The sequence below is a fragment of the Mastacembelus armatus genome, chromosome 1 (genome assembly GCF_900324485.2).
Source record: "Mastacembelus armatus chromosome 1, fMasArm1.2, whole genome shotgun sequence".
Taxonomy (NCBI): Eukaryota; Metazoa; Chordata; class Actinopteri; order Synbranchiformes; family Mastacembelidae; genus Mastacembelus; species Mastacembelus armatus.
The window spans coordinates 16,808,198-16,880,286 of record NC_046633.1 but is presented as its reverse complement, the minus strand read 5'-3'; the positions used below and the strand labels follow the sequence as shown (position 1 = coordinate 16,880,286).

At 40.0% G+C, this 72,089-nt stretch overlaps 1 protein-coding gene across 3 annotated transcripts; it reads left to right on the top strand.

Moving 5' to 3' along the window:
- The first annotated feature begins 34,402 nt into the window (after window positions 1-34,402).
- LOC113128309 (protocadherin-10-like) lies at window positions 34,403-52,954 on the top strand. Of its 3 annotated transcripts, none has more exons than XM_026303547.1 (5): window positions 34,403-37,466; window positions 38,622-38,680; window positions 39,266-39,372; window positions 50,056-50,216; window positions 52,398-52,954. In XM_026303547.1, exons 1-5 carry the CDS (start codon window positions 34,920-34,922, stop codon window positions 52,449-52,451), a joined length of 2,928 nt encoding a protein of 975 aa, XP_026159332.1. In that variant the 5' UTR covers window positions 34,403-34,919; the 3' UTR covers window positions 52,452-52,954. The 3 variants fall into 3 exon arrangements, with proteins under 3 accessions (XP_026159332.1, XP_026159331.1, XP_026159329.1); XM_026303546.1 differs by having other exon boundaries at window positions 50,056-50,439; XM_026303544.1 differs by lacking the exon at window positions 52,398-52,954 and having other exon boundaries at window positions 50,056-50,504.
- Window positions 52,955-72,089: the final 19,135 nt, after the last annotated feature.

The following is a 72,089-nucleotide window of genomic DNA, read 5'->3' as shown; positions in this document are numbered from 1 at the left end:
CTGAAAAGCATTTCCCTTTCTCTGTCTTCCAAACCAACCCCATCCTCCCCCAACCCCCTTTGCAACTGAACTCTGAAGTGCCGGCACGCAAATCAAGCGCTAATCCATTTGAAGCTGACAGGGCATCCTGATTATGGCGGCAGCTTTCTTCTTCAAACGTCCCATCACCATCATCTATTCAGAAACACATGTCCAAACATGAAAGAGCTCCTAAGTTCAATTAGCCAATCAATTGTTTGTCGGATGTGCAAACAAACTGGGGGCAAATTGTCATACACACACCTGAGCCCAAAAGTTTAAGCCATAGAGTTTGAAAGGACGCACCAATTCAGACACCGCCTCTTACAATCAAACATACAGGGCACATTCATTTATGGAGAGAAATCACCCAGCGCATGTTCTTTTCCCGTGTCATTGTCATTTTCCTGTTGAATTTCTAATATCTAGTTATTAAAAATTTTCAGAATCTGATGAAAAGTCCAGATATGAAAGAACAAAGATGTAAGGTTAGGTCGAATCACTTTCATGATTAAAATGTCTTTCTAACTGCTATTGAAGCTGCAGCAAAATTCACTTCACTTTTTCAAACAGTCTTATTTACTTTTATATTTCACTTTTTCCTGAAATCCTTTATGTAAATATTGTTTGGTGGAGCTTTAGGTTGTTATGTACAGTGGTAACTTTGTCCTGTTCAAAAGACATATTTTGTCACACATGCTCTAGAAGAGTGCATTACAAACTCCAAAATGATGACACAGTTGCATCCACACCTGAGACAGCTGAACATCACCTTCATGAACCTCACCTGTGCACATGTCATCACAGAATAGTTTGATTTCAAACGCTGACTTCAATCTCTGTGATTAGTGCCCTGAAACCTCTTACCATGTCGCCTCACACGTTTCTCCCTGCTGTGTCATCTGTCTCCAGCTCTCTGTGTGACTCAGCTTGTCTCACCCTTTTCCATATCACTAACTCCAGCTCCCTCTCTAATTTTCCCACTTCATTCTCACCTCTCCTCCACTTCTTGATGAATTTCCCTTTTTCTTTTGCTCTCCCTGCTTCTTCACGACTCGGCCTCTTGTTCCTTCGGTTCACCTTTCTCACTTTCTTTGACTTTTTTACGTAGGCAAGAAGTCACAGAGATCAAAGGGAGAAAGAGATGGAAAGACGCAAAGCTAACCCCCACGCATAAATCTTCTCCACACTTTCTTTTCGCTCCCACTGCAGCTGCTAAATCTGAGTCTGCCTTCCTCTAAACATCTCCTCAACATACTCATTGCACCTCTTTCTCCCTCTCATCCTCTTTCTTTTACACTTTCCACCCTGCCATCTGATTTGTGCTGTCTTCTACCCATTGCACCACATCTCCCTTTTACTCTCTTTTTCTCCTTGTTTCACTCTCTGATCTGAATACGTCATTACATCTGACGCCAGTTCAGGGAATCAGTCGAAACTCCGACATATGAGGAACATACCAAAGATAGAGCAGCATTTGTGAAAGATTCACTACATGGTACTGTAAGATGAACCAAAGAAAAAATATGTGGAGGGGGTGGATTTCAGGAAAGAACTGAAATGATATGTGGATATGTAGAGATGCTCAGCCCCTGGAGCTGGGACCATGCATCTCTGTTCTTTTCATAATTTAACAGCCCTATTACTGTCGGTGTTTGTTTTTTCCCTTTTTGTTTTTAACCACAAAGCAGGGGAGTTAGCTGTTAACACAGACACATGTTCACACAAAGCATAAGCACACTCATGAACACATGGCAACACAGTCATATACACATGCATGTTTACCCACTTGGGGACAGGCACACACGACCACACACCACACACCGACATACACTTACACTTTATACGTTAATAAAGTCCCCCTAGACAGTCTTTGTTCTCCAAGCTGCTTCATCCATCTCTTTCTGAGTGCTTTATAATCTCCAAATGCACACTGACACACACATACAAGTCATGTTCAAGATGACAAAAGGAGTGTATGTGTGTGTGTGCTTTGTGGAGCGTCCATTTAACGTTTTCATCAGGGCTGCACTGTTTGCACAACTTCATGAGAATATTAGCTCTACAGCAGTATGATGTAATTTCAAACACAACATTGCAAATCTATCCAACGTGTCATAAGGTTTGTACATGTTCATTTGCTCAAACAACCCCACCCCCGGCACCCTGCTGCCACAGCAAGTCCACCATGGGATGTATCATCTGAACCTTTAGGCAGAGCTTTGTTAATTTATTTAGTCCTTCTTCTCCTGAAGGCATACCACTGGGATTCTTAGCCACCCTGAGTGGAAATCTGTGGGATATTATTCATCTAGTGCACCCACTTTGATGCCACTTAAAGAGCCCCAACAGGAAAAGTCTTGCAGGTGGACCAAGTGAGCAGCTCAAAGTCAAGGTTGAGCAATCCTAAAATAGAGTTTTGTACTCATGAAGACGTGTGATGAAAATTGATTCTGAAAGATTGAGGAGATATAGATTTTTAATAGAGAAGGGATTATGACACACACAGAAAGAGACAGGCATGTGCGCATGTGCGCGTGCACACACACACACATTAATGCTGTGCCCCATCAGTGCTTTAAAAGACACAGCATGATACTGTGCAGCTCTGCTTTACCTGCCATTGTTGTCTGCCTGCAGTCGGTGAGTCAAAGAGAACAAAGACTCTGAGAGGTAAAAGAAATGGAAAAAAAGACAAAGAAAAATAATACCGGCCAACAGTTTTATTTACCAATCTTCCCCCATCCCCCTACTCTTCCTCCTCTCATTTTTTTCTACCTTTCCAATCAAAGTTTCAGTGCGCAACAATAAGACTGCTTACTCTCTCAAAAGCTGTTTAAGTGAATTTCACTGGCTCACCGGGGAATCGCCCCACTGAGGCTTTTGAAGGCATTGAGGCAGGGAGAGAAAGTAATTACTTTTTTCCCTAAACAGAAGTGGGGCGCGGCATGGTGTGTATATATGAGTTTGTGAGTGTGTGTGTGTGTGTGTGTGTGTGTGTGAGAGAATGAATTAGTTTGTGTGCATTTATGTTGGTGTGCACATGTGAATTTGTCTCATGTGTTTGTATGTGGAGCTGTGCAACCTTGTGTTTGTGTGAGTCTGAGACTAAGAGACACACAGTAACACGAAACCAAGACTCTCACACTCAAGTGAAGAACAAAGGCCAGCAAGGTTTTTAGTATGGTCACAAGGAAGTGGTGTGCGCATATGTGTTTGTGTGTTTCAACATGGTTCCACTGCATTTCACACCTGTGTAAGAGAGAATTGAACAGACCTTTAGGAGAAATGTTTTTTTTCTTTTTTCTTCTTATACTTTTTATTTGAAAGCCACACTTACTGTGAAGACTTTTTTATGCTTTGCTTTGTAGTTACAAAGTGAGGATGCACAGCATCTGTACGTGTGTGTGTGTGTGTGTGTGTTCACATTTTTATATGACAAACTATTTATTAATTCTGCCTCAAGAAAAAAATGTCTTGGGATCTCATTGAGGAGTGAAAGTAATATGAGATCAGCTGCATGAGTTCAGCAAGCAGACTGCCGTGACATGTGCAGTGAAGCGTGTGCTGCGTTGTACCTGGGCCTTAAAAGTCTAAATTTACCAGCTCGTCTACATTCAAGTCCTCACATGTTGACAGAATGTATTGGTGTTGACCAAAAGAAAGAAGTCTAATAAGACAAGAAGCCAAAATGAGCCTCACGGTTCACAGCTAAGCAGTTCACATATCCATGAATTGGGATTAGGAACCAAAGCTACGTTACATTCACATAACCCAGATGAGATGATCACAGACCTAAAACTAGACTGTACCTTTGTACACTGCCCAGTTGACAGTAAACCTGAGTAGACTTGGGGGATATTGTTATTCATATGGCCCTCCCACTGACATCTATTGCTGTCCTAAGTGGCAGAAAACGAATGAACTGATCGATTAGTACAATACGTAAGTATTTGGTAAATGTTCAAACACATGTACAGCAACTCTGGGCAATGTTCGTCTGTGTTCACATATTTGTGTAGAAGCACTTAAGAACTTCTGCATTAAAATAAGGTCTTGTGTCGTGTCATGCCGTAACAGCTCTGGCTGAGCCCCTTCGGTAAAGCCGTGTTCTGGCTGCTCTTAGATCGCTGTATTTCTTATGTAAATCCATCTGACAGTCTCTGACATAGCCCTCATTTTCTATGCATCTCAAAGCCTGGGTTCTTGCACTCAGTCATCTTGTCCAATGTCCCTTTGTGACTATAATTTCTGGTTAGGTACTACGTTTTTTCCTAAATTTTATTTTATTTTATTGCTTTTAAACCTTTACTTGGGGGACATTGAGCAAACATTCCACTTGTTTCAGCAGAGGAGGCTCAAGAGAAAGTTCCTCATCAGCCTCTCACAACAAGGAAGAGGTCAAAAACATGAAGTCACAACTAAGACTGGTGGATGACCAACTCCCCAGGTGTTACATCAGAATTGACTTTTTATCCAGACAAATTATTGCTGAAAGGACAACCGCACATTTAGCCAGTTACTGGTTAAACTTTCTGAAGTTAAAGTGTTTAGTGTATCAAATGCTTTGGCAATTCAAACAGTTTGAACAAATTCCATAAAAACAAAATCTAACCTTTTATTTTTTCATGGGGGCAGTTTCCATGTTTGGTGGTTTGTCCTTCACCTTTTGTTCTGTGGCTGTTTGTCCTAATCTGAAACCAGTATGTCTAAAAATACTTTGAATTAACTCTGGAATAATGAATGATTTTAGTCTTACCTTAGTATGGTGTTTCACATGGACATATACTGTATCATTCTTCATTTGTAAAGTATAGACAAAATAAAGTTTCACTGTGTCAAGGAGATTCTTGAAGTAGAAAAATGAAAATAATCTAGAACATGGTTTGGCTGTGGTTTAAAGTCATGTGGTGTTATAACAAATAACTATTTCTACAATCTCAATCATTGATCCAATCTGCAAATCAAATCAGACTTCACCTAATGACGCTAATGCCATCCAGAGGGGGGGATATTGAATTAGTAAAATTATTTTGGGACTGTTATTCATTATATCTGTTTACCTAATATTATTATAAGATTATAATTAGTAGTTACTCTATGAACCTGTAAAAAAGATGAAAAGAACTTTAATGATTGCCACTGGGAAATGCAGCGATGACAGGAGAAAACAAAATGAGGGAAGTGCAGAAATAAAATATAAATTTTGAGAATTCTCATGTTCAAACACATTTGGTTGTAAATTAGTAAATTAAGTGAATTAGATGAATAGAGGGAAACAGCAGCAATCTTGACTATGTGCGCAATCAATGATTCATTCAAACACAAACATTTTCCTTGATTGTCCAGGGACTTCAGCTGACCTCCTTAGACACAATTCTCTAACCTCAGAGTACACGCTACTAGCCAGTCCTGCAGGATTTCTCCCTTCCAGTAATGAGAGGTGGCAAATCTTGTCACATTTTTGGTTTCTTACTCACTTGCCTCCCATTTTACCTCAATCCACAATATAAACATTTTTTTCATTTTTTCAGTTTACTCAACCCATTTTTCCCCTCATTATGTCCTTACCACAACTGCATTCTTGATTTTCCTCATTTCCATCTTCTTTTTTCTTACCATCTAACACTAAAGGGCATACAGATCTGCCACTATAGGCAGTAATCAATTTGTCAGATGTTAAAATTTGGTGACATGGGTAAGAAGTTGGTAATATTCTGTGTACAGGATCTACAGTACGTTAACATAAACTGGACACTTTGACCACAGCATGAAATGGATGCACAGTTTTTGCTTGTTTCATCTGAAAAAGTTTAATAATGTTTAGGAAAACTGAATTAAAGGTCACAATTGAACTTTTTTCTTTCATTATCTCTAACCACTATTTATGTATGAGTCCAATAGGAAAAATTTACACTCACCAGATAAAGAGTTGGTTGAGGTGCCAGAGCTAAAAGGCTTGTGCATTGTATATACAAGCTTTTGGTCATGGACTTTCTACCAGATTTGTAAAAGGACTAAGTGAATGAGTATGAGCCCTGACCAAAAGCTTGCCTCAGCGGATGTAAACTAAATTAAATCATTGAAAAAAATGACCCTGACCAAAGGCTTCCCTTAATAAATGAATATTGTAGGGATTGGAGCAGTTTTTTTCTTTCTCTTCTCACTGTGTCAAATGCGTGTGGATGAGTTGGGATTTGAGTACAGGTCATGAGAGGAAATAGTAATATTCACAGGCACTGATCTATTCACTACCTACCCAAAACACATACTGTATATACTTCTACAGTGTTAATTCCATTCAGTTCCGTTTCCAGTGGTGTTGCTTTCAGGTAGTTCTTTTTTATGGCATTAATATTTGTTATGCTTCTTTTTGTGCACTGGAAAAATATTCCACCTTTGAAAATGTCAGCTAATTTTGCAAAACATGGAGTGATTCTGCCTTGGTGATTCTCATTTAAAAGGAAATATTTAGTGGCCTATAAAATGCTGCCTTTAACTTTTGTTAATTTACACAATCAAATATATACCCTATGCAACATACTGTATACATCTGCTGTTTGGCATTAACTGAATGGCCAGAGCTGGGAAGTATTAGTATTTGATAAAATAGAATAATAAGAAAAAGAAAAAGTGCAGTTGTAATTCCCTGGCATCTAATGCTCTCATTGCAATCTTATGAACCAATGTGTTATGGTTAAGAGGCATAAACATTGTTTTTTTTTTTTGACCCACTGACAGTGAATTAATCACCCCATGGTCTGCACCAATTTTCAGCAGGTATCTTTCTACAAACGCAAAACAAATTATAATCATATAAAATTTATAGTGAAATGTTTTTTTTTATATATAATGAACATATAACACAGTTTTTAAGTGACATGGGGCACTGGGTTTGACTAGTTAAACACAACTCAAACTGAGTGACACTTAGCCATGCTCCAGCTAAGACCTGCCAGTCCTTCTCTCTCACTCTCTGTATTTGACAATTGCTTGCTTGGTTTCCCCTCTACTTCTCATTTTATCCTTTCCCCAGCTATGAAGTGCCACTCCCATGTGCTCTGTGCATGACAATATTCACACCCTCATCCTCCTCTGACAACGCTGACCTCTTTCCCCCTCATTTATCCTATCCCTCATTTCCTCTCTGGCTAAGATCTGTCCCATCCCTACAGCATACGGAGAGGCTAATGTTAATACGGCTGGTGAATCCTGAGGGCGAGGAGCTACAGACAGACATGGAGACAAAGACAGTGATAGACACGGGCACATACATATGTATGAATACACACATATGCATAATCTCAAAGAAGAAATAACACACACAGTCTGTACACGAGCACTAACCAATTGCAGACCAAAAAGTGCACAGACTTCTAAGAGAAGGGAATATCAGCACTGACATTTGTGTACTCTGTCAGTCACTATTTCAGGATAAGTGACAGAGGAAAAGTGTGTCTGTGTGAGATTATGTGTGTATATGTGATTGGCTGTTTCATCATGAATGGCGTATGCATTTGTGTGTGCCAGTTTCTTTTCATTTCTGTGCACTTGTGCATGGCAATGAGCCGTCTCATCAGCTGACAGGAGGGTGGCATTACCAGCATCTCTAGCCCTGTGTTCTTAAATAACTGTGAGTCACAGCAGCCTAGGTTCCCTTCTCATAGGACTGGAGAAAGCTGGTCAGATTAATCTTTCCATTTACAAAGGAGATGGTATTTACCCAGAGGAATGAACCTGAGATTTCAACATAGATGATTCATAAACATATTTACTCAAATAGAGTGTGATTGATTGGGTTGCTCTTGAGTGAGTTATGAGATGATCATGATAGTGGGTGGCTGCAAGAGAGATTCAAAAGCAACAAAAGAAGGAAAGAAAAAAAAGATAAAATGACAGGAGCCCAGAGAGAAAGATCACTTTGGGGTAGCACAACAAGTTATAAACAAACACAAACAAACAGCAGCATATTCAGACATCGAGCAGACAATAGGATTTATTTTGCAGTCGTATCTGTGTCCACTTGATGAACATAAGTCCTCTCTTGACAGACTTAGGAAATAGCTGACTATTTGGCAGCTAAAGGAACCACCAGCTGGTCACTAACTATGGGATTTTAGAGCTTTTTTGCTCTAAAAACAGACCTGATGAGAGTGGTGAGACTGAATCAAACCAGTAAATTTGATAGTTGTAAACAATGAGCTTGCAAGACCCACAGGGCTGAAGGGAACCGTGTTGCCAGGTGATAATTCTCTCTTGGTTTGTCTCTATGAGCAACCTCATATACCGTACACACAATCATTTGAGCCATGGTTAATATATAAATATTGATTAGTGCATCTTTAGGTAAAGGATTATTCATCATCAGTCTCTAGGTAAGCAATAGAATTCTTTAGAAAGAAAATCTATGTGAATTATCCTTGTGGTATTTTTTTTCTAACTGTAAATAAGTTCTTGTGAGTGTATTAAATGTCCTCTATGGTTTATCCTCAGAAGTGCAGTTTTGCAAATCTATGCTGTATGAGAGGTTTTGAACAGATTTGCTGAAAGTGTTTATGTCTTTTGCTGCATTCAATTTGTATGTCATTAGATTTCAGTCATTGCATGCCCCACTAAGTTTGTTTGCATTACCACTGGTCACCCTTTCAGTCCCAGACATCCCTATGTTTCAACATCACATTACAAAAGGATTTCATTCTTACTAGGTTTCATAGAGAGTGATACATTTGTATTATGACAGCATCACAGGAGCTCCACAGAATGGAGTTTCATTGCACTACCAATGGGAAACAATGGCTATGAGTTCATTTGATGATATTTATGCATTCCCCATTGCTGTGTCTTTGCATCTGTTCAATTCTCATGCTAGTGACAGGTGTATCATCATATATTTATACAGCCACAAAAGACTGAGGCTGAGCATGCTAGAAAAGCAAATTGACAAGCATAGGGATTTTTTTCTATGTCTAATAGCCAGGGCAAGGAATTGTGCGATATCACAGTCACACTGTTAAGATATAGTGAGGACAATAATTTCCCTGTAAAGAGATAAGGTCTAGAAGCAGTATGTAACAGTCTTAAAGTCCAGTGTGAAATCCTAAAACAAAATTCAGTAAAAGAACACACCTATTCCTTCTTGCTATGCTTCACTTGGGTTTGATAAATATCTTTAAAAAAAAAAAACAAAAAAAAAAAAACTACTTCAAATCAACACAGTTTCACACATTCACAACTGCAATCAATCACTGTGGTTAACCACTGGCTAATACCCTGCCCCCCACTGCCAATGACACTCCCACCTCTGGAAACCTTGAAATTAATTAACATTTACAACAAATCGAAAAAGCGCACTTCCTTCCCTTTCTTCCTCAGAACCACGTTCATTAGCAAAACACATTACCCAATGTACAAATGCAGCACAACTGCTGTGACATATGGCCAGCCAATCATTCAGGCTGAGAAAAAAGAGTGAAAGAGAGATACAGACCTACACCCAGATATGTGATGCATTTATAGAGATGTGTGTTTGTGTGTGTGTGTGTGTGTGTGTGTGTGCATGTTTTCTTGTGAGCGAGAAAGAATGAAGCCAACCTCTAATTACCTAGCTACTCATTAGTGCCCAGGTGCCAACTTGCCATTGGCAGAGGCTAACTCCACGTAGGCAGCTGGGGTGACATGTTAATGGTGTAATTGTGCTGACCCATGTACCCTGATGGTTGATAATTACCTTCTCCATGTATTTATAATGTGAGGGATTAAAATGAGAGGAGACACTAAAAAAACGGGGATAAGACGGGTCCTGAGACCCTGTGGAGGCCCTCTGGGAGGTGCACATGCTAAGGTTTAATGTCTCTGACTAAATCAAAGTAGAAAGAAAAAGCCTGGTGTGTGTGGCTATGGGGTGGTGCAAGAAATGTTGGAGGTAGTTATTTCTTATCAATAAGGGAGCTGGTCCTGCTGGGAGACTGTACTAATGTTGGTTTCACTTCACATCCTACATACAGTAAGAACAAAAAGAGGATTTTTGGCAGTATGCAGTGAAATGTGGCTCAGTAGGCATGAAAGGGGAGGTTCTGACTTAACTTCCATTTAATTGTAGGTCTTTACATCCATTAGCCTTTGCTTTGGATTGTACTGAAGCATATTGTGATATTTCCCAATAAGGTTTACCTCCATGGTTAGTTGCAGTATGCAAGTGGAAAACAGAATTCCCTGACATTGTCCTAGTTTGCAAATTAACAATTACTAGGTATTATAATTCTACTCATATGAAAACAGGCAGAGCCCTATAACAGGGCTTTATGGGGTTTAACTCTCAAGCTCAAAGATTCACACACTTAAAATTTGAATAATGCACACTAAGCCAGCCAACCCATTATAAGCCCACAAACTTGTTCCCCATATTACTAACAATTAGTAAAATTAGGGATTAGTGGGTCAAACTTGACACCTAAAACCCCAGCTATGTCAACACAACCATGTGCAAGGCTCTTTCACTATCTCAGTATATAGCAGGGATGACTAACTGTGTACCATATCGAGTTTTCATTCGAGGCAAATACTCTAAAGCTTAGCGCTCATTCAAGTAGATGGGAAGAACTCCCGTGAGCTCCACTGCCAAGCCAGCTCTTTGTGGCACACGATTTTCACCCCAGTGTATTGTATTAGGTACAGTATGACTATGAACGTTATAGACAATAACTGTGCTGTCATGGTGATAAATGCCAGTTACCTTGCTGACCTTGATGGGAAAACAACTGAAATTACAGTTCTCTGCAGGCTCACTGAGGCGCTGGTAATAGCAGCACCTCAATCCTGGCCTGCACATGCCCAATTCTCTTCAGAATATGCATCAGCCTGGATATGGGTATTGCAGGTGGTCTCACATAACCACAAGCCCATAACTGAGGAAGAGTTTTTATTTGCATCAAAATGCATACTATGCATGCATGGGGAATAAGTGTTTCACATTTTCTCTTTGCTTTGTAAAGGAGCACCAATAATTCTCAAAAAAGGACAGCAAGGTGCTGTGCTAGTAGTAACAACCTGGTTGGGCCTTGCAGCTGTCACACTATTTGCCTCGTTCTGGTTTAGGCCCAGGATGGGACTATTAGAATTTCTGGAAACCATGGTAAGTCCTGCAATTAGACCTTATTTCTGGCTTACTGGGACAGGGTTTAATCAAAACACATCCATCCTAATGCATGTCTACAGCACGTGTACCATGAGCAACATATCAGCAGTAGCAGTTTCAGTACAACAAGTATGTTCTGATAGGATGTGTAGAGCCCTAGTCACTAGAAACTTGACTACAATAAGCTCTGGGATCAGTCGTCCAATCTGTGCACACAGCTATATTTTAAAAAATAGACGTACATCTGCTATTTCAGATGTGCACGAGATGGACAGTAATTTAGAGTGGGAAAATGGGTTGATGTGTTAAACCTCACCTGTAGCCCATATCTCACTTATTGTTGTCATCAGAAAGAACAGATGAGGCTGTTCAGACAGAAGAACACTATCATCCCCTGGCGTGTCATGGGTTCCAGTGCTGCCAAAATGTCCAATCAGGATGTCAATCTTTTTTCTTTTTTTTTTTTCTAATCTAAATAAAAAACTTTAATAACAAACTGCCTCCAACTGAGAAAAGGCAACAGTTTCATGCCACAATTAATTTCATCCACAACGGTGTCACTGTCCTTATTTATGTCCCCAATACAGCCACTCACTTCATCACATCTTTCATGGTTGACAGGCTATTAAACCTGCCAAGTGAGCTGTCTCAGTATTCCAAACATCTCTGAGGTTGGATAGCACCGGGTGCAAGGCAAACAGCCTGAAAATTAAAGTCTTAGCCAGCAGGACGTCTGGGGATGGGATAATGGTTCTGAGTGCTCTACCATTTATTCAACAGTCAACACCCTACAACTAAATAATGTGTGTTAAGTGGTTATGAAGGTGTGATGGTTCTGTGCAGCTAGAGGAACACGGGAAGCATAGTCTCTTACAGTCAATGGCAATCACCCCCACTGGGTCCCGGCCATGTGGATGGTTGCCACTTTCATTTGGGTACAATACTTTCTCAGGCTGGCACACTGGCAGGGGAAAGAAAAGATATGGCACAAAAGGAGTACAATAATAAAAGTTAGAAATGGTGGGGACAAGGTGGGAAAGCAAAAAAAAAAAAAGGTAGACACAAGACTAGAACAGAAATTACATTCAGAAGAAAAAGGAAAAATGCAGGATTGCAAAATGGGAGTGGTGATCATTTAGATGTACAGAAAAACAGTGAGGCATTGCCCAACAAACAGCATAACTCAGCCTCTGTGTGATTTGTGTGCTTGTGTGTGTGTGTGTCAGTGTAAACTTGTTATTCCCTGAGGTGTCTTTGACCATGGCTACAGTACACTCCAACAGGCCATAGAATCAGGTGGCACCAGGTAGTAGCAGGCTTTAACAGCTATAACCCTACTCCTTATCTTCCAGTTCGGAGCGTAATAGAGAGTAGTGATACGGCTGGCCAGGGGGTAACACTGCTGCCTCAACACTCGTAAAGAAAACAGATGAGGACCATTCAAAACTCAGGCACACTCATTTTGGCCTGAGAAATAGTAGTGGGAATCTATTTCTGTGTTCCTGGGCAGCAGTCAAAAAAAAAAAAAAAAAAAAAAAAAGGACATACAGTAACCAGGCAAGAACTGCCATGTTGTACTAGGCGTATGCTCTTAAGCACAACAGTATTTTTTTTTTCACAAGGCCCAATTTGTTTGCCATTTGCATCAATATTTGCTCCATATAGTGAGAGACCAGAAAATGCAATGAGAACTTTCAGAAAAAGTCTCTCAGCTTTTATGTTCTTTACTTCAAGGCATTTTTTTTTTTTTTTTACATTGACATCATAATTTTTGTTACATGTTCGATGTCTCACTTATAAGAAAACTTCTCACTTGGTATTTTACTATGGCATGCACATTGTTTTATACTCATTCAATAAAGCCTATTGTTCCAACAAATCCCTGCTTTATATTCGTGAATAACCTTGACTGCCTCAGCAGTGAATGCACCACTTGGGGATCCAGCGACTCTCTTTGTCATTAGGAGCTGTTACACAGTAAATCTGGAAACTAGATTGCGGGGCAGTGAGCTGTGGCAGGGTTCAGGAAGGTAGCAGCAAAGGCGGGATTGACAGCAATGCCAGTTAAATCAAACAGACGAGGGAGAAATACAAATATTTGACTTGAATTCAATTGGCTTTTGATCAGACTCAATAGGAGGTGTTATAAACCAAGCAAGGTTGGGGAGGGGATGATAGGACAGGCAGCACCCTTCTGTATCACCACAGTGATAAACAAATTTCAGGTTATTAGCAGATAATGCAGGGGGTGGTAGAGGAGAAAGGGGAGAATGAGGGAGATTATTCAGAGAAAATAAAGAGTGAGTAGGTAAGTAAATGAATATATGCAGATATGGAATTCCAGTGGGAATGAGTGCTGTTTTGAGTAGACAAGAAAACAGAAAAGCAAGGTGAAAGCTGATTGGATCAAGGATGGTGTAGGGGACAGTTTTGATGCAACCACTAATCAGTTGTTTTTACTTTGATCTAACTTTAATTTTGACCCAGCTGAAAGTGACAAGTAAAAAATTGCCAGCACTTACTTCAAAGATAAGCTTGAAACATCAGCACCAAGAGGTGAACTAAATTAAGGAGATGAGGACTCAGTTTTGTTGCTACCTTGAGATCATGAAGAAGTGTTAAATTAACAGTGAGACTCATTTTCATGAATAACATGTTTTTCATCTGATTTGAGTGCAACGGTCTGATTGCTGCACACCTGAAGCTTCAGTTGTCTCTTCTTCTGAACAATGAGATGGAGCCCGCCCTGCATCTGGGGGGGGGGGCATTACAATAGTGCAGTGGTTAGTAATTTTGTCTCATAGCAAGAAAGTTTTGGGCGAGGTACTCCAGCTTCCTCCGTTGGTCCAAACACATGCAGGTTGGGGTTAAGCTAATTGGTCACTCTAAACTGCTTGTAGGCGTGAATGTGAGTGAGTGTCTGTCTCTATGTGTCAGCCCTGTGATCTGTCCAAGGTGTACGCTCTCTCACCCTCCAGCCTCCCCATGACCTTCTACTGGATAAGTGGTATAGCTAATGGATGAACAGATGAAACATTACATGAAAAATAAAGCACTTGAAACACATAATTGTAGCACTGAACGCACTTATGTTTTTGGTGACAGCAGGAGAAATTCTACAGTCGAAAACATGTCACATTCAGTAAATTGTGGACCTACCCAAGTTATTTATGCAATCAGTATATTTTGAGACTGCCTTCCCATAAAAATTACACCAGAAGTTGTTTGTCCAAAACTCTTATTATGAACCATAGTTTTGTTGTTAATTGACATCTAGAGGTGGTAGGATACAGCATCAGTCAATAAATGTCCCATAATAACATGTTTGTGTTTTTAAGTGACAAAGCCTTATATTATCTGTAATAATTATGATGGCGGGCAAGCACAAAGTCAGGTAATGTAGTTATATAGCAAGAAAGTAAGGCGTTCAAGGAGACTTTTCCTATTTTCAACTGACACTCAAGGTTGTTTCTTCTGTCCATGATCTGAACCATGTGTCTTACTCTAATATGAAACATGATCTTTCCATAAATCTAGCTAAGTTGTGTTTGCCCAAATTTTGTTATAAATGTTTAAATGTTTATAAATGTTTAATAGCATGTCTGTTGGTAAATGTGCTAATTCAGGAAATCTATTAAAGAGTGTGGCCAAACAGCCTGCATGGTTGTTTAAGCTGGAGAACTTTTGTTTAAATTGTATAAATTTTGATTACCTGATGCCAACATTTTCAGCAATTGCAGCAGTGTGGGCAAGGGTTTAAAAATAAAAAGGCCACAAACATCACCTGACAAATATAATGTGTTTGTTACAACATGATTTTATTTTCATTATACAATTAGTCAACTTTCATCTTTATCTGTTTGAAAACCCACACTGCAAGTTTTATCACATTTTTATGGTACCTTTGTTTCTTTATGGTGTGACTGACAGAAACCAGAAAACCCATGTTTATTTCTCTTAAAAGCAGAAAAGAAAAGCCACAAATGAGAATTATGAAAAACTGTTTCCTCTTCAGATGTGTTGTTAAACCCAGTTTAAACCCTTTCTTTGTTTATTCAATTCAAAATGATTCCCTAGCTGTGAATTGTGCTCATATTTCAATATAAATTAGTAACACCTCCTTCACTGCAGCTCTGTACGGTTGAAACAAGCAAACCTGCTGCTATGATGTTATTGTTGTCAATGTTTATCTAAATAAACCTCTCTGTCTCTCAGGGAGAACCAAGATGCTGGCATGCCAGTGCAATGCAAGTTTAAGTCATGTGATTATGCATAATAGGAAACACATGATGAGTACATAAGCCCCACTAACAATCAGTGTGTAATTGAGCTAGATGATTGAGAAGATTTACCCTTAAGAGAGCAAAAAACAAAACCAGAATGAGCCTTCCATGATTCATTGCAATCATGTTAATGGCTGGCTTGGTTCTAATCATGATTATTCTGTCTTCCACATCTGTTTATAACGTGCATTTAAAAATAAATAGCCTCATTTATTTAAACACAATGCATGACCCAAATGTAAACAGAAAGGTCAAGGTGCCAAGAAAATACATTATTGTCACTTTAAGATGCTAAACAGAGAAATACTTCTTTCATCGAGAAGTCAAACTACAAAAGGTATATAAACATATCCTAATTCATATTGTCACAACAGGTCTTTTGTGTCTAGCAACAAATGCATTACATGCTACATGTTAAACAGTCACATTTGTGGATGATAAAGCAGCTCAGTGGCTTTGACACCTGTTATTAACCCATAATGACAGACCATCTCTCTTCTGTAAATCACATATATCATTAACTCAGCCAATCACGTTGATGCTCGGCCACACTGATCTTTTCTTTGTCACCCATTCACATGGCACTTTCTCAACTATGTCTGAGCAATTAACCCCACAATGGGTATGGCAGCCAGCAGCTGCTAGTTTCCAGGAGCACAGCTCAGAGGGGGCTAAGGCAATGTGTTTTTGGTCTGTGCATGAAATTGTGATATGAAACTGCAAACAAACCCAGCAAGTGAACAATAATGTCTCTATGAACCACCAGACAAAGTTTAGGAATGGCTGGCCTCAGTATCCCATCAGTGGCCAGTTTGTATGCACAGATTTCAAAAAAGGCAAATAAACAGCTGCAGTATTGAAGCTGTTGGTGACTTTAATATTGCTTGTGCATGAAGATACTATTTCAATACAATTTACTTTGGGGACATTCCACAGATTCATATGATCGAATATCAAATACAAGCAAATACAAGTGCAGTGTCTCAGCTGTCCACAGCTAAACAACAGTTATAATTATATGAATTTATGTATATATATATATATGTAAGAATATGCAACCTTTAAGATGTCTACACTGAAAAGTATATAAACAAATATGCAATCCATGCCAAGGAAAAAAGAAAAGATTTCCCTCAATGTTGAATCACAGGAAATCTACTACAGTATACATTTACCATGTGATCGATGAGACCGTATCAACCTAACTGACAGACAGCATAGCCTGTATCTGTTCTCTAACCCCACCACACTTTGCATAATTTATACATACAATATGTTCACAGCAGACTTTGACTATTATTTATGAGTTGGGGGTTTATAAACATAGCTGATCAATTCCAGTAATTCCACTGTTACGTTAATGGAGACTGAGGTTTCAAGCTTTCCTGGCAGACAGTGCAGCCCACTTCTGCCTGTGTTGCCAGCATTCTAATCTTCCAGGGACCCTGAACTATACATACCATACACTACATGCTTTGTAATCTCTCTTAAAAGTTGAATGGCAATCAAAACCCCAAACCCCACTGCAAAGATAAGAAACAAACATCACTTTACATAATCTATGCTATTATTTATAAACTGTAATATCCTAATAATACACTATTAAACAATTGTCAAAGATAATGCAGTAGAAGGCATCTTAGGTGAGGAAATGTGGTGTTGGTGTATTAATATGCATGGATTTTACATGATTTTTTATTTTACTAATTTCAAAAAGCGTTATTTCCCAAACGGTTAAAGATAGATAAATCCAAGAGATAGCATTCACAAGTTTTCATTTCATTTCATGCTTTGTTTAAAAGCCTCTTACTTCATGCCACTGATTTTATCATGTGTATTTTAAATAAAACTTGGCTTTCTGATCAACAAGCTCCATACAAGCAGGTGTCTGTACTCAGCCAAAGATAAAACTCCACTGAAAGAAACATTGCTTTTCAACAGCACTTTATGATCACAAGTGTTTTTGCAGTTCAACAGAAGCAACAGTGTGTGGTGAAATGATCCAGCTGATCCATCCACGAGTCACCCGCTCTCAACACTGACTATAAAATGAGGCCTTATGCAACATTTATTTCAAAGATGCCTGCATTAATTGTAACATTAATTACTGGCATAATAATGCCAAGTGCATTTTAAATAGGAAGACATAGCTTGTTTCTAAAGCTCATTTATATAGGCAAAAAAATTTCTCATCCCTGGAGCAGCTTTGTGCAAATGTTTATTTATAGGGATAGTCACACTTTCATTGAAAATCATTTACTTCTGAGTTAAGCGCTTGTCCCTGGAAGTTACTGGGACTGCAGCAGTAATAGTGAAAATATCAATATGTAGAAATCTTCTACACACATAACTACATTGCATTATCTTTATTCATTCACTTTTTAGTTGCATTTTCCTAATATCATAAAGAGTTGTTGTGTGTAACAATATCAGGAGACTGTCTCCTCTGAGTGGCTTCCTCTTGCTTCTACCTAGAAATGTAAGAACCAACCAGGGCTGTTGTCTTTAATATGAGCTGCTGAAAAGACAACTGTGTGCTAGTGACAATCTGGATAAAACATGATAATGAACATTCAAAGTGACAGTGAAGGGGCTGATTTAGACTCTTCACAGCCTTGATGAGAGATGTTGTTTATCTGTCAAGCGGAGCTCAGCATCTGCTCCTGATGAAAGGAGAGAAGAGATGAAATAGCAACGTAAGAAAGGAAAAGAGGTGCGAAGTGACAACAACACTAATTCCTCTTGATGTGCCGGTTAATTCAATGGTGCAACATGGCAATCGTTGCTGTTTGTGAGGTTTTGTAGATAAAGAAACTCAAAGGAAGTGATTCATTTCGCACTAGTCTATTTCAAGGCATTGTTTAGGCCTTGTTTGTTTTTCATTAATATATCTGTGTAATGTTGTAGTCAAATAAAATGTATGTCAAGTTGAGGCAATGTGTAGATAGAAGGGACCAGACACAAGTGGGTATGTTGTATATAGTAAATGCACTTGTTAAACTGGTCTCAGATCGAATGTTTCTTTTCATTTTAACAGTGTTTGCTCAGTTCTTTTGATTGTTTTATTCTAGTTCCTGTTGGACTTCAGCGCATCCTTTCAGCAGTGGGTCTCAGCCTGTGCCTCTTTGCTGTTGCCGCCTTGCCGACACCGTCTTGGACTGATTTTTCTATGTGATAGATTTTACTCAACCAACTAACTAACAAACAAATTATATACATCAGTCACTGTGTCCTAAGAGAAAAAAAAGATTTTTTTCATAGTGCCAGATGATCCATTTCATGTATCCCTTGTAAAATATTTGGAGCACTGGAAAGTTTTGATAGGTTCACACTGAGTCTGTCTGTTAACAGTTTCTTCTCAGTTAGCCAGCTGCACTCGTAGCTCACATTTTGCTTAATTTGAACTCATCATTTTCAATCACTGTGATTTGAGCACTGCTACTATTGTTGCCAGTAGTGTTTTGATTAAAATTGCTTATTTTATTTGGGTTGTGAAACAAAGAGGAAAAATTATTACAGCTGAAGAAAACATCAGAAAAAACATTTTCCACCTGCAGACTTTTAAATCACCGGATTGATGTTATATAGCAAATAGTAATTTCCCGACCATAAACACACACAGTGAACATTAAATCTTAGTGAAACCAACAATACCAAAGGTTTAAAACACTTGGTGTACAAAGCTGCAGCATTATGAGTGACATTAGTTTATAAGGTTATAATCTGCATGAATATGATGTTATTTGTCAACTAATGAGTGACTCAGTGATTGTAGAAACACAAAGTAAACAGTTACTGCTAATTGGCTAATGTGAGCTCCAGTGACGTCAGTGCTCTTGTGCTCAGAGCTCACATGAACAGTGTGGTTAGGGTTAAGGAATGATGGAGGTTTACTTTGAAAAATACTTTTTCATAATTACAAAATGATCATTGTCATGTTTCAAAGATGCACTTCTTGCTTAAGGGAAGGGGATGATTGTATTCCTGGTTAAAATGATCCCATGGTCAAGTCATGTGGATCTACCATCTACCCATCTTTTCCAACTTCTTCTGCAAAAGGAGGAGGTTGTTGGATTCAAAACAAGACAATGCTGTTTATCAACCAAGGGAGTTGATTTTTAAAAATGTGACCACAATTGTTCTCTGACCCTACACACATGGCTCCTATTGTAACTATGACACCATGGATTCCCTTTACCTTTGCAACGTACTCTGTTTAACCAAAGCCATGGTCTCTCTTAGCCCTTTTTTGTGCTAAACATAACCAAACTTAACAATGCTGCCTTCATATCATGATCAGATGTATTTTTTAACTGCAACTGAATGGTGGGCACACAAAAATGATGTGTGTGCATCAGACTAGAAACTGCCTCAGAGTGTTGTTCTATAACACACAGACCAATTATGCATTTTGTGGTTTAATGTGGAGGACTTTGAGAAAAAAGTAAATAACTGACCTCTAAAAGTCTTTGTCATGGGAAATAAGTAGAGGTCATAAAGGAGAAGAAATATTGACAGAACTCTCTCTCTCTCGTAGTTTGAACTGACTTTTTGTCTAGACTGGCACCTCATTGTCTTCAATACTTCGGAGAAGAAAGTCTGTTAACAATCTTGCAGCTTGCACAGTGAAAAAAAGATGAGGCGTTATCAGAACCATTGAAGTGTGTCTTTAACCAGTGACATTACCAGACTGAAATTACCCTGGTATCATACCTTATAACAGCAGGTTCTCTCATGTACGACTGACCCACATACATACTCATCATCTATCTAGCCTTTTGGGGCAGTGATGACAGCACTACAGAGTCACAGACCACTCATTTTGTCAATTTCAGTCTTTTTAGTGAAACTGTAACCATCTGCTACATTCTGCTGTGAATGGTTCATTTTCAAACAGTGAAGAACAGACCACTGTTTTTGTTAATCATGTTCTAAGGTTGATTTCTTATCTGATGGAGCCTGTGTCAGTGTTATAATAAGCAGCTTGTCTTGAGTTTTCAAAGTCTCACTACCTGTAATTCAAGCTGTGTCTGAACTGCATTGAGGCTTGGCACTCACCAAATCTGAAACCTTTATCTTTTCCATTCCGCTTCACTCAGTCCTTTTGATTTTCAGCTCCATCTATTCAAAACGCAAATCCCGAGTTCTGTGGTTCAGAATCTAGACAGATCCTGAGCCCATCATTCATTCCCCGGTGTCATTTACTCTCCACCTACAACTTGACCTTTTATGTGACTTTTAGAAGTCATTGCTACCCAGAGAATTACACCCACCTGAGGATGAACCAACGTAAAAAACAAAAGATGTCCATTGCTTTTGTATCACCTGCCTTTGGGCATGTTCGGTAAGCACAGGAGGAAAAAGTGATATTGGAATCAGAGTTAAATGTGCTTCGTTGTGGAAGGGTTAAGCCTTGTTTTGTGAAAGCCCGGGGGCTATGTAAAGGAAATAGGAGAGGGATTGAGGTATCAATCCACTACAGTCTTTAAGGGGTTAAAAAAATTCACTGAGGTTTAGATGTGGGCTTGATTTGCCTCAGCAAGCTGGTGTGAGTGTATGTCTGGTGATGAGTGTTTGTGCCTGTTTTAGGTGTGTGTTTTTGTAGAAAAGAGATTAAGTGTATCAGTCTGTGTGTGTTCATGTGTGTTTGTGTGTGTATGTGTCTAAATAGACAGACACTTGAGCATCGCCCCCTGGCTCTTCTCGCTTTAGTGCATCTCAGACTAGCTAAGCCCCCTGGAGCCAAACATCTAACTGGATCTGTCAATACTGACACAGATGAAGTACACTTTCTCCATACCCACTGTTACAAAATATGTTCAAAAACTTCATGTTGGAATAAACCGCTTAAACCGCATGTATTCTTATTTTCCATTACAGACAATATTTTGACCTAACCAAAAAGGCTTGTAGTGTGCTCTTACGCTGTACAAGCATGTAGTACTACAATACTAACTTCTGCTGCAACACTGACATTCTGTCTCTCTATCTATCTAAAACTGGTTTTCAGACTGTGAGGTGAACCTCTCCAGGCGGCACAGGAGAGTTGCAGGGGAGCACAAAGGGAGAAATTCAAAGCAATCAGTGAAAAGGATAGGTGTATGTTGGTGTCGTAAAAAAAACAACAGGAAGTCAGGCATTGTATTTGGACCATTGATTATACCCACTCACCAGCACAGTCAGCAGTAGCTGTGACACAGGTCATTGAGACAATTAGGGACTTGTAAAACAATTAGGGAACCAGATTACCACAAGTAGCATAAAAAAATTCAACTCCTTCTTGGATACATAAGTCAGTTCTATCTGAACACACACACGATAGACAGACTTTTAAACCGAGTGTGACAAAAAAGACACTAAAAAAAGATATCCAGCACTCATCTGACAATCATAATGTTTTTATGTTTTATTCTGTATCACAATGATCTTGTTATAGTTAGTACATTCACACTGTTGATAGGAACCTCTGATATCTAATTTGACACCCCAATGCCAAACATTATTGGGGCCCTCCATTCCAAATGTATAGCTTACAAAATCATTACTATCAGCTGGTGGGACTCTGGTGGGATTATGTCAGAAGAGGGGACCTAAAGCTCCATACAGGTTAATGTTACTTCTTCATAAAGATAAATAAATAAATAAATAAATAAATAAATAAAAATAAAACAGCCAAGGTGGCTTCTTTCACAACCGCAGTCATGCAAAACAGACATATCTGACATTGGTTTAAATCACAGCAAACAGAACTGTCAGTGCAAAGCATGTGCCATTTTATAACACTCTCAAAAAGTGACTAGTGCTTAAAATTTCAACAATTCATGGGGGTTTTTAAAGGAATAAAAAAACACACGTCTGGAAAATCAATAGTTGTGACTGTACTGTGTGTGTCTTATTTCATAAAATACTGCATTTAGCTTGATATATAGTAGTGTTACGAAAAAGGGGACTACAGTACAGATTTTTACCAAGAACAGGTGTCATGAATAAGAAGAGATGAAGTTAATGTGAACCTTCTGGAGTTGGTCCTGAAGTCAACTTTACAATGAAAAAGGTGGCTATCCTGTTACAGGCCAGGATGACATTTACTGTCTTTGCCTGTTGGTCAGAGCATTATCCAGTCAGACAGTGACATATGGTGAGAAATAAGGCCTTTGGCTTGTGAGATCTAAAGATAAGAATCGTATTTCCATTAAATCAATGAGCTGTGTGCTTCACTGCGATGAATAATGCAGCACCCCTTCAGACCTGCTTCCCTCGCTCTCGTCCTTTCTCACTCTCCCCTCTTGCTCTCTGTCTGCGATGCTTGTTGTCGTACAGTGTCTCAAGTGTTTTCATACCTTTGCACTTCATAATACAGGTCTTGATCCCTCTTCATGAATGCTACTTCATTTTCTCGTAATGATCCTTACAGGTTGACTAATGGCGGTGGAAGTGGTGAACACCAGAGATGCCAACTGGACCTTTGTCATGCAATGCCCTTTGAAATGCTACATGGCCTGGGAACAAATGCTAAACAACTGTTTAGTTTTTACACTCTCTACAGCGTCTTGGATATTGTGTGAAAAAAAAAAAAAAATTACGAAAGAAACAAGTGTGTGTCGAGCCACTCACTTACATAGTTCATGCTGATCCGAAGTGAAATCCTAGCAACTCCCATCAAACAAACTGCCTCTCTGCGTGTGCCACATTACCCCACCTCATGTACCTCTCCTTCTCTTGTCTGTCTCTTCTTCAATGCTCCCAGACCCATTAGCTCCATTAAGTTCCATTCACTAGCTCCCCTACTGTGAACTTAAACCAAGCAGACATCCTTTACGCCCGTTCACTCTGACAAGGCTGCTGGAGACACAATAGGCCTGTTCTACTTCCTTAATAACTCCCTGTATAGAAGTCTACAGACGCGTGTAAAGCCCTATTGATCCCCTGTAGAGAGGCCAATCTTGCAGGCCACTGTGGTGTGCAGCGCTGACCTTGTCTCCCTCTACGTAATTAATTAAAACTTCACAGCAGGCCTGACGGCTGATGGACTGCCCTCTTGTTGATTGTTGCTGTTGTGGTAATCACACACTGACGTGCTCGGGGATGCTGAGGTGTGTCCATGGACACAAAGTAGGCTGCACCGAGGGGAGAAAATGTGTTCTGTTAATGACATACATTGTGTTCATGTGTGTGTGTGTGTGTGTGTGTGTGTGTGTGTGTGTGTGTGTGTGTGTGTGTGTGTGTGTGTGTGTGTGTGTGGTGAAGCAATAGCATGTTTAATATAAAATATAAAAAATATAAAATACCTACTAAATATGTATCAAAGCTAGTTACTTGCTGCCCCAGTGTTGTCCCTATCACAGAGTGATGAACTATATTCACAGAATGTGTTTGTTTTTGTGCTCATTCGTATCCTTCCCACACATAACCGCCCTCTGTCTACCTGTGTCTTTGTACTCTATCCCTTACCCTCCCTTCATCCCACTCAGCCAACCAAAACTACAGTGTGTCAACCCCGTTTCATCATTTTTTGTTCACTCTTTCAAAGCAAGATCCTTTTTCCCCCCTCCCTCTCACACTCCACTGAGCCACGCTGAGGCCACTTGTATGAACACTGATTTGATATCAGCCAAGAGAAAATTTGAGCATTTGGATTAATATTGCACATGATACATTTAACATTAGGCATTCAGCAATCCAGTGAGACTGTAGCTACTTGTGAGAAGGATTTTTGATATAAATTTATGAGTCCTTCTATATTATTTTTTCTTTTCTGTCTAGCAGTTTTTATCAGATGTACCAAGAGGGAAGACTTGGAGCTTTCCTTAATCATACTTTCTCAGGTAGTGTTGTTTTGATAAGGAGAGAAAGAGTAGCATCTCTGGCAATAAACAGAATGAATAGGGAATCCAACAACTATTTATTGGTTGTATCTTTAATCAAAGTTTATTCACTGGTGCCAATCTATCTGTATATATCTATAAGAGATTAAAAGCAACACTATTGTCTTTGCAAATGTATTGACTCTATTATTTAAAACTTTTCTATAGACATGGATTGAGTAAATATGATTTTTTTTTATCAAGCCATATGTGATTGCATTACACCAACAGTCTATCAACTGACAAGGTGTATTGTGATTTAATCTGATTGTCTCTTGGGAGATTTAAGTAATATTAGTAACTGTTCACTTTGTGGATTATAAGACTGCATCAATACAGTACATCCTACCATATTTTGGAAGCAAGCCAAGCATATTTCAAATACAAGTTTGTCTAAAAAAAGAAACCTTTTTGTTGATATATGACACTGCACCTTGCACAGATTCTTGTTAGGACATCGTCTGGGCTGATAGTACAGAGATGACAGGTTTGTCATTAAAGACTACAGCTTCTCCTTCTTGTGAACATGTATCCGTTTTACAGATAACCTGCTACTCAGCTGAGGAAAACATCAACATATTTAGATAGACTTATTTTAGGCTCTGCTGATGTGTGATAGATTTATTTTCTCCTGCAGGCAGGCCTCAGCTATAACCAAGAATCTTTCTTGTAATGTAGTGACACTTTTTTGTCCTGGCTGCACAAACATGTTTATCATCTACTACATAATGATACAGACATAGCTGAAATTGTTTGTAGTTTTTAAACAAGAACAAGAAGAAAAACATCTTATTTTCTCTGAAAAAAAATTAAAACTGACTGAGGTAACTGGCATCCACAACTGTCAATTCCATTTTTAATAGCAGAGAAATGTTGCTTTTAATGTTTTATGTAATACAAAAAATGAAAATGGCATGGGCAAAACTATTGGCATACTCAACCTAATACAATATTTTGTAGTGCACCCTCTTGAAGCATCACTGCGAGCTTTTTGTAGCTCTCAACTCTTCATGTGCAAATTGCTTCAGATTTTTCATGAAGGTTTGATAGGTTCCTTCTCTCAACCATACCTGTTCTATTGGATTAAGATCAGGACTCACAGCAGTCCACTTCAGAAGGCTCCAGTGTTTTCTTCTCCTCCATTCTTGGCACTTTGGCTGCCGGAGGAACCATGACCTGCGACTGAGACAGAGCTCTCTGACACTGGACACTGGTTTCTTTCTAGAATAACTTTGTAATCTGTTGATTTCTTTTTTCCCTGCACAGATTCAAGGAGCCGTTTATCAGACAGCAAAGAAACTGCTGTAACATCACTGAGCCTCCTCAGTGTTTCACAGTGGGGGTGGTGTTCTTTTCTTGGGAAGCTTCTTTTTTTGTGATCATACAGCCAATGTGACTTACTAAAAAGCTCTCATTTTGTTTCATCTGTCAAGAGAACACTTTCCCAGAAGTGTTATGGCCTGTCAATATCCATTTTAGAAGACAGTCAGTCAGTTTTTTTATGTTCCTCTTTCAGGAGGGGGCTCTTCCTGTGCTTTTTGCACGAGGGTTACTTTCATTCAGAAAGTGACCTATGGTGCAACTGGACACATTTGGAGGTTAGCTGCACAAGCTGCCCTCCAAATGTGTCCAGTGTATTTACTATTTCTCAGAGATTTTAAACCAGATAAGGTATGCAGGGAAGCTATTGAGTTCAGATCATCACGGCTCGCCTCTGTCTGCAGGTCTCAACTGTACAAATATCAACTTTTTTCAGTTGAAGAAATGTTGAGGAAAGGATTTATGCAGTGAAGAAGTAAGAGATTCCTCCTGAAACGTCAGTGAAACCACAACAAAACCTTGGTGTCTCTCTCTCCGTCTTGGGGGAGCTGAGTTGAGCTAATTAGCCATAATATCAGCAAGCAAACTCTCCTCGCTTCGTTGACACACAACGGCCCCTAATTGACTGCCAGGAGTTTTGAGGCTTTAATACAGTGAAGAAGAAAGCTGTACCTTGGTGATTATGAGGTTTGGGGATATACTTGCATTACATACCGCAGAACCAATCCAATGTCACGAACTTCAAATGCAACACTACTTGAATAAACAAAAATGTGCTCAAACATTCAGTGTGCTCAAAGGAAAGTGAAAACATTCAGCATAGAAGTTTGAAACTAAAGGTATTTGTATTTTGGCTGATGCTCCAACTACCAAAAAATACACAAAAAAAAAAAACAAAAAAAACAAAACAAAACCTTCTGCTGACTTAAATGCTCCATCACTTCTGTAGGTTGCACATCCATTAGACCATGAATCCTTCAATTATCGCAGTGGCAAGAATATCATGTTTTATTTATTGTTCTACCTCTTTGTCTTCCAACTAAGATGGAGTGCTTAGCAGATATTACATGGACAGCCGAGAGATGTAGGCCTCGTAGGCACGCACACACATATGCTCACTAGAGATCGATCATAACTTATTATGTCAACCACATAACAAAACAATTTTAGAATTGAATGAGGCTGGGTTGGGGAATGAGTAGAGCTGGAGTGGGAAAAAGCAAGGATATTGAACATAAACATCTATTTTTCTGGTGGAGGTGTTTGGGGTAGGGCAGATGACCTCTTGAGTCATTTAGATGATTCATCCATTTTTAAAAGGGATTTGATAGAAACCAATTCCCCTGTCTGATTCCTTCAAGCATTTCCCTGATGCTGACTATGAGGGGGAACCTACCTGTCTTCATGTCAGTTGATTCCAGGTAACATTCACGTGTCATTTTGAGCCTACAGGTGTGCAGTATACCTGTAGGAATACCTAGCATTGTATGATTTTAGTATTATAGTAAATGTCCCTGGCATATTCACTGGATTAAATCTTTCATTTTCTAAGCGAGAAAGGGAGAGACAGAGAGAAAGAGAGTGGGAGGGATATGATGGGGGCCTCACCTAACCTCCGGGGAAAGGCCAGTGCATTAGACAGAGAACAGATCAGTTCCAGCTAAGACGAATATGAGCGCATAGATTGGTCTGCTGTCTGGGGAGGCTCAGAAATGCACTTTTGTGTATGCCAAAGCTGTGAGACTCGGAGGCAGCGAGTGAGGAGGGCAGGGAAGGAGGCAATCACTGCATAACCAAACAGACCCCGAGCGGAGCACATCAGAGCCAAGGGCCAAGCTGAGACAGATACAGATTGCTTATTGAGCTGTTTTTAGAGTGACGGTATTAACTGTGTATGGCTGCAAAGAGGTGTTTTTCTCAGAATAGTTCATGCTGAATGGCTCTGAAAGTCTATGGGGGAGGGTCTTCCACAGGTAGATGGTGATTGTATACTAATTTGTCTGCAGTTATATAAGTCCACTTACATATTTCTTGTTGATTGCATTAGTGGTAGTTTTTATTTCCCTCCTCCATTATCATCCTCATTAACACTAATCCAACTGTTTGATATGGATGTTTATTGTATTGACTCCAGCTACCCTGTTTGTGAAGGTTACGGCCCTTTTACCTATTTCTTAAAGACATGACACAAAAATGCTAGAATTTTGTTAGATTCTTTTGAAATAGTATTTACATCCATGTCTATGTGATTTTTATGTGATTTTTAAGATTATATGTAATGTGAAAGGCATTGCCTGCTTGTATTAACAGCAAATCCACAGAGAACTGTCTTCCAACTGGTTTGCCTATTTGAAGCATTGTTGAGGTCATTGTTTGGTTATATGGCACGCAGCTTTAATGTTGACATTGAGCCGCACTCTTCTAATTAAGCCTTGTTAAAAATGTACTAATAACCCAGTGTTACCTGCCAGCAGCATATAACAACTGAGAAGCCAGATATTTGTTTAGATAACCCAGAAAACAGCACTACACAGAAAGGCAATATCAGAATACATGGTAGCCATGACTCCTAATTAATAGTATTTCATAATTTGCATAAAGAAAACCTTTAGCTAAGGCATTTGCTATATTAGGATTATATTGTTTTAATGTCATGTGTTTGCAAAACCATTAACTTCATTTAAAACCACTTGTATAACTAGCATCTGTGCTGCTTACACATTTTACTCTGTATGTCACCAAGTCTTGACTGATCTGTTTTATGATATCTTATATAGCATAAACTTTGTGCTTGAACATCAGCTTTCTTTATGGCCTGATATTCAGCTTCATGCCAAGAGGCAAAATGTGAAAATGAGCTCAATGACAGATACTGATGCATTTACAGAAATGTTGATGGATTCTCTCTGTGAAAATAAACCAATTACCTAAGTCGCATCAGCTTCATCTTCTCCCTCTTCCTTCTCTACCACTTCTTATCATCACTAGTCACTGTTGTCACACCCAGATCCCAGATCGCTACGTCTCCACCCCCTTATTTTCCTTCACCTCCCCTTGTCTCACTTTAACACCTCTGACTACCGAGGTCCCTGTTCCACCATCTATACAGCCATTTCTTTCATTCTCTGACACTCATCCTGGCCTAATCTACTGTCCACTCCTTCCTTTGAGCCCCATCTTGCCCTCCTTCCTTCCCACCACCCTTTGCTTTTTTCCCCACCACTCCCTTCATCCATCAGACTGAGTAATGGCCATCAGGGCAGGGAGTCACCCTGCAGCTGTCTGGGACAGACACTGATCACACACAGTCACTTTGGGCTGAGGGCACAGCCATCCATTTTGTACACGGTTTCATCCGACTCACAGCACACTGTACTTTCTAGGCTATGGCAATTATGGGAGCCAAAATGGTACAAATGAGGCTGATCACACTCATTTGGGGTTAAAGGGTGAATACATTGTGATTTTTAAACATGTGTCTCTCCCCACTGTTTGCACATTTCCCTTTACAGCCCAATGGGATGGCTGAATGAAGTAGGAATGGCAACATTATTAAAAGCAAATTGTATTTGCTCTGTATTGATCAGTTTTCTTCTCAACCTTGATTATTGCAACAATAAGATGGTCTGACTTTTTTATATAGTTTATTTATTGACCTGTTCTTCTCTGCTTTATGGTTTCTACAGCATTTATGACCCTGGCACTTCAGCAAGCAAATGAGTTAACATCACAGAAATTAACAAGGTTCTTGCTTTCTCAACTGATCACCAAGAGTACATTTAAACCGGTCCTGGACTAATTTTCTGAACAGTGACTGTGCACTTAAATCTAAACACAGACTCCTACTGACATATTGAAAGGGAGTATACCTCTTCCTTACTAGTTTGTCATTGGGCCAGAACTCTGTTCCACTGTGGTCTCTAAAGTAGAGCTTTTAAGCAGTGGCTGGGTACAGCCCTATTGAAGGGTGCTGTAATGGGCTTGTGGTATATTCTTTGGGTGCTAACCCCCTTAATGATATCTTAATTGCCTTTTTGTTCATATTATGAAATTTTAATGGCCCACTGAGCTTTTACCCACAGAGCGACCCACAGTCCGTTAGCCCTTCACATCATGGCCGGTTATGAGATAATTTGTCAAAAATTATGTCCCATTTGTCATTTTGAAACCACTAAATTACAAACGTGCCAAGAGTAAAAGGAGAATGACCACAGATGTTGTTTTTGCTCATGAGGAAACAACCAGTGGAGCCACAACCAAAGTCTTTATGTGTGGAATACATTTGTATTTGTATGGATTTATACATTGTAGACAGGTTTTTGCAATATGGGAAAAAAAAATAGCATGATATTTTTTTTCATATCAGTCAATACTGATATATATCATGATATAAACCAAAATACTATTTCAGTCAAGCTTGAAGGTTCCTTTTTACTCCTAAGTGACTTGGAAAGATATAAGGTTAATTTTGATCTGCTGGAGCCTATCCCAGCTCTCTTTGGGTGAAAGGCAGGGGTCCACCCTGGACAGGTCACCAGTCCATCACAGGGCCACATAGAGACAAACAACCTCACACACTCACACTCACTCCTATGGGCAATTTAGAGTCACCAATCAACCTGACATACATGTTTTTGGACTGTGGGAGGAAACCAGAGTACCTGGAGAAAACCCACACAAGCACAGGGAGAACACTGTAAAATCTTACATTGTATATGCTCTATAGGATGACACTGCTTTTAGGTGGTAAGAAGGGTTAGTAGTATTACCTGTTTCTAGTGGAACATGTTTCTGTTTTTGTCATATGTCTGTGTTTTCCACTGCATGCTACTCTGCTTCCACACTACCAAAGTCCTCAGACCCTTGCTCTCAACAATGCTCTCATCTTTTGAGCCCTGGGCTATGTCTGTTTGGGTGTTTTCATCATTAACGCTGACACTCGAGTTGTCAACATTTTCTGTTCTGTTCATCTTCTCTTTAATCAGGTCCCACTCCTGACGTACTGGGTAACACAGTGACAGCAGCCCAAACATTAGCATGAGTCCTGCTGCTCCTCCATGCTCTGTGCTGTGAACGTCACCCTAAATGATGTGCTCTAACTCTCTTCCAGCCACATGATTGGTTCAGCATGGCACTGCTTTCATTTTCATTGGCTGTTCACGTTTTCCTTAGAAACATGGATTGAATGAGTTCCATCATTCTATCAGCCATGTCTCATATTTCTATCGAAGAAAACTTATATCGCAATAATTATTTTTATCTTTTTTATCTTTTTATCCCCCAGTCCTAGTTGTAGATATATTGTATTGGAAGTAGCATTGATCCACTTTTGACATTTTTAGAAATGCTTTTGTCACTCTCATGTCTGTTCATTAAATATGAAGTTATAAGCAGGAGAGAATTAGCCTACACTGTACCTTAGCATAAAGACTTTAAACATGGGAAACAACTAGCTTCTGTGTTTTTAATGGACATACAATCGTCTCCTCTAGTTCTAGCCTACTAAATAAATATTTCCCAACAAACTATTTCTTTAAACATGAGTGTAAAGTAGTGATATGGTGAGAGTTAATTGTTTGTGGTTAATAATGGACCTATATGTGTGCATATAATGTTTTAGCAATTCTCTGTTTATGCATCTATTTTACATAAATGAAAACAATGAGAAGTCTTAAAGACCCTGCACACCTACGCAGATGTTTTCACATATTTTGGCTGATTAGCTGTTCTCTCAAGACTGTACACAGACTGTTGTTGATTGACATATTCTTCATTCTACCTGGGAAATATTACATTTTATTGTCCTTAAAGGCATTTTTTTCACAGAAGACATTTTGATATGTCACAGTAGAAAAAAAACAGATGTAAATAATAAAATTAATGATGGCTGAAATCCATTTGGCTGCTTTGCTTTTCACAGTGCTGGCTCATTGTCGCGCTTTCGCAGAGCCAACACTAATGTCATTAGTAACACCTGTGCGTTTCCTGCTATGTCAAGTCAAAATGTCTGCTGTTTGTACAAGAAAAAGGATGTTGGTACAAAGACTTTGGTGACCTCACATAATTCCCAGCGTAGCTCCACCCAGCCTTAATCTGAGCATGACGGCCACACCTAAAAACTCCTGTGGGTATATGTAGAATGTTTAAAATCACACATGCATATGGCAATAAACAAAAACATGAAAATAAAGCATGCATTCTGTGTTAAATGACATCTCATGCAGTTCTTCTTTGCTGTACGAGTATCCATTTGTAGCACGTTAAGAACAGGCTGCTATAGTTCAGCCTCTTTTAATTAAACAGGTAACTAGTGTCAGTGACACACAAACAGAAAAACTAAACACTGTCATGGGTACCAGCACACAGCTACCATTATGTACATCCCTATATGCTGTATTGTTTCTGGCAATATCTTGACAATTTTAACTAGTTATTATACGCAAGTGTTACAGAGCCACAGTCAGCTTATACATTGTGTGGCTTTCAGACTGTGTCATTATCTATGGATATGGTTACTTCAAGGCAAAACAATATTAAAAATCATAGTTCAGTCATGAAGAAATTAAGAGGTCTAGCATTTCTTCCTCAAATATGTAGTCCTGGCACTGAAAAACATCTTTTGAAGTACAATTTCTAGTTATATGAGCTGATAACATCTAACCATCCATTATCTATACTTGCTTATTCCTATTTTAGGGTCACAGGGATCTGCTGGAGCCTGAAGTGATAACATTTACAGGATATCACAGTTTAAGGTAAACAGCACAAAAGGGAAAAAAAAGGAAGAATCTAAAGGTACCTAGTCAAATATTTCATTGGGGTTGGATAGTTCTTATAGGGAAGCTGGACTTGAGTATTTATATTTTATTATACTTCATGCATCCACTCAACTAACTTATAGGGGGAATTTAAAAGTGTTACTACAGCGTACTATTTATCTGACACCAAAGTTAATAGTCGCACATTAAGAATTTGTATACAAAACATATGGCTGTTAAAGAATGATGCATTGCTCTGAATTAACTATTAGGTATAGTTAAAATGAGTTCTATCTTGACAGCACATACTGTCACTAATAATTCTCAGACAGGCCGTTATTCACAACAAATTGTTTTAGTTTTTATGCTTTAGGTGCATTTAGTTTATACTTTCTTATTTCTGAGTGCATAACTTGTAGTTATAATGTAGGTAGGTATAATGTGGTATTTGTACTTTTACTCACAAGGAAGGGATTAGAAAGGTTATTCCATCAGTGTACATTAAATCGACATTAGATGGATGTCAAAAGGTAAATAAGGTAGAAACCAGTTCCAGTGACCCCCACCCCTTCATGTAAAAGGAAAGTGGGCAGACGCGAGGGGGCGACGTTGGTCTCTGTAACGCCCTGACAGAGCTGAGAGAAAGAGGAGCTGTTGTGCGCTCTGCTCTGAGATCCGACTCCAGTGTCAGCTCGATTCAGTCACAGAGCCTCTGCTCAGACATGGGTGGAAATTCATCTAACGTCTCCTCTTTGTTTCTCCTGACTTGTATGACGAGATGCAGAATCGCGTATCACTCGCTGTTTAATCCACTGCACAATGGACACGTCGCTTTGCATTACGGCCGATATTGTTGCGCTCCGTCTATTACATTTGGAATTAAAGACCTATGCTAATTAGCTCCAATTACGCTCTTTTTCATCTTTTTGTCGTCATCCTCCAAATAGCGTGCAAGTAGTTAAACCCCTACTGTTTGTGTCTCCTCACAACTATTCATTTGCATATTTAATTTATTCTTTATGAATTAAATTAGCGCATGATGCAACTGCATTACAGTTAAGGCCAGCATGTGACGGGGGTTAATGGTGAGAATGGGAAGATGGGGGAACTAATAGGCTCCCGGCTATTACCAACACGGTAGGACTTAGGTATGACGCTTCATTACACTGAATTAAAGTAATTCGTGTGTGATCCTGCTCTGATGGAACCTTGTGTCTTACTGATGCTCACTGGCAAACAGCGCTGGAGATATTTCTTTATTTAAAATGTTTTATCTTTTCCTCCAATTGTGCCTATATGTGTGTTCATTTCAGAGAGAGAGAGAGAGAGAGAGAGGAGGGGGGTGGTGTTGGGTGGGGGGCGGAGGGGGATGGCCATGGCACTGTGGGGTATTGCGTCACAAGCTGTCTTTACTTGCGCAGGCTCTTTACATGGTGGTCTTTGGCTGTGGGCACCCTTGCAACATTCTGACTCATATGTTCGTATCAGAGCAGCGACCTAATATCAAACTGTTGAAATAATTGCGTCGAGGGCCTCATGAAACCTCACTGTCTTTTATTTTGGTGGATCGAGGGTCATTTGTCATGCTGGAAAAACTGAAAACAATCATTATCACAATAAAAAAAAAGTACTTTTCCAATTAAATATGTATGATACATTTGCGCTCCAAAGGCAGCTGCAATATTATCTACACACAGCTCCTCCGATGCAAGCTGTCACCCAGTGTTATTCGAGTTTCTTAATTCACCGAATGTGTAAAACATTTAATTTCCCTGCTACAACTGAGGATGGGCCTAGAGGAGAGAGGAGAGAAGAGGAGAGGAGAGCGCAGAGGCACTTAACTGGTTTTGTTATGAGGGCCCAATGTGTGCGCTGGCTGGCGTTGCAGAGCCCCAATCAGGTGCTATTACACCCGGTGTTTGAGAATACCATTGGCTGGTGGGGAAAGGAGCTGTGCGCAAAACCAACCCCGCTGCTCACACTCGCCTTACAGAAGCCGAGCTGAGAGCATCATCCGCTTTGAGCGCTTATAGGCGCAGTGATTACATCCTCAGAGAGAGAGACAGAGAGAAAGTTCGTCTTTCGCCAGTATTTATTTAGAAGTTGTGTTTGTTTCATCTTTTGGCGCTGCGCAAATAGGAGTTTTTGTGCTTTCGCCTCTTTTCCTCCTGTGGAATTTTCTATTTTGTTTTGTGACTTTTCTGCGAAGAAGGGGCAGTCTGTTCTGTGCACAGGGAGTGTTGGCTATGCGTCCTGGCTCCAGCCTGCAATGTTTGCGCTGACGCCAAAACTCACAGACCGGTGCAGAATTGATTAAAACAGAAAAGCTCGGATCAAATGGCTGTGCTTCTCACAGCTGAAACAACACAATGTTCCACTGACCCGAGGCAGAGGAGAGGAATTTCAGAGTCGGGCAGCCTTGTTGCTGTTTATTTCACTGCCTTTTTACGGACAGAGGAAATGGGAAATGCTCATATCTTGTAAGAAAAAGGAATAACATTTTGTTTTCGTATTGAAGTGCACTTTTATAGAGAGAGGGGAGATGATTTGGTTGATAATTCTGCTCTCCATCCTGGATGGAGCTGTCTCTCAGCTACATTATTCCGTGCCAGAGGAGCAGGAACCTGGCTCTGTGGTTGGGAATATTGCAGAGGATTTGGGGTTGGACATTACAAAACTTTCCGCTCGCCGTTTTCAGACGGTGCCTAGTTCACGGACACCTTATCTGGAGGTGAACTTAGAGAACGGTGCGCTCGTAGTGAAGGAGAAAATTGACCGGGAAGAAATCTGTAGGCAGACCATCCCGTGCCTATTACACCTGGAGGTGTTTCTGGAGAACCCACTGGAGCTCTTTCGTGTGGAGATTGAGATAATGGATATCAACGACAATCCACCCAGCTTTCCCGAGACAGACATTTCAGTGGAGATATCGGAGAGCGCCATCCCAGGGACCCGTTTCCCGGTGGAGAACGCCTTCGACCCTGACGTGGGCACAAACGCGCTCAGCACCTATGCCATAACGAATAATAACTATTTTTACCTTGACGTACAGACACAGAGCGACGGGAACAAGTTCGCAGAACTGGTGCTGGAAAAGCCACTGGACAGGGAGCAGCAGGCGGTCCACCGCTATGTGCTGACGGCTGTGGACGGGGGCATCCCGCAGCGGACCGGGACGGCTCTCCTGGTCGTTAAAGTTCTGGACTCTAACGATAACGCACCCACCTTTGACCAGTCTGTGTACACCGTTAACCTGCGGGAAAACTCTCCTGTGGGGACTCTGGTCATTCAGCTCAACGCCACGGATGTTGACGAAGGACAAAACGGGGAAATTGTATATTCTTTCAGCAATCATAACACCCCGCGTATAAAAGACTTATTCAATATCGACGCCAGAACAGGTAGGATAGAGGTGGCGGGGGAGGTGGACTATGAAGAGAGTAACACGCATCAGATTTATATCCAGGCTAAAGATATGGGTGCTAACGCGGTCCCCGCACACTGCAAAGTACTGGTCAAACTCGTGGATGTGAACGACAACACTCCAGAGATCGGTTTCAGCACTGTGACTGAATCCGTGAGCGAGCAGGATGCCCCGGGCACAGTGATCGCGCTTTTCAGCGTCTCAGACCGGGACTCCGGTGAGAATGGACAAATGAGCTGCGAGATATTGGGAGACGTCCCTTTCAAGCTGAAATCGTCTTTTAAAAACTACTACACCATCGTGACAGACGGACCGCTAGACCGGGAGAACACAGATTCATACACTATCACTGTGGTGGCCAAAGACAAGGGTCAGCCTTCACTCGCCACCAGCAAGTCCATTAAAGTGCACGTCTCCGATGAGAATGACAATGCGCCCCGTTTTACGCAGGCTGTTTATGATGTGTATGTGACTGAGAATAATGTGCCCGGTGCTTTCATTCACGCCGTGAGCGCTTTGGACCCTGATATTGGACAGAACGCTCTTATTACCTACTCCATATTGGAGTGTGACATACAGGGCATGTCTGTGGACACCTATGTGTCCATAAACCAGGACACCGGTTACCTTTACGCGCTGCGATCTTTTGATTACGAGCAGCTGAAGGAGTTTAGTTTTATGGTCCAGGCTAAGGACTCGGGTGCTGCTGAGCTCTTCTCTAATGCCACTGTAAATGTGATCATAGTTGACCAAAATGACAACGCTCCCACTGTAATAGCCCCCATCGGTAAAAACGGCACAGCCAAAGAGCACCTGCCGCGTTCTGCGGAGCCTGGCTACCTGGTGACGCGCATCGTGGCCATGGATGCGGATGATGGTGAGAACGCACGGCTGTCCTACAGTATCCTGCGGGGCAACGAGATGGGGATGTTCCGCATGGACTGGAGGACAGGGGAGCTGAGGACTGCCCGCAGGATCTCCCCCAAGCGAGACCCGCAGGGCTACTACGACCTGCTGATCGAAGTGAGAGACCATGGGCAGCCCCCTCTCTCCTCCTCCGCCAGTGTGAGCGTAATATTAGTGGACAGTGTGGTCGAAGGCCGCAGCGGGGACCGCGGCTCGGCCTCCAAGGCAAAGGAGACCTCCCTTGACCTCACCCTCATTCTCATCATCGCTCTGGGGTCCGTTTCCTTCATATTCCTCTTGGCCATGATTGTCTTGGCCGTGCGCTGCCAAAAGGACAAGAAGCTCAACCTGTACACGTGCCTGCTGGCCGGTGACTGCTGCCTGTGCTGCGGCTCGTGCTGCAGCAGGCAGGCTCGCGGCCGGAAACAGAAGAAGCTAAGTAAATCCGACATAATGTTAGTTCAGAGCACCAACGTGACGTCAGGGGTCGGGCCCGTTGGGCAGGTGCCCGTGGAGGAGTCTGGTGTTGGGGGAGTAGGAGGAGGATTCGGCTCCCATCATCACCAGAACCAAAACTCCTACTGCTACCAGGTGTGTCTGACACCGGAGTCTGCCAAAACGGATCTGATGTTCCTCAAACCATGCAGCCCCTCCCGCAGCGCTGACACGGATCACACCAACCCCTGCGGCGCCATTGTCACGGGTTACAGTGACCAACAACCAGACATCATATCCAATGGCAGTATTCTCTCTAATGAGGTAAGAGAGGTCTGAATCAGCTTTTGTCGCCCAGGGCTCCACTCAACTCCCTATAAGATGTATTAAGGGTTAACCTCTTTTAAAGATTCTCCAGAAATCAACAGCTTTGTTTGCTTCGTGTCAAAGTATGTTATCCGTTCAGGTCACGCGCAACGAAAGTATCCGAGAGGATGGAAACGGTGTCTACTATTGACTTGCCTGTTCCTCCTCGGTGGCCTTTAATCACTGTCATGCGCAATATTGATTGGACATTATTAATTGGTAAATCTCGTGTGGCCTTTTAGTTACATTTGCAACAGACTGCCTGCCACAGACCAACCTTTGTGTTGTGCGCAATAGTGAAAGAGTGTGGCAGAGATTTAGACTTTGAATGTAAAGTGCTCTAATATTCCAGTTAGGTCACCAAGCAGTCTGTTGCAAATGGAAAGCACTTTTTTATTATGGGTTTTGTAATGTTTGTTAATTATCTAAAATACACAGATGAATAGTGGATTTTTGTTAGGTGGTAAATTAAAAATGCGTAGATATGTGAAAATGACAGTGAAGGGGATACATAAAGCCAAAATTTTATTTGGAACTTAGAAAAACAATTTCGCCAAGAGAGCATTTTTGTGTAGTTGCGTCAGGAGCCTTTCATAACTGCTCCTCCTTAATCCCACTTTATATATCGTAGGCCGGTTTTAAAGTTCATGGGTGGCAAATATCATAAGGCGAGTGACTTAACATCCCTGTTTTGTGTTGTTAGTGTGTGCGCTCTGCTCAGGGAGCTGTAGAGTGGGGCTTTTTGTTGATTGCGGTGTGGCTGGAGTGGAGCCAGGCAGTCAGTCACAGCCTTGCCTTTGCTGTGAGTTAAGTATTCCGTGCACGACCCAGCATGGCAGCATCGTGAACAAAGGTTGTTCAGTTCCAGCATGGGGGCGGCTCAGTCATTTACGCATTCAATCGCCTCCCTAACCCACTCTCCCCAGCTCTCGCCTCCTCTTGCACCTCTCACTCACCAAGTAGATGCGCGCACCGTAGGTACCCCACCTCGCGCCACCGCGTTTGACAACCAACATTTTTCTCTTATGTAGCAATGAACCGGCCTTTTGTGTGTTGATCAATGTTTGGTTTGCATTAAAAGTGATCAAACGTGTGTTTCTGTGCGGTTTTTAGACAAAACATCAACGTGCAGAACTCAGCTATCTGGTGGACAGACCGAGGCGTGTCAACAGGTAGTGAAATGTACACATTCCTTTGCACGCCCACAGATACACACCACAGACACACTCGCACGCACACACACGCACACAAACACATACACACACACACACCTCACTGTGTCCAGTGAGCCACATATCAACCATCAGATCCATCAGAGGACCTTTAACATTCAACAGGCCTCGTGGATCCACAGCCTATTCACATATCTATAAATCGGAATATTACACCCATCAGTATGAATCTGTATATTCCGCATTGTTAATTGTGGTTTTGAGAGGCTACATGGTTCCCAGTGTATCCGTAATGTTCATCTCCAATTTGGCATCAGTCCCATAACTGACAGAGCAGCGCTTATTAAAGCTCTAATGCTGGATTTCATTACATGCCATGTGTAACATCCAATTTACACTCTTGACGGCCACCGTATTAAAGACTGTATTAATGTGGTGTTGATTTCTGAGTCTCCCTGTCTTTCTCCGTCTCTCTGCCCCTCATTTAATCCCTTCCCCAATACCGCCTTTCAATCTCTCCCACCCCCTCCTGCACCGTCTCCGTCCTGCTTCTCTGACATGGCTGTCTGCACTCGCCTCATCCAGTTCGGCTTTCCAAGAAGCAGACATCGTCAGCTCCAAAGACAGCGGTCACGGCGACAGCGAACAGGGCGACAGTGACCACGATGCCACCAACCGGGGTCATTCGACCGGTGAGTCCCCCCCGCCCCCCCCCCCCCCCCCGCATAATCGCACAGTCGTTTCAGTCCTCAGGGACACCCACTCCCACCGTAGTTTCAGCAGCGCGTGTTTGCAATTGTGAATTGGATAATGCTGAATTGTTGGTGCGGACCGGTGACTTTTAATTTCCTTAATTTGGGAGTATGCGAAGGCTGGGGCTCCGGGGGTGCTGGCTTGCTGGCATGAACAGCCCCGAGGTGTTGATTGTATTTCACACCCGGGTGAAAAGGAGGAATATTTGGGGAAATCTCTTGCTTTCCCCCCTTCTCTCTCTCTCTCTCTCTCTGTCTCTCTCTCTCTCTCTCTCTCTTACGCTGCTGTTTTACGGAGTGGTGCTGAAAGGACAGCGACTTGCAGCGAGGCAGTGTGAGGCCTATAGTGCTTTAGTGGCACAAATCAATAGGCTCACTCAAGTGGAAGCTAAATTGATATAATGAGAAGCATTTCAATCAGTCGGCGTATTGCACTACCTTTGCTGGTTATAGATTCAGCTGATCAACCACATTAGCAGTTTCTGCATTCTTTGTTTTCGTAAGCCAAAATCTTTGCAGTTTTGGCGTAAGTTAAAGAACAGTTTAAACCTCGGAATTAGGGAGCAGTTCCCCATCCTTGTTCTCACTTCAGGTTTATTTACTGACTCTCATTTCTCTAGTACACTTTACAGTGCGTAGCTTTTTAGAGAAGGCTTTAGGTATCATAAGCCTCCCCTTGTTCCTTCTAAAATTCCATTAGGTTAGTACCTGTTTATTGATCAGAGTGGAGTCTGACAAAAAGTGGAGCAATACAAAATCTCATTTCATATTGAATTGCCCTTTCCTTCTGAGGGATTGTTTCACATGGCCCATGTAAGACCCCTGTCTAGACCAAAGCCTGCCAAATATCATATCAGTGCTGGGAATACAAATAGAACAGATTAGAGAGGTGCTGTAGGATAGTGAATAATCCTCATCAGGCTCTACGGTGTTTGACATTATTAATGAACCAAGCCAAAATAGAGAGCCAATTTGCAGCAGTGGTAGTGTCACTTTCTGCCCTCGCTGATGAAACAGGCCGGGAAGGTCAAATTGTGCAAGACTGAAATGCAGAGTTGGAAGAAATTCAGCTTGTTTGTTTTTTTCTTCATTACATTTTTTTAAAATAAACACAGATGTTTAAATATACATTCTGAGCTGGACATTTTCCATCAGAATGGAGTCTGAATCTATGTGAGATAGCACATAGCAGAGTCATGCAGAATTTGGCAGTTTTTTTTTTTTAACATACCAGAAAGAGAACGGAAAACATGTCTTGTGTGCTACGGCTATGGGTGGATATGTGATATGTGTTTTAAAACAGTTAGTCAGTATGTAATCCCATCATCCATGACATGATACCTCTAAATAGGCCTGAGACTATATTTTAAAATGTATCTTAGATAGAACATTTTATGCAGAAAATTGTCTTGAATACCTTCTTGTTTCCTATCCCAGTTACGGGCCCAATAACATGTTTCGTCAGCTCTAGTTGGCTCCAAGCGTGCTCATTTGGCACTGGCCTGGGAGTGTACCCAGTTGGTGCTGTACTCTATATTTCATATGAGGAAACCAACATTTGTTCCTCATGTTGGATTTAGAAGGGAACAGCTTACCACTCCACGGGAGGTAATATCACACGAGTGGTAATTTGGAAAGAGGGACACTTGAGTTTCACATACTTCAGTAAACAAAACCATTTTTTTTCTCTTGGTGGTGTGTGTGTGTGTGTGTGTGTGTGTGTGTACATACTGTAGGGTTAAACACAATACCTGCATATAATCTGCTTGTATGTATGTTTTGTGTTGGAGAAAATGAGGCTTAGTGATGACGTCTGTACAGAAAAGGAGTGCTATGGGATGCTCAGATGAAATTCAGTTTAAGAGGAGAGACTGGGAGCCAGTGCTTGGCACTCCTTCATATAAGCTTAACCACAGCTGATTTGTCACTTACACATACATGCATATATGTGTGTGTGTGTGTGTGTGTGTGTGTGTGTGTGTGTGTGTGTGTTTGTGTGAGTGACATCTCCTATAGTGTAAATATATAGTATATAGAGATCAGAATATTGTTGGCAGTGACATGTGTGGGTTGTAAGATGTGTGTATGTCTGTGTGTAGTTGCCTATATGAGTGCATGTTCTTATGTAGCGAGCCAAACTGCATAGGCCTGAGCCAAGACTATGTATAGCCTACATATATTTTTGTGCATTTTTGCTGAACAAAACCCGTGTGTACACGTGTGCATGTACATGCAAAGGGATACACACAGTTATATATGCCTTGCACATATGCACAGTTGAATTCTGTGTGTCTGTTAGTATGACAAACACATATTCTTTTCCAGGGTTGGTGGCAGTGTCTCATCCTTCATTCTGTCTCCCCCACACGTTGGCTTTCCGCAACACTCGGCTGATCAGTAATTCATTTCTAGAACCTTTGCATAGCAATTATCAAAGGAGGGTTAGAGGCAAGGCTTCCTCATGGGACCGTGGCGCATGCTCTCCCTTTTGGTGCACCTCAGAATATTTCAAATCAAGTGGAAACCATTTCCAGTTGGCATATCATCAACTACACCTGCCATAGCTTCCCGCTCGGCCGCTCGTCTGACACTTTAGAAAATAAGTCTCCTGACGTGGTTTTAAATCAAAGGGACACTGCCTGTGATGCTGGGATATCACCAGATAGCTTTAAAAAGTGGGCAAATGGCTTTTCTAAAAGCAGCCTAACAGGAGCGATGCACCGCTGTGTCACGAGCCAAATCACTATTGATTGACAATTGGACCTTTTACCTCTCCATACCCAGTTTTTTCAGGTTGTTTCATCCAAATTAGACACTTTTCACTCATTATTTCCCCCATCATCCTAATAGGAGATGGCAGCAACAATTAGCAAGCAAAACAAAAAAGTGGCACATAAGAGAGAATAAAATATTCATCAGTGAAAAAATTTGGCATCTCAGAAACATTCGATCAGCTGTGGAAGGCTGCATGACGGGTGGGAGACTGGAAATGATCATTATCATGATGTTTGTTTTGGTGAGAACAGCTGTGACAAATGGGACAATTAAATCACTCTGGCAACGGTGTATTAGATGGCTGATTATGAATTAGTGGCGGGCACCATGTTGCAGTTTCCCATGTCAGTGAGCTGTCAGAGGAATTTAGCATACAGAGTTTTGAAACATCCTCCTCTTCAGCCTTTAGACACTGACGAAAGAAGGGACTATAGAATGACTGTTTGCTACAGAAATAAACATTTATGTCAAAATAATATGAGATAAAAATATGTCTGTGAATAAGGATGCCACAAAGCATGTCTCAGGTTTAGTTCAAAAGCTGACACAATTTAAAAAAAAAAAGGTTCTTGCTTAGTGTGAAGGTCAAGAAGAAAAAAAGGCTGAATGCACTCAAAAGATAATGACTTTGCGTCCATAGTAATAATAATAAAAAAAAAAAAAAACACAAAAAAAACTTATTAACAGTCTCTTAACAGACACCATAAACATCTTCAACTCTTTGGTCATTTTCATCAATTGTTCTGCTGATTATTTCTTTCTTCTTTTTTTTTTGTATTAAAAGTCAGGAAAATATTTAAATGCCTTTCAGAGTCTAACGGCAAAATAGTTTTTTTTAGTTCAAATCTCAAACAGATTAGTTTACTATCATACAAGAAAAAGAACATCAGCAAATCCTTGCACCTTGATACTAGGCCTGCACAATTTGAGGAAAATCTGCAAAACATGTGATAACTGATTTCTTAATACTGCAATGATTTCCAATAAATATTTGTGTACCTTAGCTGTACAGTTCCTGAGTGTTTCTAGCAATTAAGTGTCACTGACGGACTGCAGCTGCTTCGATCAGTAAATGATTATACATTCTTTTACTCTGCTAATCTGGGCTCTTAAGTTAAAAATGTGGGCCTGAAACTGTACACACAGAAACATAGCACAAAGCACGCAAAAGACTCTTTGCCATCATTCATGCAAACAGTGTTCCCAAACACCATTAACTAGTACAAACTGGAAAATTCCTTTCAGCCTGTCTTGCACCGGCCCCCAGTGCTTCAGCTGCAAATCTAACTATTTGCTGGTTAACTGCAGCCACCTAGCCTCTGTTCCTCTAGAGGTTATTCAACAAAACTCAAACTTGATGTGGATTTGTCTTGTTCATCGCAATTCAGGCAGCCTGTTGCAATGTGTTTATTGTATATGTTCATATTGCAATGACAATAAAAATACAATTTATTGACCAACACTAACTGGAAGCAGCAAATGATTAGGTATTTTTGCTTGGAAATTTACACAAAGACATAACACATTTATATAATAACTTCTAGAGGTGAAGACATGGTTAAAACACATCAAAAACATTAGTGCACACTCAAAGTCCTCAAAATCTACTAGCGGAAAATAGTAGAAAATACCACAAAGTAATACTAGAAGACTAAAAATAGAAGAAAAAACATTGCCCCATTAAAAACCTATTTGAATTTTGTCTTGAAGGGGCAGAGGTGTCACCACCCCTTCTAAGCTGAGTGCTTTGTTAAATATTAATAAATGTCATAGCAGACAAAGGGAAGGATCAATGAGTTTGATTAGCAAATTGGCTAAAGTACTTACATTTTGTCTTTCTTATCTCAAAGTAAGAATGTAAATCTTTAAGTGACCTCTGTAGAACATGGTTGAAAGAGTGTATTCACTTTTATATACTCAGTTATGTGTGGAAATGAATCAAATCCACAATCAGAATGTCCTGTAGGGTTTTCGAGCACACTGAAACATGTTGTCAAGTGTCATACTGAATGTGCTGGTAGAATGAAAAGGTTTTGCTTTCTGAATGAACTGAATGGCAAATTACATGTTCCTAACCCTGAAATGTCTCAAAAGAAGACACAATCGTTCCTTTTTTCGGCACAGGTACATATGAATCTGCTGAAAACATAAGATCAAAAAGTGAAAGAGATGTGTTTTCACTGCTTCAGAAAGGGGCCTTGGATATTTATTAGTGAAGTGAGACATAAGAAAGTAAGAATAATGGAAATCTCAGCAAAGTCCTGGGAGTCATAAAGATGCTTTGGCCATGAGTAACACACATATCATCCTTTCTGCCCAGAGACTTAAACCCAGTGAACATCCGCATCAGCCAGGCTGCGATGTTAAACTTCCTATAAGAAACATAAAACACGATGTCATGATACATGTTAATGTTCAGAGCGAGCTCAGGTGTTGGGTAGTGTGGTTCATTTACACTGTCCTCTAACGTGATACAGAACATAAACTACACCGCTTCAGTGCATGCTTGTGTCACACAAATATGTGCTGAGGCATCCGAGCTATCATTCCCAATGCTGATGCAACAAAAGCAGGTAGTCATAAAACTTTGAAGTTAACCCCTATGTTAGCCAAACTTATTCGGAAGAAAAAGTATGCATCATTGCATAATTTTACTGTGAAATTAGAATGCTTATAATTTCACACAGTTCTAGTGTACACACTGGTAGTTTTAATTCTGAATAAAGTCGTTTACAGTCATTCAGCACTCAGCCCCTGTCTGTCTTTGTAAACCCTAGGAGAGAAAACGTCTAAAATATGTTTTATAATTTGTCATAAAGCAGAATTAGCCCAAAACAATGCATTTATGAGCTCTCAGTCAATAGTCTGATTAAGAGTATATAGAATGGATCATTGGATTTAAAGAGTAGGCCAAGTAATGAAAAGCGTACAAACCATAGATCAATAATCAGCCTTCATTCAGAAGCTTTGGTCTTACAGCATATACGGGGCAATATTAATCAAACAGACACTATTAGGGCGAGCCGCCATCTTGCCTCTCCTTCCAACGCCAGTTGATGTATAACAAACATTGAAAATGGTAACTGCCTCTCAGAGACTCTGAACTATTTCTTTGTCTGTCATTACTGGGTATGGTGAGAGCCATCTTGCTCTGTTTTGGCCCTGGGAGGTCTCTGGTTTACTCATCACAGCCGCACTGGCCATCTCGTGTAACTCGTGAAACTATGCTACTCCCCCGCCATCCTGAGCTGCTGTCCAAATATTGACATTTTGTGCCTGTATTCTCTCCGGAACACTGGAAGACAAGATGAAAAACAGAGGTATAGACAGAAGACACCCTCTTCCTGAGGGATGAGGAGTGTTTTTGTTTTTTGTTTTTTTTTGTTTTGTTTTTTTTTGTCAAAGAGAAAAAGAGATAAAGAGAGAAGAGGAAGAAAGCAAGCAGTTAAGATTAAATGTGAGAGAAAATAACAAGAGACAGAGACAAAAGGAAAGAGACATGGAGGCAGTAATAGAGCACAGTACATATACATCCACAAAGTGTATTCAAATACAGGGCTCATGTTTTTCTCCATTTCCAGTTACTTGATGTATGTCAGGCAATGCAATTAGTCAGATCGACATGGGATTTCGGAAACACGCTGAGATGTAATGAAAAAAATGAGAAATGAAAAAAAGAACATAAGTGCTGATTGCTTATTAGCAAGTAAATTTTGTCTTCATTGTGTAGTATCATTTGCTTCTCCCTCTGGTTGTGTGTGCGTGTGTGTGTATGTGTGTGTGTGTGTGTGTGTGTGTGTGTGTGTGCGCGCGCATTCTTCCTGCTTGATGAGGTCATGATGAGAGATAGGGCTGCTGGCAGGGCCTGTCATGGCCACTCACTGTTTCAGTTGTTGTTTTGCTTCCTGCCTGAGGAAGTGAAGGTGCTTCTCAGGGATCAACAGTCACTGGGTGGCGGCTTGTCTGTCTTTTTACTTGTGTACATTTCCGTATCTCCGCGCTGACAGCATTTTAAGCATGTACGCATGTGTGTTTGCAAACATATGTGTTGATGTATTGATGGCTGTGCATTTTAAGAGTGAGCTAGCAGGCAAAAGTCACTAAGTAGTATAGATGGTAGTGACAAGAGTTTCTCAGAGTGATCTACGGTAAACAGTGACTGCAGCAGACTATATTTACACATCATCTCCAGAATACAATGTGCCCCAGTGCTTACTTAAAAACATACTGAGATAGGAGAGATATGGAACAAACTGAACTTTCCGTTAATCCTTTAGTATTTTGTATTTTTCCGTGTATGCACATCCATGTTTTTTCTGCATAGTTGCAGGTTCTGCACCTGCACGTTGTTTGCACATTTAGGAACACAAGCACGAGAGCAACCAACTACTTTATCTGCACAACAGCACAGAGATGATTGGAAGGGCTGAGGTGAACACCCTCGTGTGTGTGAGGAGGAAATTAATTTGCAAAAAGTCCATTAAAAGGCCAAAGACTAACTGTAAAGTGGTAATTAACAGAAACGCCATGATTTATATGCCCCCAACCCTTATAGACAGCATAAATATACATTAACTCCAGGGGTGAATCAGAGGGTAACTGCAAGTAAATGCCACTCAAAATCTGAATTAGTATTTACACAGATCTCCCACAGTAGCTTTCTCAGACAGTTCCTGAAATTTAGAGATTCTTATTTTGTTCTCCACCGGATCGTGATCTCTCTTCGCTGCTGTTGACCCCCAACCCACACATGCTAGGTAGTGATAAAAACAAACGAACCCTTTGGCAACAAAAGCACTGACTAGTGCTGATTCTGTGAGCCAGACAGGAAAGGCAGAGGTAAACAGAGCACACAGACATCTGATGTATTTAAAAGTTGCTGAATCAAACATAATATGTTAAGTAAAATACCAAAGAAAGCAGCTGTCACTCTATAGGCAGATTTATTTTCTCAATCTCTGTTCTTCTGTAGCTTTACTCAGATAAACAATGGGTTATGAAATACTGTGCAGTAAACTGCTAATCCTCAGTTGACTTAATTAACTCTATTTAGATTTACCCATGATTTTACATCTACATACTCCTGACATTTTCTACGATTAATCATATTAATTAACTGGGAAAGGCTCCAGCCCCACATGACCCTGAACAGATAAACTACAAAAAGCCGGATGGTTAACAAAGGCTCAGAGGTGTGTGTTAAGTTGGAGAGTTTTTTTTATTTTTGGTGCTTGAATCAGCATCTTCTGCTCTCTGCCCACCACTCTCTGACCCCTTTCCCATCTCCATCTGTGAGGCCCGGGTCTCCCCCTGTCTTTTCTGGCCATTGCACTTTCCATCTGCGACTGCTTGGGTCTCCCCTCTCCTTCCTTATGGTTCCTGCAGTCTTGCTGCTTCTCCTGCCTGCTGTTTCTGTCTGTGAAATCTGCAACTCTCTCCGTCTGTTTGGCCCTCACAGTTCTCTGGCTCTCTGGTCACTGCACAGTCGTGTTGACCGTCTCACTCCCCGTGAGGCTTGAATTAGCAACACCATTAGATCCAGACAATGCACACAAACACACACACAGAAAAAATGCAATTCACAGTCACAGCAATGACAGTGTTGACAGCATAGCTGTTAACCATTTACCAGACACTAGCCCATCTATTTTCCTTAATAATGGTGGAAAAACAAGTAAAAATGCTGCATGCAGTAACCGTACTACAAATCATGTTTACTTTCCTAGAAATAGTTGATACTGTAATGCTGTATTTGCATCTTTACTACAAAGAGCTTTACTTTAGACCTTAACTTTTGTTTGATTGATGTTCTCATTAACCATCAGTGTAGGTGAATATTAAGTATAACTAAAAATATGGATGAATCTTTTTTTTTAATCCAACAACCTGTAAAGGATGAATATAGCCTGAAAGGAAAAATTCAGGGCAAAAACAAATCGGCACATACTCACTGCACCACTTGACGCTGCTTGTTAAGCTTATTGGTTTGAGTGCAGAGTAATAACTGAAAGGTGACTCCGATGAGCATATTGACATTTTTACCAACTCTGCCCTTTTCTCATTTTGACTATGTAGGGTGAAGAGTAAGTCAGCTCTGTTATGGAGATAAAAGATAATCAAGTGGGTACAACGAAAGTTAGGGAGGTGGTTGTACAACATGTTTTTACCAGTGGAAATACATCCTTCCCAACAAGAGGACTGATTGATGTGATCATACCATAATGATGTAGTGCTTAACATAAGGTGGTTTTCATTTACTGTTTTTGTCTGTTGGCGGAACAAGTCCGAAATGCATGGACCAGTAGAGCGAAGGCTTTTAGTCCGACGGAACAATTAAAATTAAAAATCTGACATTGTACTTACGATCGGACACACTTTTTTTTCTTGCCACTTTCAGAGAAGGTAAAGATCATACATAATACATGGCTCAGCTGATATTTACTCGTAATAGCAAGAATGTGGCCAAGGACCTTTTTGTTCCTTTCTTAAGCCTGCAGATAAAGTTGAAGTTGCTGTAGCAAAGCACAGAGACTTGCCATCTTATAGTACTAGAGGTAATATTATGCTATCATATTACTTCATGGGGTTGGTTGCATTGATTTATTCTGATTATTAAAAGTGATATACATTATTCTGCTATCTCTCCTTAGAAGATTTTTCCTCATCTGTGTTTATAAATACTTAAAGCATAAGCTTATCTTTCTCTAGTAGAATATCTGTTGATATGTATATGTCTGTTTGTGTGTGCATGTGGCTGCTTTTAGTAACAGACGAACTATGGCATTATCAGTCCAATGGATCAGTGGAATAGATTTGTGTAAGTACACCCTTTGATCTGAAGGCCTCTCAAGCCTCAGGGAATTGCAGATAACAAGATAGCTGCTTTCTTTGTTTCTCTGCCTCTCTTTTCCCATGTACAGGTATCTCTTTCTTCCTTTTGTCGTTTTTTTTTTTCCGCTTTGACCGGCACATTCCAACACTTTCCCACAATGTCACAGCTTCACTAGCAAAGTGGGAAAAACTGGGAAAACTACAAATCCAATCAGCACAGAAGTAGAAAATGACTGCAGGGTCTCATTATTATGATGACTTTGTTCATGTTTCTTGTTCCTTTTATGATCTCTCTCGTTTCCCCCCTTCCTCCTCTCTTTATTCTCTCTAAAAGAGTGTAATTAACATAACTGGTACCTCTTTCATGCTGGTTGTGTGTGTGTATGTGAGAGTGTGTGTTATTCTATTATATCATTTCAGATGTTAATTTAATCTTTTTTAGGTTGACGTTTTGTTTTTGGCATCAGCTCTGTGTCAATTACACACTTTGTCGGTTTGTATACGGATGATTGACATTAGAGTGTGATTAAGCAGCCAGTGAATACTTTGTTGGTTTTTGTGGCACATTTCTTAAGATAATCGTCGTTTTTTTGTGCAAGAATGATGGGATATGGATTCACATTTTGTCTCTTGGTGGGAATCAATTGTGAGCCTGAGTATGTTGATGTGGAGATGGGGTAAAATGTTTTTGCAACACCACATCACTTTGATTGCACATTTCATTCGGAATGAATGAGGTGAGGAGGAAAACAAACAATTCTCTTCATCAATGTTGGCCTTGTCTCTTTGATGAATAGCTTTGCTGCGTTTTTTGTGCATACGACATTGGCAAGTGATTGCTAACTTGTGTTCTCTCTTCTGGTCTCTTTCTCTCATCTCCCTCTCCATCTCGCCTTTCCACTCTAAATATCTACAACTCTTCTCTACTCATGCTCCCTCTTACTTCCATCTCAAATATTCTATCCTCTCTGTAATTCATCTTTCTATCGTCCATCCCTGTCTCTACCTCCTCTACAGGTGCTGACCTGTTTTCCAACTGCACAGAGGAGTGCAAGGCCCTGGGTCACTCGGATCGCTGTTGGATGCCTTCCTTTGTGCCGTCCGATGGGCGCCAGGGGCCGGACTACCGCAGCAACCTGCACGTCCCCGGCATGGATGCCACACTTCCTGACACTGAGGTACCCTCCTCCGTCGACCTCTCCGACCAACTCACCATGACCTCGTCCACCGCCTCGTCCAATGATAGGGCATTCTCCACCTTTGGCAAGGACGGTCAAAGGTCACAGTCACACCACAGCCTTCACCATCACCTCCATCAGCAACCTCAGCAGTACAGCTCCAGCACGCTAGAGAGGAAAGAGTATGATAGGGGGACCCTACCGTACAAACCCACCTTTCTCTGTGAGTATCAGTATGAAAGTTCCCTGGGACCGTATGACTTTGGTCTGGTCCAGTACAGATACTAAAGGAGGGGACTATGAAACTGCCTCTTGATTCTGATCTGGACTTTTTATGTTGTTTATCAACTTTTATTTCTTCTGTTTTTAAGGAGCTTTTAAAAAATGTGGCTTTATGTTTTGTTGTATTTTTCTTTTTTTTTTTAAATGTAAAATGTTATCTATTATTACTAATTCCCCTTCTCCAAAACCCACCTTAAAATTCAGTCTAACCCCATCCTAACCCTAAAATGCTGTCTGTAATTATGTGACTTATTCCAAAATAAACTAAATTTGAATTGGACTTGTTTAAAATGCTGTGGCCCCATTTTGTTTTTCATTTTCTCTAAATTTACCCCTCAAAGTCTTTTCTAATCAGCCTTTTTATCTGATGCTCATATATGCAAAGGTTATCATTACCAGTACATTTTATATTCTTACATCCTTGCACACATACAATTAAATGTTGGTTATAGTTTAAAAACATTTAAGTGCATAGAGAGGAAATGAAAGATAGATCATCTCATTGTAATGGACATCCTTTTCCATTTGTTCAACAACAGTTTTGCTCGAACACGACGACTTCCCTACTGAATAGCTTGAAAGGTGAAATGTACAACCCACGCTTCTTCTTTTTCACAAAGACTGAAGTCCATTCTGTTCTAAAAAGGAAGTCTTGAGTATGTACTCGCTTGCTTATGGATCAATAGCTGACATAGAGACGGGTGGGTGAGGTGGGCTGTCAACCATGAGGTCAAGATTCCTCAGCCTGAAAAGTCACACACAAGATTTTGTGCAAGAAAGGAGGGAAAATATTACAATATGAAGTAAGTTTAATTTGGCAAATGAAACATATTGATATGTATTAGAGTTAAACTGATTTTCTAGTTGGATTTCTAAAGAAGCTGAACGAGATGAAAAGAATGGCAGGACACTTCATGCCGCTTTCAGTTGCTTTCCAAGCTCCCACATTACATGAATATTCCATTAGCTCTAAGAGTAGAGAATGGATTCGATATAGACATTCAGTAGAGAAGTCATTTCCAGTCAAGTCACCACCATGTTAACCACCATCCTCCATGATCCTGCATGCTGATTGTGAGCTGTCTCTCAGGTAAACGATGAGCACCATACTCTGCTTTTTTTCCCCCTATTTTCTTGTTTGTGACTTAGCAAACAGAGCCAGGCAATGTTCCTCTTGCACATCAAGTCTGTGTGAAAAATAATTTGTATTTAGCCTGTAGGTGCTAGAGCCTGCTTTGCTCCAAATATAGCTGCCTGCGCATCTGCTCATCACGTGTAACTCGCAGGGTTAGGATAACTGCACTCCATGTTCACCCAATCCAAAACTTTATTTCCTTTTATTTTATTTATTTATTTTGTTGATTTACGATTTCCCCCACTTTTCCTGGTCTGTTCAAATAAATCAAGCCCACCCTGTCATGGCAAAGGTTTTGTTGTTCATCAGTCTGTAAAAATATGAGAATAGTCCCAGAGGCAGAGGCGCTATTAACCAATAGACATTATGTTCTACTTTTAAAAATAGCACCATATGCTACCACTGGCAATGGCAATGCTCTGATCACCAGTATTGCCTTGATAAAGGGTTTATAAATGTTTAATGATCCATTTGTAGATAATTAATGAAGCAATTAGTACTCTGTGTATTTTCTATGCAAGCATTATGTAGCCACCGAATTCTGAACATTTATCTTTGCTGACGGACGTGTTTTACCCAATTCCCAAATTAGTTTTAACATTGTACTGGGAGGACCAGCCTTTAGGGTATATAAATAACTTCACAGAGAGTCCTTTGTGGCATGTATCCTTCAAGAGATGGTATTTCGAGCCAATTGTGTCAGTAAAAAGTCTCAAGGGAAAGGGTGTCATTTGTCTTAACGAGCGTGTTCTCTGTCTTTTCAGCCCGCAAAAGGATTTGCTAGCTCGTTCCACGTGGATCTGTCAGAGACAGCGTGAATTTCTGTACCACCAACACTGATTCTAGAGACAGCGAACTCAAACTAAACAAACAGCAACCTGGACGACAGCAACCTTGGCTGAACTTTATTTTCTTGTGTGGCGAACTATAACAAAGCCTTGGCAGTGGTCGCCGAGGGAGGGAAGGAGAAATAAATACCGAGTAGCTGTAAACCTCTCGATACCTGAAGAGCAATCCAAGGCCTTATTCCTCTCAGCAGGACTGAGATTTGGGCCAAAACACTCAACTTGTGAAGATTATAAAATCATCAGCAAAAAGAGGAGATGAAATGAAAGAGGAATACAAAACAATGAGAAAAAAAAAAAACAACTAAGACAACTTAACTCACAGAGGTGTTTTTCTTTTTCTGTTTTTTTGACTGAGGAGTTAGCCTCTAGAGATCTGTGTGTGCCTGTTTACATGGAGAAAAAAAAAACTCATGTTTCTGTACAAACTTCAACGTCACACGGAACCCTTTAGCTATTTCTACGGTCACCACTAAGCCAACTGTATAGAGACTGTGTGGGGATGATGGGGGGGGGGGGGGGGGGGGGGGGGGGGTTGGATTGACAGCCAGAGAGAGAGAGAGCGAGTCTGAGCAAGAAACAGTTAGATAGAGAGAGCAGAGAGCAGGTGTTGTACAGGTGTAAAATGACAGAAAAAAAGGACGAGGGCACAAGTAGAGATGATGTGCAGTACTATAAATTCTGTATCTCCAGTTTTTTGACTTGACTGTCTTTATATAACTTCTCTTTTTTGTTTCTGTTGTTCTTTCTGTGTGGTTAAAGTGTGCAGACTCTAACATATTCCAACTTACAGTTACTGACAGGAACATATGGTCCGGAGACGGGCTCAGTCCTCTTTCGAGTTTAGCCACTTCAGGAAGGAGATTTTAACAAATACACTGCGTAGGAAGAGGAGCTAAAACTATCTTCATGTTCACTTTATCAATAAAGTATCCTAAATGAATGTTCTCATTTTTAAATTAGTGACTCCGACTTCTCCAGTTCCTTCCTGAGCTGACTGCGGAGAAAGTGACATGACCCTCTGACCAGGATGTGGTTCCCTTAACGCCATTGGCCTATACATACAACAATCAGACACATTCAGTGGTTTTTATCATGTGTGCAAAGTGTTTACTGTGCTATTTTAAAAAGCTTATAAATGAATATAAATTTATATATATAACAATATATATCTATATATACAATATACTTTTTTCTGAAAACTGTGTAACCACTGGTTAGTTTCTACACCTCATAATGTCTTTCAATCTAATAATACCAAGTGCTACAAAATCAAGACTTGTATCAATTAAAATGGAGGGGCAAACCCCTTCACACCAATTAAGGATTAAATTGATGTTGTTATTTTTTCACCGTTTACATTCGCTGGGCCTTGTTGTGTGTAGCGAAGACACCATTGAGTTGTTTTGGCCTGTTGTGTATTTTTACTGGCGGAATATGTATTCATATTTAAGAAGGGGGACTATCACAATCGAGCTAGATATCAAAGGTTTTATAATCATATAAGAAAGGCATACACATTAATATGGACATTGACAATACACGCTGAGGCACAAGTATGGTGCGCACACACGCACGCATACTTACACATGCACACACACACACAGGTCAAGTGGTGATAAATAAACAGTGTCATTGAAGCTCTTTAATGTGTGTTTTGTCGCAATCGCCTGGGAATAATATCATGTAATGGGTCAATAAAACAAAAGTAAGAGCCTGCAGCCATGCTAGTGGCTTTGTGAGGCTGCACTTTGGCACAGGTGTGCTTTGAGCTAAACGCTAATGTCAGTATACTAACGCTCACAAGGACAATGCTAGCATGTTGATGTTATACTGTTTGCTGTGTACATTATCTTACTTTAACATGCTAATATGCAAACATTTCCTATTTTGTACCTAAGAGAAAGCACAGTTAAGGCTGAGTGGAGACAGCTAATGGGTCATAAACCAAAGTATAGCTGATAACTGAAGGGATCATCAGTTCATCCTGAGGGAGACACACACAAAACATTTGCACCAAATTTTATGACAATCCATCCAATATAAACTAAAGACGGCAACATGCTGATGGAACTACAGGAAAACAATGGATCAACAAAGTCATTAGGTTACATCTTCTGAAAAGTATGAATGCTATGAACCCTGGGGAACATCAATGTCTATTCAGAAATGTGTGCACACTCGTCAAGTATATATTAGGATTTATCAGCTTAAAAATAGACACATTGACCTGCTCAGACTACAGGAATATCAGGGCGGTCACCAAAGTCACTTGGTTCATCCTATGGGAATCCTAACTCAGATCGTATGGCAATCCATCCAACAGATGTCAAAATAAATTCAGTCTGGACCAAAGTGGTGGACTGACTAATTGACAATGTTGTAAAATTGGATTAAATTGTCTCTTTGTTGCAATCAGAGGACCCAGTAGAAACATTTACAGCTAAAAGCAGCTGTTCAACAGCCAGACCATTTCTCCAATCAAATCAATGAAACTAACTATTACTGACAAATTTCACAGCACAAATTCACAGCTTTAACTGTTCTCACATGAATTTTCATGAAAAGATGGGATCCCCAAAGAATGTCAGACTTTCAGGATGTAATCACCATGGTTTTGCTCTACTTTCCTCATTCCCTGACCTCAATAGCTCATCAAAAAAAAGGGGGGGAAAACAACCCAAACTTTTCTGATGCCTTCACTTTAGACTTCTGCCTGATTCCTTCAAAAACCACTGGTGCCATTGCTCCTAAATTCCACTCCCCTCCCTTCACTACAGTGTGATCTTCACATGTCCTGGCACAAGTTCACACACACAAAAGGAAGAAGAAGAAGAGTACTGCTCTGGATATAGTGCTGTAAATAACGTCTGGGGTCATGCGGGAGACACAGGTCTAAAAACAGAGATGATCTGTCTTTTACAAGATAACCTTCATTTGGAGCTGGGACACATGTGACCAGTGCATGCGAATGATCTGGTGGTCACATGTTTGAATTATTGCCTTTGGGGTTCTGATTAAAATCTCACCCAGACTCAGAGTATGTCTAAAAGAGGTCATAGACTTATTAGGACAAGGTAAAATAGGGTAATCCAATTACTACCAACATGTTTTGAGCACAAAAAAAATTACCATGTTATTTGTGTAATTACTGGCCCATTATTATCCTGTCATTACCAAAGATGTTACATGTTTATCAATTTTATTACATACCATTAATCTAATGTAAAATGGGTAACTATTTCTAATGACTCTTGATGCAAATGATATCTGACTTTCATTGCAGATACTAAAATTTTTTGACATGCTGTGTGTGTGTGTTAAAACAATTGCCTAAATTTAATCAGTTAAGAGTTAGAATGGCTTTCCTGATTTAGATGAGAATATATCTGACTAAAGTAAACAGTCAAAAGATCAGGGTATCCTAATGTAACCTGATTCATATGATGTGTCGCCTGATCATGTCTAAAGGCAAACACAGTTACAGCTATTCTTAATAGCTATGCTGGTGTGTGAAAATCATGTGATTGTTGAGAGAGACAAAACACAGTAATCACTGAAATGAGGATAGAGGCACTCACTGAAAGACAGTGTCTCCTTTATGGCATTAAAAGGGTTGTTTGTGTATGTGTAAATATTATCAGATGGTTGAAAAATGCAAAAAAAACCAGCGTAAAGATAAGAAATTTGAACCCTGACATTTTTTCACATTTGCACCTAGCCAAAACAATATGTGTCCTGGGAATGTTTTAATGTAAAGTTCAATAACTCTTCTTCTGTATTACAAACGTATTCCCAAGTATTGTGTAATTAGAATGTTTTTACATCCTCATCACCTTGCTGTAAAAAGGGGTAATGCATTGGCTTTGTAAGGCTGGGTAATGCTTGACATGGCTACCATGGCTCACAACAACAACAACAACAACAACATTAATAATAATAACCTTTATTTATATTGAGAACTACCAAACGTATAAAATAACATTTCTTTTTCTGTTGCTTTATTTTGTGGACTACCATATAAACATGTTTTGCCCTCATGTTTTTTTTTTAGCAAAATATACTAAACTGCACACTGATAAAGTACTGTGGCTAATCATCAACTTTGAAAACACTGTTTAAAAATTGTTTCCTGATTTAGTCCCTAAAATATTCAGTCAGATAGGAAGTAAACAAATCTAAGAATCTGTCCATGTAGCCAGTGCCAAGTTCAAATACACGTGAGCTTATAATGCAACAAACACATTTCATTCTGAGCTTGGGAATATTCAGTGCTGTAAAATATTCCAAACCTGATGTTCGTTTACTAGAATTGGAACTGGATATGTTCATATACCACAAGATATGGTCGCAATTTCCAAGTTTGATACCCAGCTATATAGTAAGCAAGGAAGAGGTAATTTATTGACAGGGCAAGTCAGACCTGTAGGTGGAGACTGACATTCTATCAATGGCGGACCTGATCTAGTTGTCCTTCAAGGCACCTTCTTGGCAGACAGACAGAAAACGAGTCATTACGACTGAATCATCTTGTCTATCTCTCTTCTTCTCTCCATACAAAGTTGAGTGAGGTGACCTAGCTGTCTGTCTGAACACCCAAGCCTGTCCCTCATATTCTTCCACTGGCAGACGCACTTCATTACTGTGGCTAAAAAGACTTTCAAGAGACCCCATCAGCCATCATTTACACAGCCTGGCCCTATCACCTTTCACCACAGCCAACTCATCAGACAAACGCATCCTGCCACCCACAACAGGCCACACGCCCCTGCAGACACAAATGTACAAACTGGACACATATATACTGCTCTGCTTCCTCCTTTACATTCCTATCCCTGAATGCCCCATCAGTCATAATTTAGATCGCACACTTTCTCACACAAACACACAGACACACACACGCACACGCACACACACACACACACACACACTCAAGGATCCTTGAGCTCTTTTCCCCAGCCAACTCATCAGGCCAGAGCAGCTATTACAGTGAGCGCTCTGATGCCCATTTCTCCTCTCATCTCTTTTCTTATCTGCTGGCCAGCTAGGTCTGCAGCAACCTATTGACCTGAGACATAGCCTCACTGGCCCATTGACCTGGATGTACTGTAGGCATTTAACTGCTATCTTTCCACCTGTTAAACTCCATCCAACAACTGTTCATTTTATTCATTTCACCTCAGGTAAGGCAGGTTTGACATTGTGTTTGCCACCTGGCCAAATGGTTGTCTGGATGATGTCACGATGCCAAGACATTACAGAAGAACAGCAACTTGTCAGCACAAATCTGTTTCACTTCACTTTTCTTTGCACCAAACAGCCCATATAAGGTCCACATATTTAAGCATGTACCCTTTAAAATATAGATTGTGTGTTTAACAGTAATCTCTGATGGACTGGCAGCCTGTCCAGGGTGTACCCCTGCTTTTCACCTAAAGAGAGCTGGGATAGGCTGCAGCAGATCCCCATGACCCTAAATAAGAATAAGCGGGTATAGATAATGGATGCATATATGTTTAACAGTAATGTAACTGCATAATGAGGCATCTGAGTCTAAAGATTAATTTTTAATTAAATTACTTCCGGAGATGACTCCTCTGGATGTTTTCAAAGTGAGGACAAAACATTTTTAATTACATTTTTGACTAAACACAACATGGTTAATTAATTTGTTGTTTGACTCAATATAAAAGTGACGAATGTCAAAAACAGATTCTGTTTATTTTCATTCATGTTGTCTTTACCTTTTATATTCCAGGTGTCGTAAAATAGCTGACAGTGTCTTTTACAGTCTGATGAACTACAAAACGGTGTGGTACAGACTGTACCAGAAAAACCATCCAAGCCAAAATTACTTTCTTCAGTGCTTTTCTTAGCTGCTCTCAGAAATGAATAGGAGTCCATGTACTTTATTTCAGTTTCCTAAGATGACCTTCTCCAAACCACTGAGGCCACAGCTACTGAAATCCTTCTTTGTTCCAAACCTGCCTGACACTTCTAAGAGAGAGTGTTTATGTCTGGCACTCATTAGCATTATTTAACTGCACTAATCGAAGTACTAATGAAAAAAATTACAATGTGTAAAGTGAAAGGTGTTTCTCATAGTAATGAACACACAGATTATGATCAGTTGACTGTGCCGTTTCCCTTAGTTCTACAGAGCATTTTAGGAACCTTACTCTAATTATTTTGTCTAACAGTAAAGGCAGGTAAACTGTTTTCAGCATAAAAGATGTGATAAATGCACTAACTCCACATGACTGAATGGGAGGCTGGCAAAGTTGGAAATTAGCTAATGAATGCACTTAATGCATTTCACTGTTAAACAACCATTTATTTCACTTTGAAGATCAAAAGGATCGCAAAAAAGGTAATGAGAATTATGCGTATATTTATACGGTGGACACAAGCACAACTTATTCATGCTAATGTTGCTGAGTGTCTACGAAATGTGTAATTACTTACCCTATGCAACTGTTTGCTAACATGATTTTTTAAGGTGATAATATGTGCAGCTGCCCCCCAAGTGTCAAAAATAAAAAAATAAAAAATAAAAAAAAACTCCTGCATTGTCTAATTATTAATTTGACTCATATTGCCATGATAAAAGTAAGCTTTCTTTTTTGCTTGAAGACAAATGTTAACAGACATTATAATCTCATACTGTATGTAAAGTGACTGCTGAATACAAAGACAGAATACGTCACTCCTCAGGGCTCTGTCATTCTAAAAAAAAAAAAAAACAAAACAAAAGATTTTTGCCTACTTTTCTAGTAACAGCACACACACACACACACACACGCACACACATACACAGACTCACACACACAGACTCACAGGGCCTGAAACGTTTTGCCCTCAGCCGCCATCCCCTCTCACTTTGTATTCTGGACAGGAAGTAGTGAGTTGGTAACCTGGGGTGACGGAATCAGGCCTCTGATTCACACCCTGACCTCAAGGGGGGAACAACCGAGTGGAGGACAGACCTCAGCCTCCAGCGTTAGGCTAACGCAACATGGCTGACAGAGACAAACAGGCTAACCACACTGCCAGGATGACTACTATAAAAGAACAAACATCACTGAGAGCAATAGCTGCCCGCATGCAAGGTAAAAGAGTGGGCTGAGTTAATACTGGTAGGCTGGTGGAACAAGACCACAGCCTTCATGGATCTTGGGAAAACAAATTTAATTTTAAAGGTGGTTAATTCAAAAACACACAATGTAAAAGAGTTAAGTTTTTGATTCGAGTGCCAAACATATTGCTGCATAATAAAAAAAAGACAAAAACAAACAGAGAGCATGCGAGTATAGGTAAATTCAGGGCACAAAAACAACAGAGAATGCCTGCCTCAATCCCAGCTATCAAACAAACAGCTAAAACGGTAACAGCATAAGCTCACCAGAAAATCCCCCACCTGGAGGAAAAAAAATACAAAGTGCTTGGTCTGAGAAAAGAGAAACGCTTGAGTTGCTGACTCAAAGCCTGGCATTCATTTCAAGGAGATGTGTCAGGCAGAGGGAGAGGGTGTTGGTGGGGGCAAAGAGGTCTGCTGTAGGGTGGGTGTAACAACAAAGCTAGTAGCCTCTAGAGACCAACCTTATCTGATGCCTTGTCTCTGCCCCCTCTCCACCTCCCAACCTCACAGATGCAGGTGCAGAGTTGCCAAGTGAAACATGAAGGTAGTTTTTTTGGTAGTCCCCCCCCACCCCCTCCTCAAGTTGTACCCCCTCAGAAGGAGAACACCTGGTCCCCAAAGAGGGGAAGATGGGGAGGGGATGATGTAGTAATAGCCACTCCTTCTGTATGTCAACCCTTTTGCTCGTATCTCTCATTTCTTTCCACTGTCTACAAATTCAAGCCCTGCATCTCCTCTTCCTCCCTCCCTCTTCTCTTTCTTGTTCCGCTGTGTAGCTCTCAGCTGTCAGACTGAGAAATGGCAGGCGAGACAGGGGTCTTCTGCCTGGGGAGATGGGCAAGAGAGGACGGAGACCTCCAGAAGCATATGTGCTGAGACATACACATATATAAATGTTGTATATGTACTGGTCCGCACCTGCCAGCCTGTGCACATGTTGTGTAGCAGCTCTGTATTTTGACAGGGTGAGTTTACATCATAATGGCCCAAAAAAAACTCAAAGTAACTGATGATTCTAGCTGAGATAAGAGATCATTTTTGCATCCAATCAGCACCGTTGATTTTGGTATATGCCTACATACTCTTCCCTGACTTTCGTCCCACATTTACATGTACATGAAAATATTAGAAAAACAAAATTTCTACAGATTATTTATTTTGATTGCAATCAAAACTGCATGATGAGATTGAAACATCAGAGGAAAGTTGGTGACCCAAATTTCCCAAGTTTAATCGTGCTGCAGTGACAACCTCCTTCTCTGTACGGCTAAATGACACAACGTGAAAATTAGAGAAACAGTATTTTATTGCAGCTTTATTAGATGTTTAGATGTAATCTGCCATGGGTCATAACTTCATACATATTGTTTTTAAAGAAACAGTTTGACAATTAGGAAAAATCTACTTATTTGCTTCATTGGTGAGAATTTGATGAGAAGATCAAGTCCACTCTCAAGTCTGTTTTTCAGGAACAGAATTGGAACCTGGAGAGGATTAGATTAGTACGACATTAACATTGGAACAGGGGCAGGGCCTAACTATGACCAATGACAAACATGAATTAGCAAGTTACAACAGGTTTGTTTAGGTCATGCACAAACCAAAAATAAGAAGTGGTGGGCTAGAGCCAGAGGCAGTGTCACAGTGAGGTTGCAGGCTCTGGTCACCAAGATGTTGCATGAAACTTCATTTTATTTTTACTTTGAACAAACCCAGACTGACTACTTCTTTCACTTTGCTTTACTCTTTATGCTGGGTTTAGCTAATCACCTGGTGACTCCAGCATCATGCAGAAACTCCATGAAACTTTTCTTACAAGTTTTCACAATCTTCAATTATCCCTATGCACTTATATGCTATTTTATATGAATGCTTTATATAACCCATACATGAACTACCCATGACACTGCTACTTTTCTGATAAATGACAGACAAGGATACATTAGATCAAATGAGAATATCTAACTAGTGAGCTCACAGCCCTTCATTAACAGTGTGATATGCTGACAAGATCAAAGAAAACTCCGAACTTTGTTCTGCAACTTTTTCCAGACTTGATGTGTTGAAGGTTCAGAGTCAGTGTGCGTTAGACAGACTACTTACTTGTTACTCAGTCATCAAAAACAGACCTGCACTATTGATGGCATGGCCCCGTCAGATCTGATGTAACCCAAAGCCCAAAGTATATGCCTCACAGCTGATCAAAGCCTTTAGGTGCACACATACCACAATATACTGTATCGCTGAAGGTATTTAACTGGGAACAATAAACTGACATTTTACCAACTACTTCATATCGTGCACACGATTACATGATTCTGCCTTCATGAAAGAAATATATTGATTGGAAGTATGGAAATGCCTGCTGCTGCCCACTCTTTTCACAATAAGTTAACATGCACATTATTTTTGAAATACATAGAATAGAGGGATTGGCATATACAAATCCTGCCATGGTGCATGTTGGCCTTTATGTGAGTTTTTACATTATAATGCAAAATGTTTTTTGTGTGTTGTTCTATTTCAATTAGACAATAATTTACAATTTATTAAATATGTTTATTTGCTTTGTTGTTGGGAATTAGATGAGTATTAGTGCTGCTCTTATGTATATGCATAAACTATGTAGCTGGAGCCAGAAGATAGCGTTGCTTAAAAAAAACACTTGAAGCAGGGAACACCTAGCCTGGCTCTCTGTGCTGCTAGATGGACTAGCAGCACATTTAAAGCTCATTAAGAAGCATGTTATCAAAAACCACAATTTACAGCTTTATAGGAAGTTAAATATTATAACTATTTCTTGACTACCAATATGTCAAACTGCTGTTCTCCAAGTGTTACAGCATGCTACTGCTTGTAAACACACACACACACACTCATAACTTGTTACATTCTGCTTGTGTACAGATTAAAAACAAGACATGCTGTGTTAATTAGTGAGCAATTAGGGCACATGTGGCAAATTTCTTGAGTGACTGTGAATATGAAACCAAACTTTCTTGAACTTTGCTTAAAGCCAAGATACATACTCCTGCTCTTCCAGCGCTGATGCTATGCTCCAAGCTTAACGCACATATAAAGACTAATGTCAATCCTCTCATTTAACTTTTAAAAAGCAAGCAAGCATACTTTCCCAAATGTAAGACTGTTCCATTACATCTCTGCACCTTCACTGCTGGACTGTCCTCAGCTGCAGCTGTTCACACTCACACTCAGGAAATACTGTGCCCTCATTCTGTCTTTTCACAATCCAGAAGTGATTCTTTGTAACAAGATTTGATTTTGTAAATTATTTATTTAAAATCTTACCTCTACAGTAAAATGAGGGGATCTCACAGTGGTATCAGTACAATTCACATGTTAAAGGAAAAACCAACATAAAGTAATTTAATAAGGTGTCATGCCATTAACAAAAGGCGGATGCCCTTACTGTAGGGGTCAAGCATTCAAGTTTTTCCTTTAGTTTGTTACCAATGTGCAGCATTCCACTCTTGAAATATTGCACTGTACATCCAGAGGCATGGTTATTCAACAGTAATGTGCAATTCCTTGTGTGCTCCTAGGCTTTTGGTTTAGGGCTCTTTCTTTCCCAAGGTGTCATCTGTATGCCTTTGGTGGAAAAGCATTCACACAGGGGGGTAACAAGCATGGAGTAAACAATCATGTATTTTTTATTTCCAACAAGCATTAGAATGTTAACAAATGCCAATGGGATATCAAAGCTTAGTCTTTGCTCAGAGAAATATTCATTCAAGTCTTGTTTACTGAGCAATTGGGCTGGAAATAAATTTGTCTTTGACAAGTGTCTTTGTAAGAAAACTATGGTGTTTGTATACTGAATAAAGTACATCTACTGAAAATGTATACCTGAAAGTAGAAAATGGTAAAGTGGCCATGGAGGAAGAGACTGAAATCTAATGCTGTCAGTCTCAAATGGAAACCCCTGATCACACATTGCATGTGGAGACAACAGGAAACAGGTCCCTTCTTTCCTCAGAGAGCAAAGGCACGTTCTAGGTGAAGGGATGCCCCATGTGTGGATGGAAAATAACACAGGGGAAAAAAATGTGTAAAACAAAAAAACTAAGCATGTAACTTCTAGAAAAAAACAGAATTCACAAATCAATTATTCTGCTCATCTGTTGCAAGCCATTTCATCATCGTGTATAATGTGTGAAGCATATGCAAAGGAAAACAGCAGACTAGAAACATTCTGCTCATAGCAAAGCAATAAGCAAATTCAGGTATATGCAGTGGCGAAAATATTCATTTCAGCTCATTCATGCACATGCACATATGAGCTAACCCTGTTGTATTAATGGGCTGACTTCCACCATGACCTGGATGAGAGAGAATTAAAATAAAACTGCACAGGTTCTTTTATTTACCCAACGAATAACCCACACAAACACACACACACACTCACACACATACACATATACACACAGAGTACACGCACAATGAATAAATCACACCTCTAAGGTCTCATCTTGTAAGAAGTCTCAAAGGTAGTGTTTATTCAGTAAGACACTGTGTCTATAGGTGTGTGTGTTATGTAGTATTTCCTTTCAGTACAGGACCATTCATTTCCTACTGAAGTCTATGGCCATCTACTGCAGTATTATATTGCCATATTGTGTATTTGTCCACACACAGCATTACACAATTCACAGGTTTCATATTCACAGCCGTTCAGAGTGCCTTGCGGTAACAGTAAACGGTGTGAAAAACGATAAGACTTTCTCCTGCTTATTAACACTGACTAGAATCAGAGGTGATGGAGTGAGTGGAAGTAGCTCAACATTAGAGGTAATGCTTTCAAATAGGACTCCCCAGACCCTAGTCAAATGGAGTCATTATATGAAGACACCCCATTACAGTAACTATACATTTCCTGCTGTTTCCTCCCACTGTATTACCACTTAAAATGTATAGCTACGAAGAATATGGTGAAAAGGCTATCACACTGGCAGCGTCTGGATCTCCAAGAAGCCCTTTGAAGTGTGGTTTGTTCCAATTAGAATAGAATCATGGTATGTACAAAAATAAGGCCCAGAAAGGAGGAATTGATTCTCTTGTGAAAGTGAGAGAAAATTGGCTGTAGGAGCATTATTCGTGACTTTGTCTATGTTTCTTTTCTGAGCACAGAATCAGTTTTGTTACTGTGTTGACAAGACGTCGACAATCTTTTCCCCTCTCTGTATTTAATTTCACTCCGCCTTTGAGGTCCTGATGAGTGAATAACAGGGAGAGAGAATAAAAGAACAAGGTACGTCAAATGTGTCTTAACCAGGGTGGCAGAATTGGAGCTGCATGGTTCGGCCTTTTAAGCATAATCAGGCATTCTAGGCTTTATCGAAAATACACGAGCGCACAAACAACAAACAACCCCACAGGAGCACCGAGAGCAAAAATATTTCAGCCAACCAGAGGCAGGTCTCCAAGGTTACATGTTGTATTTAATCCCCTGAACCCCCCATAGGCCTGATGCTGGAAGAATTTTGTTGATGTCTTGGGTTGTCTGCATGCTGTGTGTGTGTGTGTGTGTGAGGGTGTGTGAGGGTGTGTGTGTGTGTGTATGTGTTTGTGCATGTGTGTGTCTTCTTCCCTCAAGCCACAGTTAAACCCCAGTGACATCAGCAGCCATGTCTTATTTCCCTATTACAAAGGTCCCACTATAACACAGTGTGTCAGAGCATGGACTCCTGTCTCATACACAAACACACACACTCATTAGCACACATGCAGAGTCTCTCTAATGCACACACACACACACACACACACACACCAGAGGGAGAGAGCAAGAGAGCAGAAAAAAAAGCACAAAAACAAATTAAACCAAGTGCAAGATAGGCCTTTCATTATAATTACCATATTCAATAAAACACAGATTAGATAAAGGAAGAGAAGCTCTGGGAAAGAGGAAGGGGTTGTGCGTGTGCGTGTGTGTGTGTGCCTGTATTTGAGTGTATTTCTCCTTGAACTTGAAAGATGAGTAAAGGATTGTGCATAATTTACACTGTAGTTTTCAAAGAGGCTGATATTCCACAGATGGTACAAATTATGGTGGCTTCTCCAATCAGTTTTACTCAAGCATCTAAAGTGCCGAACCTGAAGTAATTATAACATCCAATCGATTTTAAACTAATTTCAGTTTTGACAGTTAGCTGCCAGTTTTGTGTTGCTACATTATTTGTGAGTTAGTTAATTTTGCAAGTGACTAGTTATTTGCAGCCATGCAAGAGCAGTCACTGCTGGCTTAGATAGCATTCTTCTAGCTAAAATTTGCATTTTTGTAGCGCATCCAAAGCACTGAAACTTGTAAGACTCTAAATAGCTCCCAAAGGATGTGAACATGTCATCTACATCTTTTAAAAATGTTTCTTTATTAGTGGAACTGTGTGGTCATACTGTGTGTCATAAATATATCACTCAGCTGCACCACACTGAATAGCCCTGGTACCTTGTAGGCCTGTTATTTAAGTGTAAAAAAGGTCTTTTTTGTTTGCTATTATGCTTGTAGGGGTAGGAGCATAATATGTTGTCCTCTGCAGGCCTGAAATACTATTTAATATTCAGCAGTCTTCCTATGTGTTGATTGACGCTGTATCCTCCCAGAAACCCACAGCTGAAAAAAATGAACAATAGTGTGCATGGAGGTGTGACGAGTCTGACGATAGCTCAGAAAAACGAACAAATCAAGCAACACAGCTTCATTTTTTACTTAATAATCATTAAAGTGCCACAACTACTTATTATTTCCAATGTCACTTAACTTGTCCAGATTTTGTTTCAGTAATCTCAAAAAAAGTAAGAATGCCCATCACAAGTTCCCAGAACATGTCTCTTGTTACTTTTGTTCAGCCAACCTTTTTAAACACACACTGAAAATTATCAAATTCAAACTTTTTTAGAAGGAGCATTTTTGCTTGTTAAATCACTTTACCCATTAGCTGTTAAAAAAATGATTAATTGCACTAGTGCTTTAAGGCACACGTGATACGAATCTGCACACATTGTATATTTTCTTTCTTTTTTTTTGGTCTATTAATTTTTGGTTCACTGAGCAGTGAAGTATATTCACTTGTACTAACCATCAACACACCCAACTGGACTGTTGTCACTCATTAAAGGGCCCATTATCAATTCTTATCAGACCCTAGTTATGACTCAGTAGGTCCCTACTTACTTACTGGAAAGTTCAGTAGGTGTTTATCATCCCATGCATCTTCATTGTCGTCATTATAGTAATGAAAACAGACCATTCCAGTTTTACAGATGTCCTGCTAATGAAGTATTTTATCTAACAGGCCAAAGACAAGTAATCCAGTGAAGTGCAGCAGGATAGCAGAGTATATCTCTATCAGTTTCTGGTTACAGATTCATGCTGCAAGTTGTGCACTGGGAGACTGAATAGCAGTCAGCGAGACTGTCTGTGTTGTATGAGTAAAATGAGACTAGTCTGTCCATTGTGGCTAAAGTTAAACAAGACTTTCCTAAATAATCCCCATGTGGGCAAACAGAAAACAAAACTCGATTCAAATGCCTTTTTTCCATTACACAGTTTTACCACTACTTGGCTCTACTCTGCTAGACTTGACTTGGGTTAGGTCATTTTCCATTACAATTGAGTGCCACCTCAATGTGGGCGGGGTCATCATAGCACGGCAGCGTGAAACTGACAGGATCATGTAATCGTATTATTTGAGGAAACTCATCACTCTGATGATTCGTTGAATCCGCCTTGGACTTTTGCTAAGTTATGTATCACGTCTGAAATCTCCTGCTGGTGATGTCGGCCATTACAATCCACTAAAGTGATGGTAGTGTTGACTAAAAATGAGAAGCCTGCGAAAACCTGAATGTTTTATTCATTGCTCTTTGCTAATAAAAAGTACTAGGGAGAAACAGATTGAATACAACATTTGTTAGCCTTGTAGCTTGGCAAATTGAGGTACTTTATCAACATGGCTGTCTGAACTCAACTGAAAACACAACATCCTAAAATTTTAGTGCTTTGCATTTTGTAATTCGTCTGTGTGTGCTCACACATTACTCCCCTGTGGTGAAGCATTCCAAGCCAATTTATTTACTTGTTTCTTAATTTGTCAAATAAGGTCAAATGCCCTAGTGACATTTTATTGAGACTCCTTTAGCCACTGTTTACACCCCAGCCAGCCTCACACATGACTTCATGGAAAGAGACACACAATTGCACAGATACAGAACCTTATATCTCTAAGACATTTCCAAAGCTTTCAGCACCCCCCTGCCAGCATGGCCTCCTTAAAAAGTCAATGAATTTCATGCAACAGCCACTGTAACATCGGACTGTGTTGGTACAACAGCTGTACAAGAACATACTAATAAACCTTAATCTTCCTGAAAAACATTCATGGAGAAACAATATAATCTATGCCAAACTATTTTCCATTCCCAGAAATACTCGTCTCCACTTCTCAGCCGCCTCCCAAGGGTACACCTGCAGAGACTTACAAAGAGATAACAGTGATATTGTTAAAGCAAACACATGTCTATATCGAGATTCAGGACACATATGTATGCACAGTTTCATCCCCCAGCACACACAAAGTTAGTTCAAAAGTAAACCCTGTAGATCACACATGCTCTCATGGGTGGCTCATTGTGGCTAAGTGTCTTCCTCTGTGGGGTCTCCAACTGTGACTGAGGCAGAACTAATGCAGTTAGCCACGGAAGTCTGGCAGACGGAGCCATGAACGTTGTGCTGTTCCGTACCTGTGTGCCCCTCCCCCATGCGCATCTCATCAATTTCCTTGGCACTAATGGGTAAGCATGTCTGGAAATGGCAACAGGACACTGCATTGAAAAGGACATGATGAGAGAGTTTTCCTGAGATATGTGTGGGGCAAATTTTAACTTTTGTCACAACTGCAAGAATCCAGCTGGGATACTGTATCTGAATTTCAAACTTATATGGAAATCCAGGAATACAGCTCATAGACTGAGGTACCAGTCATGTTCACAGACTCTCCAAGGGGCAAAAATAAAAAGGGCACCTCTTATCTGTGCTGGATTAGGGGAAGGGCTGTTTTTTTTCCCTCTATCATCACACCAAAGCTCTACTTGAACTAACGAGAGGGGCACTTAAGCCAACCAACAGAGCCCTTTCTCTGTACTTACTCTGACCATGCCAGGTTCCTCTCAGCTACCTAGGGTGATATTAAGGCAAACATGAAGCATGAAAATATCACATGAAGACACACAGATGCCCAATAAATTAGGGTTTAAAAAAGGAAATTTGGCACTTGGAGAAAACTAGTAGTAATCTCCATCCTTTGTGAACACCACTGCTAGACAACACAGCATTGTTGAAAGCATTTAGAAGGATACTCCAGAAATGTACAGCTTTTTTTTTATAGTTGTGGTGACTCACAAAAAGCAATTTAAAAAATGGCCAGAATCAATGCAGGTGTGCCTGGGATATCCTGCTCCACAGTCTCTAATGTAGGTCAGACTTAACAAAATCCCATAATGTAACCAACAGAATCACTTTTTAGCTCATTTTGCTATACCTCTGTAGTTCTAAAGCCCAGAGGCCAACCTGAGATCACCCTGATGAAATCATTACCTTAACAATTTCATTTCTACCACTGGTTCTTATTGTATGTCCAATTAGCTACTTGTTTGATTGACTATTAGAAACAAATCAAACTGAACTTAAGTTTTATTTTTTTCTAAAAATATACACTTAACTACTACACTATACACACTACTAAAACAGTTTCATGTCATGTTTGAGTCTTCAGTCACTTCACTCTACATAAGATTTTGAAAATAGATGTTTATGTATTATATTGAAAAATAATACCTAATGATAAAGCTAGTTTGAGTTTGACTGATTTTTTTGTCCTTTAATGCTTTTAAAATGTTTGATATATGTAAATACAGTAGCTAGATTATGATATTACTTCTATACACTAAGATACACTATTATACACTGAGCCAGAAGAGACTTACACAACCATTTTGCAAAGGCTCAGCAGTAGGCCTACCCTTGCATATAAAATCAGTGGCATGCCCTTTTAAATGATGGGAGAAGATGATGTGCTACATAATATGCAAAACAAACAAACAAAAAAAAGCTCTAGATCTCAAAACCCAATAATTTGGCCTAAAGAGACCCTCATCAACTAAAAAGGCAAAGTTTCTAACCAAGAGCTAAATGGATTAAAGGAATTTAGCACAAGAACCAAACAGAGGACTATTTATGTTTTACTTATTTATGTATTTTTCGTATGTTGATTAAAATAAACATCTCTTAACAATGTGAAATTCTGATAAATCACTTGAAATTAAAGAAAATGTTTTGGTGTCCCTAACTTGAAATAGGACAGGTGCTGATAAAAATAAATAAATAAATAATAATAGACTATTTTCAGAAAACATTTGTGATAAGTTGTTTTTCTTCACAGAATACCCATAGAAAATGATCAGTTCTAAACCAGAAAATCTTTCCATATTTGCAAAAAAGTATCTCAATTTTAGTTGGATTTTCAAACTGTGCTGGTAAGGCGAATAAGGTGGATGGAACAATGGCACAATGGAACAAAATAAATACAATTCTAATATGATCAGTTTAGGTACCTGTGAGAGAGACAGGACACAGAATAAAAGCGGCATCAGCAATTTGAAGGACTGATATTAAGTATAAGTAATAAGTATTCCAATTTAAAAAAGCTCAACATAACTAGATTTCAAGAAGACAAACCTTGCTTTAAAAACCCTTCCATCTCTGAGGACAAATGAGCAGAAAATTCAAAACAAGCTTCAATGAAACAATGAGGAGACCCTGTTCCGTAGAACAAAAACAAGCACAGACCCATCCATCCATTTTCTATACCCGCTTATTCCTTAACCAGGGTCATGGGGACCTGCTGGAGCCTATCCCAGCTCTCTTTGGGTGAAAGACACGTATACTGCAAAGTTAGTATATCAACACAGACATTAGGATTCATTCTCTAAACATGAATATCTGTACCAAATTTAATGTCAATCCATCCAAAAGATTTCTAGACATCACTTAAAACATATCAGGAGATCACAACATTTCATATTTCATATAATTTATCCCTGGACACCACAATTTTCTATACAAAATTATGTGGTAACCTTTCCAGCAGATATTTCAGTTTGGACTCATGTAAAGTACTGAAGATTCCTAGAGCCATGCTGGCAGCATGACAAGATATGTTTTTTTTGTGTGTGTGTGTGTGTGTTGTTGTTTATGTAACCTCCACAAATAAATCTATATGCATGTCTGCAAAAAAGTTACCAAAGGTCTATTTGCAGTCTGACTATCTGTTGTACCTGAGGCGTACATATTTATCACTGGCTTGCTAAAAGAATCACTTTGAAAGCAAGTTTAATTAATGAGTTATACTACATCAGATAAAATGAGTGTTTCCACACTCTATTACCATGTATGATAAATATACCTGTCAAAGCACTGCTGAAGACATTTCGCATTACGTATCATCTGATGTTGTCACTGAAGTGGACGACGTGCACTCAGGCTGTTATGCTATCTAATATTACATCAGAAAGTGGTATATTGGTGTATTCACTGGCTTGTGATGCTCAGAATCTGTTGCAGCATTGAAGTTAATTTAACCAACATCAATAAATAAGTCTTTATTTGGTTTTCATCAAATGTAATTTATTTGTATACAGGAATACTGTAGATGGCACTTGGTAAAACATGTACAAAATGTGTTCATCAGATATATTTTATTATAGCACTAGGCACCCATCTCAATGCCAGTCAGGGCAACAGCAAACAAACAAGCTGGCAAAATCATTATATATTTTTTGGACTGTTTCAAATACACAATCAGTATGTGAATACAAAATCCACTCGATGCAATAGTTTGCCTCAGCATGAAGAAAACAATGTGCCAGTAACAATATCTGCCTATTGCTGTTAGTGTTAAAAAAAAACAAAAAAAAACAAAAAAAAAGCTTTCAGCGGCCAAATGCAGAAACGAAAGACGCAAATTATAATATATCAATGAGGTGCCTAGAGGGATCCACAACTGAAGAGCAATAAGGAGAAAACCAATAGCCTGACATTGAAAGGCTAGATTGCCTCTATCCAGATAGTTTACAGTGCTAACAATCTAAGAATAGAGCATTTCAGTGAAGTGTCGATCATTACGCTGGCTCACAGAAGTATGGCCACCTTCAGCAACCGTCACTCACACTAGTCATTATAGCCATTATCAAGATGTATGGCTGCCTTTGTCTTTTGATGGATAAGTGACCCCCATAAGAAATGTACATGAGTGTTTTTTCTGTACAGTCTAATAACATGTTGAAACTCATCAAAGCTGATTGCTGTTCCCATGATTAGCACAAGTTTCATGGCAATTCACAGAGCTCCATATAACACAAGCATTCTTCCTCTGAAATTAATTAGCTTAAATTAGATGTCA

What these genes read in the sequence shown, in the direction of transcription:
- LOC113128309 (XM_026303544.1), top strand. Translation starts at nt 34,920, where the DNA reads ATGATTTGGTTGATAATTCTGCTCTCCATCCTGGATGGAGCTGTCTCT. An exon ending in GCAGTATTCTCTCTAATGAG is followed by an intron (nt 37,467 to 38,621) that starts GTAAGAGAGGTC and finishes TGCGGTTTTTAG; the next exon opens with ACAAAACATCAACGTGCAGA. An exon ending in CAACCGGGGTCATTCGACCG is followed by an intron (nt 39,373 to 50,055) that starts GTGAGTCCCCCC and finishes CCTCCTCTACAG; the next exon opens with GTGCTGACCTGTTTTCCAAC.